This window comes from Scatophagus argus, chromosome 14 (genome assembly GCF_020382885.2).
Source record: "Scatophagus argus isolate fScaArg1 chromosome 14, fScaArg1.pri, whole genome shotgun sequence".
Taxonomy (NCBI): Eukaryota; Metazoa; Chordata; class Actinopteri; family Scatophagidae; genus Scatophagus; species Scatophagus argus.
In genome coordinates this window covers 6,471,502-6,540,371 of record NC_058506.1, presented here as the reverse complement: position 1 = coordinate 6,540,371, position 68,870 = coordinate 6,471,502, and the positions used below count along the sequence as shown (strand labels likewise).

The window sequence follows — 68,870 nt, the reverse complement described above, 5'->3', positions numbered from 1 at the left end:
TGGCAGTGATGGCTACTTCCCAGGCCAAAGACAAAGCTGTATTGTTTGACTGTTTATTGAAGTTTCAGATAAAAAGTAGAACACATTCAGACTTTGCAAACAAAAACATTCGAGATATTTTGCCACAAAGGGACACAGAGTGAGAGGAAAACATGAGTGACATATTACAGATTCAAATATATGAGTCTGAGTAAGCCTGCATGAAAGTGAACCAGCAGAACAAACAAGCACATTCTGTTTAAGAGGGGAGAGATTTTATCAGGTTTCATCAGAGCTTTGGGAAATAGATTGTGAAGGCTCGCTTCATGAATACAGAAAATATTCATTTTGTCAGAATAACAACATCAGATTTCTGACAGTGGGATAAAAGGGAAATGAGAATCACTTATTCAGCCAGGAGAGCTGAGGAGGCAGAGGCTTTGTTTAGGTTTTTGGAAATGGTGCCTGTCTGTCACAAGAGGCCTCGGCTCAGGAGGTTACACTGAGGCAGAGGCCTGCTGCTGTTGTTGCAATGCATTCTGGTCACCAATAGAGGTCAGAATACTTCTTACAGGGCTGATGGAAACCCTGCAACTAAATGGAGAACAGTTTGTGTCCCACTATTCCTTCCTGTGAGGACTTTTTGTTATTTTCAGGTCAGCGCCGTCTGAGTGCAAGAGGTCAGACAGGGTCGGAAAGAGGGACAGGAACTTCAGAAGAGCTGGACAGCTCTGAAGGAAGTCACAAATGCAGCTAAATTTCACTCACCTGAGACGGATGCAGTCTGCATTTCACGCAATGCTGTCATGCTCTGCTGGGCGAGGCCAAACGCTCATGGTGATCACAAATTCTTCAGTACCTGTAGCAACTACAGAAGAATCCAACTTGTACAAATATACAATATTTTTGTTACTGCACTATAATTGTGTGCTTTGTGTGTAGAGTTGTGTGTGTACTTTTTCAGATATATGCCATGCACCTTTTGTCAAATTCATTCCAAATTCACCATTAATACTACCTGGACTACAGGACAAAGGTCAGGGGAGGCTCTTGGGGAAAGGTTGCAATGCCTGCTTTGTTCCAGTGCACATTATTTCTCAGCACCACAGTTTATTTCTACTTTTGAATACGAGGTTCTAGATGGTTAGTGAGCGTGTATCAAACACTATCCACTGGAATATGACAGGTGTAAACCGATAGATCCATGGTGTAGACTCTACTCACAAAGAACCCCAGTGCTTCGTTAAGGCTCAAACATTCTCACATTTTATGATTGTTTTCATGTGGCAGGACCAAGACATCAAACCTTGAATAAAAGAAGATGAAATAAGGGCATATCCAACTTTGGGAAGAAGGGGAAAAGTCAGGATCTGAGGTTTTTCATTTGTACAGTATTTAACATTTATGATACTTCAGTCAGTCCATAGCTTGCTGTGCAGTAAGTTTATGCTGATGAAATATGAATACATTTTCCAGTTTCCTCTCATTGTCTTGCCTGAGTCTATTTCCCTGTAATAGTATCATTATATATAACAAATCAGAATTTGTCGGATGTTCTGTATGTTTTGGCCCCTGGCTGCTCCCATCTTATACTTAGACAGCTTCTATCTCTAATCAACATGTTAAGTATCATGGTTTTAAGATAAGGGCATACAGTGCTAATATTTGGTGTGAGTACTTACATTTGCAGACAGATGAAATAAGATTAGACTCTAATATCTTTTAATCTGGAGAAGTCTCTCTCCAAAAGAAAAGTATAGATGATGTGTATGTAAATGATTTTGAATGAAATAAAAAAAAATCAGTTGAGGTAATAATTTGAGAAATTTACCTTTTGCAGCTCTGTGCAACTGTGTGCTATTTAAATTATGCAAACATAAAACTCTGGATATTAGCAGGGAGCATCTAAATGTTTGCTACTGGTTTACAAGGCTTAAATACGAATTAGAAACTGCAGAGCAAAGTGCAGCTTCTAATCTGTTCATGAGTATCATTATGTTAAAACTGATATGACTTGTAAAAGGTTATTGCCAAGTGTCTGTATTTGTGTTGTAAGTTGTTGCCGTTAAACAACTCAGTGCTATGGAACCACAAAACTGACAAATAGTAGTAAAAAAAAACCCCAGACAAGTCAAAGATATAATTAAATAAATCAATGAATAATATTTTTGGTTAAAAAATTACAAAGTAGCAAAGTTAGCAAACTACTACTTGTAAATTCACAGCTATCACTGTAGTATCATCTTCATGAGCTTGTCTCATGTCTGTCAAGGACCAAAAGGAACTTAAAAACTATAATACGTCAGGCCCAGTGAAAAATAAACATTAGAGTAAAATTGTTTCAAGGGTTCCACACAGTTTCTAATGAGCTCCTCTGCTGAGAAGGAAACAGGAACTGAACAATGATGGACTGAATCCAAAATATAGCACAGAAACTGTAGTTCCATGTTAAAGGCATAAGAAACAACGCTGATATCTTAAAGCCCCAGAAAACTTCTACAACATTAAATATTTTTGACTCATCAAAAATACATCTTCACATTCTGTTTTTTTTAGGGATTTAACAGTAATCTACTTCATCAGGAACCTGGGCATGGTTTGACTACACTGTTAATGATCAAACAGCCCAACGGTCATCATAATCGAAACCTTTTCAACTTTTGAATGTAGATTTGCTCATAGTAGAGGCTAATCAAGAAAAATGTGTTTTCAGGGCCTTTAAACTCATAGCTACTGCTGCTTAGTGAAAGTTCTGTTTTCAAATAACTACCTGATGATGACGGCATGTCTAGACAAGAAAATATGAAGAAATAGAGAAGAGAGAGATTAGTAAATGTTTCATTACTGGATTTCTCTTGATTTAAAAGGGCACTAAGTCTTATTCTTTTTTCACTTCTCACACATTGCTGCTTTTTATTGATCTCAACTTCGTTAAATGTAACAAGACTGGATCGAAGTCTTGATTCTGAAAAAACTTGGAATGCTGTGTAAAATGTAAGTAAAAACTGAAACAAGCAATTGAACACAATTATTTGCAAATAATTTTCAACGTATATACAGTTGAATACAGCACAAAGACAAGATATTTTTGTTTTTTGTTTACACCTTTTCTTTCAACAACACTTTTTATGAGGACAAAATCATTGGAACAACAGCATTTCCTGCTGATATAACTTAAAATCATTTTTGGACTAATGGTAAGAGACAAGAGCAGATTTAAACCAGAACAGTAAATATCCAACAGTTTACCACCAGCACTTTGTGTCACATGACATGAGTCATTTAAATGTTGCCTTTTAGTTAAAGAATGACATATCTGGTAGAATTTATCAGTCAGTAAGCATTTGGAAATTGAGAACAACACACTGTCAAAGTTTTAAAGGTAAAATTCCTCCTCATTCTTACTTGATATACAACGTCAGGTGATCAACAGTCTGGGGTCTCCGTTGTAATATTTTGTGCTTCATAATGGAACACACATTTTTATTGAGAGACAGGTCTGGACTGCTGGCAGGCTGATTTAGTGCCTACACTCTTGCAAGTTACCCAAGCCAGCTCTAACAACCCCCCATACCATCGCAGATGCTGGCTTTTGGACTTTGCACTGATAGCAATCTGGATAGTCCTTTTCCTGTTTAGCCTGGAGGACACAATGTCCATGATTTTTTCTGCTCTCAGTCCATCTCAGATGGACTCAGGCCCAGAGAGGTCAGCTGTGCTTCTGGATGTTGATATATGGCTGCTGCCTGCAAGGTAGAGTTTTGATTTGCAATTATAGATGCAACAATGAAATATGTTAACCAATAAAGGTTTGCTGAAGTGTTCCCAAGTCCACAGAGTAATATGCTTTTTACAGTCGTGGTTTTTAATTCCGTGCTGCCTGAGGGACCAAAGGTCACAGGTATAATGTGGGTTTTCAGCCTGTCTCCTTACGCACAAAGATTTCTCCAAATTCTCTGAATCTTTTGATGATGATATGATTGTAGATGATGAGATCTTTAAATTCCTTGCAAATGTGCACTGAAAATGTTGTTCTTAAACTGCTTGACTATTTCCCCATGCAGTTTTCACAAAGTGGTGAGACTCACCTCATCCTTACTTGTGAGTCTCTGGGCCTTTTAAGGTTGTCCCTTTCACAGCCAGTCATGATCCTGTCACCTGTTACCTGTGAACCTGTCTACCTGCGGGATGTTCCAAACGGGTGTTTTCTGTGCAGTACACAACTTTCTCAGTCTTTAGTGACCTCTGTCCACATTTGAAACGTGTTGCGGGCATCAAATTCAGAATAAGCATATATTTACATATATTTTTTTTGTGGGGTGGGGGGTTGAATTGTTTGAGGAAAATACACAAAGAGCAAAAAGTAAAGCTGGAAATAATGGAGGAAAATCAAGGCCTGGACTGAATGAGTGAGCCTCTCATTAAAATTTAAGTGCACATTCAAAAATAAAGAAGAAGCAACAGTATGAAGACAGAAATTGTTCAAAGAATAAATAACAGTTTGTCCATTAAAAGAACATTAACTCTCCTAACAATCAATCAGTCAGTTATTTCTGAAATGAGATCATCTTGTGACAAAATCAACCTCAGCTAACAAGTAAGGACTGCATGTGACCTGCGCAGATGATTTCATGCCCAGCAGATTGATGTTGTTATCTGATCTGAAACACAGCAGAAATTATTATGACCTTAGGTGCTGTTGATTCAAAGGAGCAAGAAATGACTTTATCTGTGTAGCAGATTAATGCTGTGCACATACTCCCTCTCTTAGAGACACTGGACTCTGCACTCAGGCATACCAATCTCCTACACTTCTGAGATAAGATAGCCCAAGTTTATGAATAAAAGAGGAGGCAAAACAAGAAAAAAAATGATATGACTTAGAAGAAAAAGGTCTACATTTTGTTACATATTACTACATTACTACATATTTTACTTTTTATCTTTTTTTCCACATTTTCTTTTTACATTTTTTAAACATGTTTTTACCGGTTTCCACAGCAAATTGTTGTTTCTGCTTCTAACCAAAAAAAAAAAAAAAATCTTTTCTTTAACATGCTAAGGGAGTTTTGCTGCAGTAACATAGTTAAAGCAATGATTTCAATGAGGAAATGTATACAGGGGGGACAAAAATCAGTGGAACAACCGTGTTTCCTGCTGATATAATTTGATATAATTTTGCATCTGTTAGTTCAGCACCTCGTTGACTTTCCAGGCACTCGTCTATCACATTGGAGAGATAAAATAGTATCCATGACAGAGAAGAGACAGATCACTACATCCAGGACACATGGACTAATGGTAAGAGATAGGAGCAGATTTAAACCACAACGAAACAGTAAATCTGAAGAGGTAATGTTACTCTCTGACAGTTTGCTACCAGCACTTTGTGTCACATGACATGAGTCATTTAACTGTTGCCTTAATGTTAAAGCATGACATATCTGGTAGAATTTATCATTCAGTTCTGCTTTCTTGCTCTCAGTTTACTCACTATGATTACTTTTTGTTACATTATTACTAATTTGTAAGCATCAAAGTACGCTCTGCACCCTCTTAAACACACCATTCAATCAACCTTTTATTATGCTTTCGTTCACTCTTGCTCTGTGACTACAGTCCAGTCGTCAGCTTCCTCCTGTGCTGTTGCTTCATAGCCCTGAGTTTGATTATCACTAATTCCAGTAATGGTGCGTAGGCGTGCCGGTGTGTATGTGAGAAAGATGACTGCAGCACTAGCTGTATGTTGAAGTCACATGCTGATACCTCAGTGCATCGGATCATTTCATTTCTGCAGTTTGACCCTTATGGTTGATACACAGGTGGCAAACTGCAGACACGTCAAGGTTTTCAAGTCACATGTGAGTAATCGCACCTTGCAGAGGGCGCACAGCAGGCCATGTGAGGCAGTGAATACATATTTTTGTGCAGGGGACAAAAGAGATGTGCTTGACGCTGGCCCTACCCTCTGTGTCAGTCTATGGAATCAGGATGTTGGACTGAGGGGCAGGGCGCTGGGCCTGTTAAATATTGACTGCAGGTGTAATAATTAACCTTCCACCAACTCCTGCTCTCTTAAACTGGTTGCTCTGCCTCGCTGCCATTGCCTCGCCGTCATCGCTGACATTTACATCAAACTGCGCTTCTTTTAGTTTAGCTGCTCACTTTTAGTATCACCCTCTGCATCTTCACCTCTCTTGGTCTTTCCTGCATGTGTTTCTGCTTCCCCGTATTTTCCCCTGTACTGCTCTGGCCCGGGCTACCCGTGTCACAACACACACAACCTGCTGCTCTGCAAACCTTTGGCCTCGTCCTGTGAAAGCCACCGGGCAGTGTTGCATCTAAAGGTGAGTGCTTTTGAACTGAAAACTGTGTTCTCTGTGAAATTTACAGAGTTAAAGCAAAGTACAAGGAAAATTTCAATTATCATTTTTTTCTCAGAAAGAATTCCTGACAACAACGGGTAGCAAAACAGCTGTATTTTTACCATAATTTCTTTATTACTACTTGAAAATGCTTCTGTGTCAAAGGCCACATTGTGGATCACAAGACAAAATTTTTATTAACTTAATATGCTGAAGACCTTAACTAAGGTTTTTAAATTTGGTCTTTTTTGTGATGTTTCAAAAATGTTGGTCAGGCCAGTATTGTTATTAGTTTCCTGGCATAGTTATTGAATAAAACAAACAATGTGTAATTCTCTCTAATTTTCTAATCAAGGTTCATGTTTTTGTCTTTGAAGAGGCAGGCTGCGATGATTGCAGTCTGATTGGCTACCAAGTACAAGCATAGATGGTCTAACAGAACTGCCAATCCTTTAATTGCTTTATTGTTCTGTTTTTTTTTGCAGCCTTACTGCAAGGCAAAGTCTACAGAGATATTACTCTACAAGATGAGCAAGATGGGATAAAAATAAACAAAATGTATTTCAGAACTGAAAAAAAATAAGTCAGTGAGGTTTAAACTGATAGAATATTGACAAACTATGAAATAAACATTTAAGCAATTATGAAGACAAATGTCAGTGTGATCAGGAAATGCAGTGCCTGCAGGTACATAGGTCAGACACACCCATATATTCGCATATTGAAAAGCGGCCTCATGTTGACAGCGACCATAAAATCTGTGTTATCTACACAGGCCTTGGCCCTTTGGCCGTGCTGTTGGAAGAGTGTGAGCAATGATGCCATTTACTTCAGGCAATAAAACTGGGAGGAGGAAATTGCCGGGTCAAAGTCACACACAAGTGGAGACTCCTCATGTACTAAAGCAGCTGCCTCCAAGTCCAAATCCTGACTCAACCTTGATGCTTTCTCTTGCTCCTTTTCTCAACTTTCTTCCTGTCTCTCTTTCTTGTGCTTTTATTTCAGGTATTTCCACAGCAGCTCCCCCTGAAGACACCGAAAGTGTGATCTCATCATAAGTTTGTCCATTTTTGACATGACCAACCTAGAGAGTAACTGGAGAAGCGGTGATTGTTGATGAGCCTTCTGGTGCTTGCTGGATGTAACAGCAACTCCATGTGGAAGCTGAGTCTGTTCCAGTGGAAGTGCTGTTACCTGCAGAGAGCCACCGAATGCAACACGAAGCCTCAACTCTCATATGTCGAAAAAGATTGTTCTTGAAAATGTTTTTCTCTTGCAATTTTTCTCTACAGCAGACTGACAGTGTCACCGGGCCACAAGGTGATGACCTATGAATTGACAGCCAGTGACTGTAACATCTGCCTGTCAGTTCTGTAGGCCACTGCTGTGTTTGTCCCAGAGTTTAACAAAAAGAAAGCTTCGGTTTCATGTGTCTACAGCTGGTGTTTCAAGCATGATTTTTGTGGCTTTCACAGTAACCATGACAAGGAATAAAATCAGAATTTATTTGGTTTTGGTCTGTCTGAGATTAATGTATGTTAACGAAGAAAGTGTAGCAGCATGTACAGTCAGCTTAGCTCGACTTCACATCACCAAAAACAAGACAGACTGCAGCATTTGAAGTAAATATAATTATGTGATACTAATGATTACAGGATCATTAAAGATGATGTTACCACAATGGAATATATGTAGAAAATATGCTGAAGGACTTGAGACTTTAAGATGTCCTCAGTTTGTTTAAATGAATCTGAGTAGGATGACAAAGTGCCAAAACCATTCCGACTGCTCTGTCAGCCTCATGGAAACAAGTTGGTGATGTCTGTTTAACATTTTGGAGGGCCCACACTCGCAATGATAAAATTCATTTTCACATGAATCTGAACAAATATATCTAGAAGATAAGGAAACATGGACATAGACTTCATAGTTGATATTTTTACAATGTATGATGTTGTGAAATGCTATGGACTGTGAAATCCAGTCTGCCAATAAAACTGGTGTGATTACAACTTTAATAACGGCCATCAAACTTTCACTTTTACATTATGTTCTATTAATAATTCATAATTTGAATAAATGCACATGTTCATAGGTCTCTTAAGTGTTAGCGTGGATCAATAATTAAAACAGAATATCAATGGTTCCCAGCAGCCAGTTTGTCTGTTCATATGCATTAACATTAATCTATCCAGCTCAACGTGTTATTCCTCCAATAAAATATAGATAGATAGATAGATAGATAGATAGATAGATAGATAGATAGATAGATAGACTGAATCCCTGATTCAAGTACCGCCTGGTAACTGAAGGGCAGAATGATCCAGTTCTGAACTGAATATCTTCTTTAGTGGCTTACGGGGTGAAAGTGTGGGAGACAATCACCCACAGTGATTCTATTCAGTCCATGTGCACAGCTCCCATGAACAGCCTGACATACAGGACAATTGGATATACACTGGTCGCCAGTCAATCGCAGGGCTGACACACAAAGACAGAAAGCCACATACTCACACCTAGGGGCAACGTAAAGTAGCCAAATAACCTAACGTGCATGTTTTTGGCATTGTGGGAGGAAGCCGGAGTCCCAGGAGAAAACCCATGCAGGCACAGGGAGAACATGCAAACTCCTCACAGAAGGGCCCAGACCGGGATTCAAACCTGGAACCCTCTCACTGTGAGGTGACACTGCAAAGCACTGCACAACCGTGCCGCCTTGGATATATTACTACAAAGCAAAATACAGAAGTACAAATAACTTCAGCTACAAATAACTTTAATTAACTAAAAACCTAACTAAACCACCACCAAAACCAAACTACAAACATACAACAGCAGTCTGATGAGACAGATGTGAAGAGCAGTGGTCCAGAGAGCCAACCAGTGTCCAGCAATATCCTGGAACATTAGCTGTTTGCTGATATACACTGTGTCACTTTGTTTGCTGTGTTTTCATTAAATGCAAAGGTGTGCAGGTATATGCACCTGTAAAAAATTAGGACCTGGAATGGCAGGGCCTATACAGCACATTCATAGACATGATAAGTATACACAGATGTTGAAAATGCTGCCTTTGCTGCCACCTGGCAGTCAGTACCAATGTACACATTGCAGTTTTAGGGCTTAGGGCTTTAGTGGCGATGGTGCTTAATATTCACTTAGTCTAGACCAGTGCTTCTCAAATAGTGGGGCGCGCCCCCCTGGTGGGGCGCGGGGCGATGCCAGGGGGGCGCGTGTGACCCTGGGGAACATGCTTTTTTTGCCGTACTAGAATAAAGTGTAATTGCACATCCACTACAGTAGTTGGCAGTGGCGCTCTAGAGATAACTGCGCCTGACTAGCTGTATTTTGATATTCAGAAGAACCAATGGCGTTCGAAAGCAACACTGCCATCTATTGGTGAAGCGGCGGACCTGTACTTCCTGTCACGCAGAGAAACGCGGTAAAACGATATTCCGGTTTGTTGAAGAGGGCTACAGCATGGCATCCGACAGCACCATGGCTAACGTTAACGGGCGAGATGCCGTGTCTCTGAACGGGGAGCCGGTCGTTAAGCGACCACGGGAGAGTGCCTCGCAGGAATCTCCTCTCCGCGTCCCGAAGGAGCCTCAGAACAAAGTGACCGTAGTGCTTGGAGCACAGTGGGGCGACGAGGGCAAAGGAAAAGTTGTGGACTTGCTTGCAATGGATGCGGATATTGTATGCAGGTGCCAGGTAGCCAACTGCAATTTCGATGTAACTTTACATTTGACATTCAAACGGACGACTTCATACGATGGCCTTGTGATTTAAACGTCTAAGTGCAACACGGGAGCTTGGTGAAAGTCGTTACCGTTTAGCTACTGTTAAATATTCATGACCTGATTCCTACGTCAACAACCTTGTCTGACCTCCCGGATGTAGAAGTGCTAAGTTGATGCTAGTGATTGCTAACCTGCTTTTATTTTTTATCTGCTGCCGTGGTAGCAAAACGTTTACTGAATCCAGCATATGACCTCCACATGCTGATAACCGTATGCAGTAAATGTAACGTTATGTAAGGCACTGCCTGCCCGTTGTTACCCAGCTGTTCCTCTCCAGAAATGCATTTTTTTTCGTGTAACTCAGGCCGACTGGACACACTCTTACCACAGGCTCGTACTAATTTGGGTCTGCTGTCATTGAAACACACGGGCTGCTGTGCTATACAGTACCGCGACGTTATTACTGCTCTCAGCGTTGGTAAACCCTGTTGTTGACTTGACCCCAATGTTGTCTAATCGGAAAACTACCCACTAGCAAGCTGAATGTTTGTACTGTTTGCAGGGAGGCAACAATGCAGGTCACACGGTGGTTGTGGACTCAGTGGAATACGACTTCCACCTGCTGCCCAGCGGAGTGCTCAACAAGAAGGCTGTCTCCTTCATCGGTACGGCAGTCTGTGTTTTATCTTTACTGACAAGAAGTTGGGGGAAGATAAAGTTCCAGACGAAACATCAGTGTATGACCATATGACCATTATCAGAGTGAAAACCACAGCAGCCGCCACTGCAGCCTTATTAAACTCCAACCTCATTGAAGCTTGCAGTAGGTTTTTGTTTGCACTGAGGCTGATCTAAAGTGCTGTTTACTCATTTTTATGGTCATTTTGTTTTTAAATTGTAACATTGTGACCTTAATGAATGTAAGATTTATTGCATGGCTGTTGTATTTAACTAGGTGTTGCTAGGAAGTTTAGAGTATGCATGGGTACTTACAGAAATCTCAACTCAAGACTTAGAGTTACTGTATGTAGTTACACAAAAGGTAACTAAAGGTTAAACTAAACCAAAGGTGGATTTAAATGTACCCGATCTTGTTGCACTGCTCTGGTATCATAATCACCATTTAAATCTTAAGTTAATCTTAATTATTGCATTTCCTCTTTAAGTGGCTATTTTTTTCTTCTCGTACTATAAAACATGAAAAGAGGAAACATTAAAGGAAAACTTGTTCAAGTAACAAGACAGTGTTATAAATAAAACCTGCAGGGAAAACATTAGCATTTTGTCACTCACAAGAAATGTCTTGTGTGACAGTGTATGAAGTTATTTCTTAAGAGTTTATATTAATTTTATATTCCAGGGAATGGAGTGGTGATACACCTGCCAGGTCTCTTTGAGGAGGCTGAAAAGAACCTGCAGAAAGGCAAAGGTAAGGCCTTATACCTTCCTTAGAAAGCAGTGTCAGTAAATAGACTTCTTCCACCGTCTGACATGTCACGGTATTAAAAGCACAGGTGTAGCTAATAAAGTTGGTGATGGTATGACGCTTGAATATAGACCATATAGACAAAAGTATTAGGATGCCTGATCACATTCTAAATACATAGACAGTTTCCACTCTTCTGGGAAGGCTTTCCACAGGATTTTGGAGTGTTTTAGTGGGAATTTTTGCCCATTCATGCAGTAGAGCGTTTGTGAGGTCGGGTACTGATGTTGGACGAAAAGGTCTGGCTCACAATCTCCGTTCAGGTTCATCTCAAAGGTGTTGGATGGGGTTGAGGTCAGGACTCTGTGTGAGCCAGTCAAGTTCTTCCACACCAAACTCATCCAGCCATGTCTTTATGGAGCTTTGCTTTGTACATTGGGACACAGTCATACTGAAATAGAAAAGGGCCTTCAACAAACTGTTGCCACAAAGTTAGAAGCATAACATTGTCCAAAATGTCTTGGTATGCTGAAGCATTAAGATTTCCCTTCCCTGGAAGCAAAGGGCCGAGCCCAACCCCTGAAAACCACCCCCTTAAAGAGGTTTGTCTGGATACTTTTGTCTGTATAGTGTACCAGAGACACCGTTATGTTATGAGTAAAACCTCTGCTTTCCCTTCTGTGACAAAAGACTGATTGTACTGTCTGACAGTTGTAAGGATTTAGTATAAATGTGTAGGCTGTAGTAAAACCTGCTGAATACCTGATATGTACAGATGTTTCCTGTATTCCAAATATGTAACATGGTATTTGTTGTATTGCATGCAGGATTACAAGGATGGGAGGAGAGATTAAAGATTTCTGATCGTGCCCACATTGGTGAGTAAACATTTTGTCATTCAAGCTTTTGAAATGGAAACATCTCATTGACAGTCCTTTTTTTCCAACTCTAGTGTTCAACTTCCACCAAGCTGTTGATGGCATCCAGGAGCAGCAGAGGCAGCAACAAGAAGGGAAAAAGTAAATCCACTCTAAATGGTTTTAGTACCATGTAACTCTTCAGTGAAGTTCATACTGTGCACCGTTCTCAAGTTGAAGTAATCATTATCTGTTGAATAGTATATTAAAGTTATTACTGTCATGTTTTTGTTTGAACTCCAGTTTGGGAACCACTAAGAAGGGCATCGGTCCTGCTTATTCCTCCAAAGCTGCTCGGAATGGTCTGCGAGTCTGTGACCTGGTCTCGGATTTCAAGGTTTTTGAGGACAAGTGAGTTTTCTTTTTTTTCCTTCTCTCTTTTACATTTGAGTCTGAATTTGATCACGAGGGTGAGTCTTGTCCTAGAGTCCAGATGATTTAATATCCATACTTGGGCAAACAGATTTTTGTAAAGGACATTTGTGTTTCCAATCCTAAATGTCATAAATGAACCTCTCAATATTTGAGTTCAGGTTTACATTTGAGAGAATTTGGACCAAATTTTCACAAAGCAGTTTTCTACATTCATGGGCTGATCTAATAACCTAGCAGTGTCCATAGCTTATCGCTATGAGCAGATTTATTAATTGTCATGATTCATGGCTAATTGTAGTGTTCCTCCTCCTGCCACCAGGTGGCAACACCTGACTGTGGTAAACATGTGAGAACTGCTGGCATTCTGCTTTAAGGGAGCATGAGAATAGCTTCTCTGTCCCATATATCATGTTGTGAAATTAAATTGTAGCGGCACTATTGCATACAGAGCGGTGCACATGTTAATAAACAAACTCTGCCCTGCGCACAGGTTTCGGATGTTGGCAGATCATTTCTTGGCGATGTATCCAAACCTTAACATCGACACTGATGGTGAACTGGCGCAGCTGAAGGTGAGCACAAGTTTTCATTCAAAGCCAGGAAATACTGACACTCACATATCACAGCATTTCTGACTCAACTTTTGTCACTGTTTATCAGACATATGCAGAGAGACTGCGTCCCCTGGTGACTGATGGGGTGTACTTCATGCACAAAGCTCTGACTGGACCCAGTAAGAAAATCCTGGTGGAGGGAGCCAATGCTGCTCTCCTGGATATTGACTTCGGTGAGCATTGCTGGGTTTATGGGATTAATTATGAGGGTGGATGTTTTGCCTCCTCAGGTTAACAGATATTTTTCTGCTCAGGGACTTATCCTTTCGTGACGTCGTCCAACTGCACTGTGGGAGGAGTGTGCACTGGTCTTGGCGTGCCTCCATCATATGTCGGCCGAGTATACGGTGTGGTCAAAGCATACACGACCCGGGTGGGCGTTGGTGCTTTCCCAACAGAGCAGGATAATGTGAGCAAAGATGCATCTGGTTAACACACACACACACACACACACACACACACACAAGTTATGCAGATGCTTCAAAAACACATACAAAAATCACAAACAAAAACCAAATCTAAATTACTCTTTCTGGTAATATGGACATCATTTAACTTATTAATGATGAAATATTTTTCTGTTTGAGTGAGATGGATTAGTTGGTGTAGTTTATGAATTGTACACAGATTATGGTTTCTGAGTAGTTTCCACGTATGAATCTGTGAAATGTTGATGATGATGATGTTACTTGAAAAAGACAATCTGACTATTCCCAAATAAATAAAGGTGTCAAACAGGCCAAACCTAAGCAATCATCCTCAATATGACTGAATGATCTGTCACAGCTGAAAGTGAGTGCTTCTTGTTTGTCGTATTTTAGGAGATTGGAGATCTCTTACAATTCAGAGGGAGAGAGTTTGGTGTGACGACGGGCAGGAGGAGGCGCTGCGGTTGGCTGGACTTGATTTTGGTCAGATACGCCCACATGGTCAATGGCTTTTCTGCGTAAGGAAACATCACACATGTCAGAATATTATTTTCCAGTAATTACTGGAGCTACAGGATAGACATAAGCTTCATCATGCACTTGTCATCAGAGTTGATCACAGTGAGTTTTTTGGGGGGTTTTTTGCAGGATTGCCCTGACGAAGCTGGACATTTTGGACACGCTGCCAGAGATCAAAGTGGGCGTGGCCTATGAGGTTGATGGAAAACCTCTGCCAAGTTTCCCTGGTAGGTCATTCCCCCTTGGATCCTTTATAGATGCTCATCTATAAAGTCTGGCTTGTGCAGAAATACCATACTGGTTTTAACAGTCAACCATAAGCAGTAATTTAATCATTTCAAATGAGGTTTTATCATTGCCTCAAAGTAGAGGGCAGAGTTTGATCACTCTAGGATGGGACTAATGATTATTTCCATTATCTGTCAATTGTTTTTTACTTTCACAACAAAGTGATTAAAACAAAAATTAAAAAAACAGCAAAAATTGGACTTGTAAAGTTCCAGAAATTCAACGTAAACCTGCAAATTCTCACACGTTTGTGACGATGGAATGTGTGAATGTTTGACTGCCATGCATGGCATATGCAGTGTCTATAAAAAGTATTCACCCCCTTGGATGTTTTCTCCTTTCATTGCTTTTATAAATGGAATCAGAGTCATAGTGATTGGACTAAGTTAGTATTTAGTAGATGCATGTTTGGCCAGAATCACAGCACTGAGCATGTGTGGATCGGTCTCAATCAGGCTTGCTGTTTCTGTGATGCTTTTGCTGTATGTTTCGGGTCATTGTCTTGCTGGAAAAGTCGTACTTCGTTTGCGGACTGAATCAGATTGCCCTCTTTTTTTTTTTTTTTTTTTTTGCTGCGTTCATCTTACCCTCTATCTTTACATGCCTTCTAGGGTCTGTAATGTTTGAGTACGGCAGGGCTACTGTAAAAACAGCATCTTAGTAAGTCAGTGTATCTAGTCAAAGGGATTGCTAATTGGTTTCATGTAAATAGACAGGGCAGGGCTTTTATGCTCAATAATGTTTTGTTTTACATGGGTCAGCAGGAAAAGGAAAAACCTCCTCTTTCTGTCTCATATGGCGCAGCAGCTGCTCTCAACCAGCATGTTAATGTGTTGGTTGTCTTTCAACAATTAGATACACACAAAGACACACTTAGGTGCCAGTACAACAAGTATGATGGTATTATTGATGTGCTTTTGTCATAGCAAACATGGATGTATTGACGCGGGTGACAGTGGAGTACAAGACGTTTCCTGGCTGGTGCTGCAGCACTGAGGCTGCTCGGAGCTTTGAGGAGCTGCCGTCACAGGCCCAAAACTACATTCACTTCATCGAGGACTTCCTGCAAGTGCCAGGTCCGTAAAGAGGCACTTAACATTAATGGAGAGACTGCAGCCAAACTGTCCTTCACTTTGCCAAACTTGCCACTCACACCTTTTCTTTTCTCATTTCAGTGAAGTGGGTTGGAGTCGGCAAGTCCAGAGAGAGCATGATCAAACTGTTTTGATCCATCTACAGACCTGTAGTCCTCCTCAAAGACAGCTCAGATAATAATTTCAGATTTTGATAGGACTCCCAAAGGGATCTGAAATGCAGACCATATCCTAAAGGAAATACTTCACCAGCAAAGCTGTTTGTGAAACTTTTAGTTGCTGCTTGTGCATCACATTTTTAATCATTCTTCTCGCAGCCTGATTCCATCGGACACGACTGCTTCGTATTCCAGCAGCGACGCAGCTGCTGGAGCTGGTCGCAGCCATTCTAGACAACACCGTTGCACATTTTAGAAGCGTCTCTCTCTCTCTCTCTCTCTCTCTCTACACTTCAGATGTATGCCTGGTGTGCTGTTGACCAAAGCTGCGTCAAGCTGCATAGAGCAGATTGAGCCAGGCAGTAACTGCACAGAACATTCAGTCAGTTTTCAAAATAAAACAGTCTGTGCAGACTCTTGATTGTAAAAACAGAACAAGAAAGCAACAGTTTTACTATTTAGCCTTCTTACCCATGGGATAAGTACAAATATCAAGGGAAAATGACAAAATCTGAACAAGTCAATAAAAGTTGAAAAGCTCAGCTTTTGAAAATCTCCCAAAGAGCTAATGTCGTAGAGCCGTGCCTGATGGAATCAAGGCATTAGATAAAATTTATGCATTTCACATAATTTTCTATATTTATTAGTGTGTTAATTTTTAAAGCCTGATGCAAATGGATCAATCATTCTATTCCATTCCACAGATTATTTTCTTTATCATTTGAGGTTAATTAAACTTAGTTGATATTAGTTCACCATGTTGACTTTTTAAAAAAAAAAAAGTTAAAAAGCCATTGATGAACAGAGGGAGGCATTACAGTAAAAGCAAGAGCTTATTTTCAGGATTTGTAATGAGGGGGAAAACTATTGAAAGCCATCATGCAATCAGTACGATTGTGAATTTTTCTATCGAGCAACTTTAAAACACTTTTAAAAACATGAATGCATCACAGTTGTTGAGTTTGTGACAGCATTTTCCTGAATATTGTTGAAATGAACATAGTTTTTTAAGTCATCCTCACAATGGGTAAACACTAAGCAACTTAGAGTTTGAATAGATGTTTTCTTCATAGTAACTGAGGAAAAGTAAATAGAAATTCCACATCCACACAGAGACATGTACTGGTGTTTGAGATGTTTGTAGATGTAAAGAAATTGGCCCATAGGCAGTAATGTACTAGAGTACATCTTGATGTGTTTCCTATGCTATTTGGTTCATTTTGTCAAAAATGTGAAAGACTCTTGCTCAGCTTGCTGTCATCAATAAAAGGAGACTCCAAAGTTTAGACCTTTAGTTTGTTTGTTTTACATTTTTCTGTTCCTGATATGGGTTTCGAAGTAAAATAAGGGAACAAAAATGGTTGTCACATTTCTGTTCACTGCCGTCCATTTCTTTACAGCTTTCGTGCACATTGTGCACTGGCTGTGTAGGGTGGACCGTATGAAATCTGAGTCTTGGAAGATGTGTGGTACTCTTGTGCTGCATTTCTAAATGTCTCCACATCAAAATGTTAGCAAGTTTAATGTTGCTGAAATCAATATTTTTCCATCAATGACACATCAGAACATTACATGATGTGAGGAGTTGCTGGTACTGATAAACCCACATGGTTGTGCTTAAGGTACACCAAGCTTGTATCTTTCAGCTTATTGTCAAAGGTTTGGGAACACTAGCTTAACTGTTTTGGTTCATTCATATTCCCATCGTTATTGTTAAATGGAGCAGCCGGGTGTTTTCAGTGAAAAGGCTCTAATAAAGCCACCGTGCACTACCTTCCCAGCAGTGAGCAGCAGATTGACAGACGTTAGCTACAAACTGGAGAAGACATTCAGCTGCAGGTTCCAGATATTTCCCTCAGGAGGTGGTAGAAAGTAAAAGCAGATGAATATTGAACTTGGATTTGTTAGGTGGCCAGAAACATGAATGTTACTGCTCTATAACTCTTTATAGGAAAGACATCTTCAGTAACACTGCACTTCCTCACAAACACGCCTCCACCTATAGTATGATTGAACTAGTGAACATTCATCTGCAGAAATGTGTGGTAGTAGCAGAGTGGCAGATATTTGCACCTTCACACACCTTTCAGCCTGTAATATTTTTCTCTCACTTTACACCCTCCTTGGTTATGCTGACTTCCTCTCACAATGTAAAAGCTTTTCAGGAGCAGGAGGGATTTGATTAAAGTGTAAAGTGGATTTCTTGGCATATCGATTAGAGGTGTTACAGCATACTGGAGCTTCTCAGATATTCTAATGTCTTTCTAATGCATTAAAAACCCTGCACACCCACACAGGTGTTTTCAGCTATTCTGGCTGACTCCTTCCGCTCAGGTTGGTTGATATGGGGCAGAGAGATGCTCTGAAATTAGGTAATACCATCAAATAAAAATACCAAATGTTAAAAAGTTGTCCTGACAAGAAGTCTGATCAGGTAAAAATATTAACATTAATATTAGCTAACTTTAATATTTTCAATTACCATTTGGTAATTGAAAATATACCTCAAAGCTTGCTGGGCCTTTTGGGGAAGTCTTTCATAATAATTAACCATGAGAAAACTCAAGTTCTTCAGCCAAAACTGTTTTTGTAAATGGTATCTCAATTTAAAGTATACACTTAGAATCTATTTATGCCATTTTATCAGTTACTGTCTATTCTTAATGTGTGCTTCAGATAAGTTGAATATATAGGACTGAAACTGTCACCTACTGAAATAAATTAATTAATAATTTTAAATTTTGATTTTATAAAATATCCTTTTAAAAAAGACTTATATTATTTTGTAATGACATTTTTATTCCCCCATGGACACTTTTACAGACAGATGACAGTGGTTACTGCCACAATTTAGCCAGCTAGCTAAAGTTTGATAGAGCACCAACAATATCACAGTAATTCTGAATCAATCGTGAAGTTGTTTCTGCAGATTAAGACAGTAACTAACCTTTTCTTTTAATTTGGTAACATCTGCATGTGTTAACCAGCCATCTAGCTGGGCTAAAGAGGCAACTAGCTAACTAAATTGGCTTTAGAGCTGAGATTATTTGTCGGCATCACAGTGAAGTGGCTGTTAACGACAGCACCTAGCTGGCTGATTCAGAGTCAGCTCAACAGCATTATAATTCTAAAATTATTCTTCAGAGCAAAAGACACAACTCTGTGGAGGACATAAAAGTTTTTTGGGTGTGGCATCCATCACTGCATTATGCATTCTGCTTAAAACCTGATGTAGCCCATAGTATGTGCTTATGGATTATTAATGGACATCTAATTACCTTACTTCACTTTAAACATAGGAAAATGTGGACCATTTTGCTGTTTTTTTTTTAAATCTCATTTCATTCATAAAAGACTTGTTTTTCTGCTACTATCCTACTGAATAAAAAATGTATTTTGCCCTATTTTTTTTCTTTTGCTGTACATTGAAAGTGCATCTTCCGTTAAATGAGCAAAGTTGCCGACGTTTGCTAACCAATCAATTTCCAGTCCAAGAAGTCCCTGCATCATCAAAATGGCAGAAAGTGAGCTTACAGTAGATGCAAGAAGGCTTAATTGAAAATAAAGTGCTCATAATAGCGGTGTAGTCCTCCATACCCTTCATGTCCACACCGCCTGTCCCCCAACCTCCCTCTCTTTTGTTTACGACCGCCTTTCTTTCTTAATTGTGGGTACCTTTATCATCAAGTCAATCAATTTCAGAGTTTTATTCAAACGCAGCCTGTTCTAAGATAGTCTTCCCTTCTCAGACTGTTTTCTAAAATCTGTCTCTTGTTTTTCTCCACTGGTTGGACTTTAATTGCTTATCTTCGCCAACTACACCATAGACCTATGTAAAATTAAAAGGACAGCTGGAATTGAAGCCATCAACCTACAAAAAGTAAGAACTGTTGCTTTCTGATGTATTTGCATGTGTGACCAGAAGCTTTGATGGATTTCAAGGCTGTTTGTTAAGTGATCAGAAACCAATGATTCATTTGATGGAATTACAAATACAGAGCAAGCAAGACAAATACGCCTGTGAGACTGAACCAGGGGAAAAAAAATCCATTGTTATTTGAAGGCGTTGTAACTATCCTGTTCTATCAAACATTACCACACAGTGGAAACTATGTAGTAATGTTTGTACTTTGGGATGTTTATTTCAACCTTTAACAGTGATGAAGCATCAGAAAGTCTTTCTGAATGTATGCAATAGGAAGGAAAGTTTTGTGTGAACAATTCAAAAATTACCAAATTTTGCTTTCCCTGCATTATTCTTGCTTAGAGCTTTCTGATTAACACTGAGGAATTATTTATTTTTCTTCTCAATAAATAATCATTTCTTCATCCATTTCCACAAACCTTCACATATTGCGCTGTGTTGTGATTTATGAAGGCAGGGCAGTAAGACACCTGTTTCACTGCCGTTGGACTGTGTTCAGTTTTTGTAAGAACAAGGAGACAGCAGCTCTCTCACAGATTGAATTGAAGGAGCTAAGTGTATTTAACATTTATTTGGTGAGTGCATTAAATAAATCCAATTTTGCTGCTCAGCAAGTTGAGATCAAGTGCAAAGCATTTGCTGGAAAAGACGGAGAAAGATGTGTCAAGTTCTATCTCATTACAAAATATATATACTCGTTTGACATCTGCATCTAAATACATTCCAACGCAATGTACTTGTCTAATATATTACTATAATACTGGTGCATGTTACGTAAACCCAACCACAGTAAGTACATGCTTAATTTGTAGTGATAAGACACCATCGCATCATTAGCTCTAACTTGTTACACGGGCACATCTTATTAAACTCGAGCAAAACTGCTCAAAATGTTGCCTGATATGAAATCCTCTTTTTTTGTTAGGGCCATTTTGTTCCATAAAAAAGGAGGGGGATAATATTTAGAGAAAAAAAATTGGAGATTAATGTTGTAAATTTAAGAGAAAAAAAATCCACACATTTACGAGCCTCCAATATACCCTGAGATGAAAGCCACAAATTTGAGCAAAAAAAAAAAAATTACCTTGGAAAAATACTGTTTTAGATTGAAAGTCAGCCAGAGTTAAACCATAACTATGACTGAAATGCTGCAAGATGATCATTTATATTTAATAGTTAATAACACTTGATGCTGATTTTAAAAGTTTCACGCTCCAACAGGCAGCAATCTTTTAACACAATAACAACCTGCTGTATGTCAAAGCGACCACAGCAGCTACACAAACAACAACACTAGTGTACAAGAACTGCAAGCAGAGGAAGAGGGAGTGAGGCAGCGTATGTAGCCGTAGCAAGGTTACCTTATGATGAGTGCATATATGTCCCTGCTCACACTGAGGGGAACTGGTTTTTATTTGAATCAGCATGTAGGCATAAATTATCCACCCACCAATCACAAGAACAAAAAAACATTTTCTCTCATTTATTGACCCACATCCACTTATCTCAGTTTTTTATCAGAAGTACCCCACTCCCTGTTCTGTTTTATTTTTTTATTTGGCTCTGATAGGCCATTGTAGTTTCACTGTCTATTGTTGCCATGTGCATTGATCCATATTTTATGTTATAGGAAATCCCACCCCCTTTAGTTCCTGTTAATAGTGAAAAAAAAAGGAAAAGAAAGAAAAAAAACACATCATCTCACTCAGGAGGGTGTGTCAAATATTTCATCCAATCAGATATGTTGGATGTATCTGCAGATGTGCTGATCAATAACGCAACATATGGCTATGGTGCATATCTGCTTGGCAGGTTGCAATAAAAGGATTTTCACTTATTCCCAAAGGGCTGTTCCTGTGTGTAATACATATGTGAAAACGTATGTATTTCCAAACAACAGAAGAATATTAGAAGATTTGAATTTGATTAATTAAAGTAAATATTCACAGAATCCGTTTTGAGTCACATCAGTGTATGTCAGGTACAGTATACAGAATTTCTTTATTTACATTTTAGGTCAAATGAAGTGAAATTAATATAATTATTTATTTTGTACAAGCAACCAGATAAACATTGACAGGAGAAAGGTGTTAACATCCCTCAGCCTGTTTAATTAGAGGATGAGCTATAGCCAGTAAACCAGCATGTAAACTATCACTTCAGTCCATTTAAATGCTGTTGTGGTCAAGGGGCTAAGAGGAAAAGGAGGAGCTCTGATAAGGTAATAAAAAAGGTAATAAAGAAGAATATTTGTAATAAAGAACTATTGAAATTGCTACAAATAATAAATAACATCCATTGGTTGTCTATCACCACTTATCCACAGAGAACATGCAAACTTCACACCGATAGGCCCTGGCCGGGGTTCGACCCAACAACCTTCTTGCTGTGAGCTGACAGTGCGACCCACTACACCACCATGCCAGCCTAATAAATCACATGTTGAAATCGTTCTTCTAAAAGAGATGACTAAATGTGATTAGTTAATCTACAGGCTAAATTTAATATAGCATTTACACTGATCTGACTGACTGATCATGTGTATCTGCTCAAAGTCTGGATGAGTCTTTTCCAATATTCATCTGGGCTCTGGGCCTTACACCTGTTTTATGGACAGACTTATTAGATAGCAGCAGTGACACAGCAGAACAGCTGTGCACCCTCATCACTAATGTCCACCACACCAGTAAGCTATCACTCAGGATCACTCAGTCTGTTCGAGCTCAGCAACCTGCTCTTCTGTCATGTCTCCCACAGATACCACCTCTCACTTCATGGGTAGAAAATGTACAGACAGCACAGAGATTTCTCATGTTCCTCACCAGCACATAACGTAGTGCTGGTACCCTGGCAGGGCTTCTCCTGATCTTCAGCTTCTCTCTGCCGTTCTAAAAATTTGTCTGTGCGCAAATTGCTCAAATTCATCTTTCTCTTTCCCCGCAGTTAAAAAATATATTTTTGTTCTGTTACCCTCAGTAGTGGCTGCCAGGGCAGTGTGCCAGTATATCAGGTTAAGAGGGGTTATCTGAGTTAGGTTTTTATGAATTAACCATATGGCATCCAGACAGTAACTATTTATTTTATGTGCGTAGTTCAGTCCCTGAATCTGCAGATTAGAATGAACCTTACTGAATAGAGATGTCCAGGAGTGTTTACTGACTGATTACTGATTACCAACATCCCACTCCACACTCCCCACCCAGCAGCTGTTCTGTCATACAAGACTTTTCATCTCCTTTGTGGTCAGAAGCAACAACATTGATCCTGTCAGCAGGCACCGTGTGTTTACACACTTATCCACAAAAAGCAGTGATTTCTATGATTGATTACACAGTCAGTGCAAAGCTGCTTGGCATAAAATCTCTGTCTGTGTTAAAATGTGAAGACAGTGATGGTTGGCTCAGACTGAACATCTTAGTTCTTCATCATCTTTATTGTCTGTCTGGGCTGCTTGTTTGTCTCTCTTTCAAACTGTCATCGTGTGTCTCAGCACACCAGTGGAGTAGCAGTTTACATCCAGGCTTGTCCAGATTCATACAGCATGTGTAGTGAAGACTTTGAAGGAATTTTAATAAAAAGGTATTTTTGGGCTTGAGCTTCAGGTGACTGTTGTTGCACAGTGTATTGAAACTCTGTATCATACATGTTAATATAGTGATAACATCCATTTTGCCAGAAACACTCAATACCTTTAAGTATGCAGCATCATATGAGTCTAGACAGACATGGATGTAAACTTTAATGATTGATGGGGGAACACAACTGTGAGGTGATAATTCTAGCATTTTACTTCTTATGAATATAATATAGCTGCACTGACTTTATACTAATTTCTTTGAAGGTATTTATAACAGAAGATAATGAAAAATATTCTCAGTTATAATAATGCAACATTAATGCAGCTATGGCTCAACTTTAATCACCGAGTGACTGCAAAACATTTTAGTTTATATGAGGAGAGCCATTATTGTGGTCAGCTGTTCAGATACTGCAGTGTCAAAGATATGGAGAAAATTAGCTTTAATTAACTTTTTTAATATTAGCAACTCCACAACTTTTGATCATTTCTCAACAACTAATGAATGGAACTGACATGGAATTTTGTACATTCCCAGATGATGAATCCTATTTGGTGACTTTTCATCTACCTAACATCTGCAAAAGTTTCCATGCTAAGTTGCTAAGCTAAGGAGTTGTTGTACATAGTTGTACATAGTAAACAATATACCTGCACATAGCAGCCTCAAGCATCAGCTAACATGGCTGTAGACCTTAGTTATGTTGCAAATTATGCTGAAACTTGGGAAATAAAAGAATATGCATATTAAAATATATTTTTAGTGTTTGAAAAGTGGAAAGTAAGAGAGGATGTAGTGAAAGTGTGTGAAAAGGGAGCACAAATTCCATGCACTTATTCAACCTACTATGTGATTAGGCTGATATAACCGTATCCTAACACACACACACACACACACACACACACACACCCACACACACACACTCACACACTCAGAAAGATAGAGAGCAGCAGCAGTTGTGTCCAACAGCTTGTGAGGAAGATGGGATATTGAGAGCGGGATGAAGGGTAGCTGAGCTGGCTTCCCCCTGCAGTTAAACACCAGTCAGACCTCAATGAATCTCAAACATTGATCCCCACACAGATATTGACCACATGCAAAGGTATGACTTCAGCCACTGCTGCTGTACAGTGCTCGTACACTTAAACGCTGCCTCATAGAGATCTAAAGAAAATGAATAAATCCAAACCTCACTCTTCAAGTGTGCTGCTCGCTCTCTCTCTCTCTCTCTCTCTCTTTATTTCGCTCTCTTACTCTCTATAGACAGTGTGAGTGTCTTTTTCTCTCTTGTGTGCTCAGCAACAGCTTTCCTCCTCACCCACAGTCAGACCCACACACACACACACGTATGGTCACACACTCCTCCCTGTATGCGACTGCCTGAACTCATGAAACGCTCTGCATGAGGCGACTACTACTCTGGATTCTTATGATCCTTCATTTCGAGGTAAGCACGCACGGGCTGGACTGTCTTGAGCATTGGTCAGTGCCATAGATTTTATGGACCCACCGGGATTCTAAGTGGTAATAAAACAGGATCACTATGGCCATGACTCAGTTGTAGGAGCAGCACTGTTGGTACTTATTGCAAGACTGGTTACAATTTCCTCTTGTTTTGTGGTGTCTAAACTGTCTGTGTTTGGTATCTAATCGGTCTGTGTTTGGTGTCTAATCTGTCTGTGTTACTGCCTGAGGCGGGTATACAGAAGATAAACAGCAGTGTAATGTGCCTTGTTTGATGAGATGTTGGATGAGATGCTTGCACATTAAGATGTTCTTTTTAACTAAGGCCAGAACATGCTTCTGTGTTCTTTAAGTATGAACTGCTGTACAAGTACGATCCATAATCACACGTGTATTGTTGTGTTTGTTTCATTTTTTCATGAATGTCTTAAAAATGCATGGAATTTATGTAAGAACCAGGTATTTAAAGCAGTCTTGCGCTAGTAGTTTTATATACACTGCTCACTTCTGACTGCGATGTATTCAGTTTAGTGAGTGGACAGTTTCTCTGGGTATTCCCTGCAGCTGTGAAACTGTTTTGGGGAGCAAGTGTATATTTTGCTGTCACTGTGTGACAGTTTATTGCTCTAGATTTGGATGAAGACCAACAGATCTGCTGACTAAAAAGCTCCAGTAAATGAACTTTAGAAGACAGGAGCTGTTGTTATTTCTTTCTTAATTTTTTATCCTGGCTTGTTCTCCAGTGATACAGCATTAATTGAAAGTGGCAGGCCTGCAGATCCAAAAGATAATGAATGAAAATCATTTCTTCTTAAATGATTTAAAAAATTTCCCAGACAAAGGGAGCGTCGACACATCTATCAATTTCACAACTCCATTGCTTTAACAAGGTAAAGATGCATCAGAGGACAGAGTCCTGGCTCCAGATTCAGTTTTAAATGAGAATACCCTTTTTGCAATCACCAACATCATCCTACCAAACCAGGTTTCACTGGGCATCACTCACCTAAGGCTTCTGCATTTCTAACATTTACAACGATACAAACATCTCTCAGTTGTGCTTTATGTGGCGGTACCTACACTCTACTGAATGTCTACTCCAGCTGCTCATTAGCATCACCTAAAGAAATAAATCTTCATCAACAAAAAAGAATCATTTTCATCCAGAGAAGCAAACTTCTTTTTTCTTCTACAACATGAGCAACTCACAGCCACATCTGGCAGCTTCACCTTGTCATTATTTCTTGCCCGTCATCGAGGATCATTCTCACTACTGACAGCTTTTGTGCTTCTGAGAAAGTGAAAGTGTTTAAATTTAAAATAATTGATGTAAATGTCCTGAATGCTGAACTGCAAATGAAAATAAGTGTGTCTATATCTATCCAGTGTCCCCTCCTTCAGACTGCGAGGTGGACGGACTCCCCAGTGGTTACGGATCCAGGGACTCCATCCTCAGGCCCGGGGAGAAAAAAGACTGGAAAAGACGAAAGCTTGGGCAAGTAAGGCAGAATAGCAGGTAAGATCAACCATTTTGGGTGCATCTGTCAGGCAGGTCACATGATGACCTGCCTGTATAAGGGGCTATCAGGCATGTTGCATTTACTGTGTGTGTCAGCACTGTGGTGAGGTCTGAGTCCATTTAATGCCTCATGTGCAGCTAATAGGCAGGCTGCTGCAGGCATGTACAGCTCTGAGGTTATTGTGCTGTGGTCAGTTTGAAACCCTTGTGTTTGCTGATGTTTCAGCTGCAGAAGCTGGGATTCAGGCCGCACCAGCGCTAAGGCTGGTGGGGAGAAAGAGCAGCCTGAGTTTGGACTGAGCGGAGGTGCAGCCATGCGCTGCTCCACCCTGCTTGGCATCCTCACGGGGGTGCTTCTCTACTTGGTGCTGGGAGCTGTGGTGTTCCGCGCCTTGGAGGCTCCGCAAGAGGAGGGCAAACACATGCAGCTGCAGGACACACGTCGAGACTTCTTGATGAACTTCACATGCGTCAGCCCAGACAACCTACAGGATCTTATAGAGGTAGAGCAGAATGAATCATTATCTAGCTTTTAGTTTGGAATGTTTTCAGAAGTTTAACAGGTAAACAAGCACCTGTCAATGGTGAAGTCACTCCAGGACAGCTTGCAATGCTGGGCAGCACGGTGGTGCAGTGGTTAGCACTGTCTCCTCATAGCAACAGGGTTCCAGGTTTGAATCCCGGTCTGGGCTCCTCCCACGATCCAAAAAACATGCACATTAGGTTAATTGGCTACTCTACATTGCCAATAGGTATGAGTGTGTGTGGTTGTCTTTGTGTGTCAGCCCTGCGATTGACCGGCGACCAGTCCAGGGTGAACCCCGCCTCTCGCCTGTATTTAGCCTGGGATAGGATCCAGTCCCCCCGCGACCCTGATGGATTAGTGATATAGAAAATGGATGGATGGATGTTTGCAATGCCTCATCACAGGTTATGACCTGAGTTGACCATGTGGGCGGGTACACTAAACACTGATTATCCCTCTCCAATCATGCCATTTGAAGGATTTTTACAGGGCTAGCAAGGTAAATGTATTTAGTATTTTACAACAAGTTCATATTTTTTGTTTTACCCGTCACTTAAAAACAGACCACCAATTATCCACCACTTGGAAGGTCCATAGATCCCTGACCCCTACTGTCTATCTGTCAAAGTGTCTTTGGGAAGACACTGAACCCCAAATTGGCATCTTGCATAGTATCTTTTGCAACCAATATATAAATGCTTGTGTGAATGGGTGAATACTGATTCATGTTGTAGAGTGCTTTGAGTGGTCATACAGACTAGAGAAGTGCTATAAAATTTTGGAGCCCTTTAGGGGGTCCCAACCTCAAAGTCAAGGGTGACTGAAAAGCGATCTAAAACAGCTTGTGATTGACTATAATGGAATAAATAAATGGACCCTGAACCTTGCCAGTTTTATAAAATATATTCTTCTCTACCTGTCCAGGATGTTCTGGATCCAGTCAGCTTAGAGACTGACCATCTCTTGTAGCTAAAAATATATTTTGGCCTGGTGTCTGGCAGATTACTGCCTCTGCATAATATATTATATTCATTGGTTGACTCTGACAGTACAGCTTATCATATTCAATAAGTTTTGTGGGTGCTCAGGGTGGCCCTTTAGATTTGTACAGTGTTTAGCACTGGCAGTGAAGCTCTCTGTGACCCTGTGGAGCAGTACAGCACGACTGTGGGCCAGCGAACAGGTGTGGTCACAGCAGCTATGTAAGGATGGGTAAGGATGGGTGGTGATGGATGGTCTGTGTGTGTCTTTGTGTATGTAAGTGCATGAAAACTGATCCATGCATTGGCAGAGTATTATAACCGTCCTGAGATATTTGTCCTCGTTCCAGAATGAAAGTTGTAAATAACTGTTTTAGCCTGCAAACTGATCTGCAGAGGCAGTGGCTGACATTTGCAGAAAGGTTAAAAGAACTCCAGGGCATGACAGAAGTAAAGGCTGCATCCTGGTTATTATTGAATCATTACTGATTAAATGAAAAGACTGAAAGGATAACGAGGATGTATGTATTATGGTTCATAATACTAGCAGTGAATGGATTTGACTGATATACAATCCTAACACGTTCAATGTTAAATAAATAAACACGACATTAAGAAACAATTACATGAATAAATTGTTTGAAATTGGTTATATGAATGAACCAGCACTGATAAAACGTATTAGTACAGTTATTTCATCATTCACTTTCATAATAAGTAACTTTATAGTTCATTCAGACATTGTTATTTCATGGTGGAATTCTTCCCAGAGGCCAAATTTCATGTCAGGTTTCATAAAACAACTTCGGTTTTATTTCATAATGCCACTTTTCATGACAGTCATATTGTCTGGTCCCTCTCATCTTTCAGCTAATGACGTACTCCCCGTCTCTCCTCAGCCAGCAAGGTCAGCGTCTGACAACCAAACTTTAGCCACTTAGCTCCTGATAGCTACAGCTAACTAACAATGTCAGCTATCTAGTCGTTTCTGGAAATTAACTCTGACGCTGGAGCTAACATCTCCTTTCATGCCTTCAGCTTATAGTAACAACGGTCTAATAATACTTATAAAAAGCTATTTCTTTGTGAGCTCTTTGTGACACCACAGAACATAAATATACTCAGGAAAATCATTAGGCTGTAGAAATCATCAGAATAGTTTAGATGAGCTTAAGAAGAACTGAATAAGAACTGAAGTCATCTTATTCATGAGTGAACCAGGCAGCTGTTATAAAGTCATTCCTCAGATGCTGTTCTGTTCAACAAACAGCATTGTGGGTCAGATTTCACTGAACCAGTGTCAGCTGATGTTTCAACAGCTCCTAAATAGTTCCTTCCTAATATGTTTTCAACCTTAGTATTGTGAGAGAACACAATGTGAGGCAGTATTGTTTCTTCAGGCTCCAATTAGTTCAGACAAATTCCCTGCAGTGATGAGCAGACTGCACACAGGCTGGGGTGCATATGGCTAACCTCATAATTTAACCTTTGACCCTGAATTCTTTTAACATGAACCAGCTGAAGGGTAAAACTAGCTTTGATTTTCACATTTCAAATGATTATAGCAGCAAAACCATGGCCGTTTTGCCTGAAGTCTTTATATACTATTACAGTCAGTGTGATCACTATGGCGGCTTGGTCCCACCCAGTAAAAATCATGGATCAGTTTTTCTTTAGTTTAGCTTTTATATAATGACTGTGCCTATTGGCAACGCTTACACTAATCAGGAGATTCACCGATTCAAATTAGCGCACAACAACAAAACATAAGCAACCAATCAGTTTTTTAAATGAGGACAGATGCAGTGGCGAGTGTCAGATGGACAGCTTCAACCGGGCACAGCCGTGTCTCAGTGATCATAAACTTCTAATTTATCAGAAGAAATAATGTCTTTAGAGTCAATCACAACTTCATCATAGTCAGTTTTAAATTCAGAGTTAACAAATGTCTTCAAGTACCAACTGACACGAATCAGATAATTAGATCATGGAATTAGATTATCCGTGCTGGCAGGGGTTCGATACACTCGGGACAGAGTGGAGCCGCAACAGCTGTAAATCACTAGTCACTTCTTTGTCGCTGGCTGCCTGCTCTGATGCAGTGACAATGCATTTTCTACACTAAAGCACTGCCAACATCACTGGTGGACCTAAAGCCCTGCAAGTCAGGGTGAACTAATAAATAGACTGACATTTAAGTGGACAATAAAAAGAAATTTATGCTTGTGTGTGGCTTGTCAGACATGAATCTTGTGTACGGCTGAATCAATGTACAAATTTGTAAGGTTTTGTGTCCAGCTAAATATCAGTCTAAACTGTTTCATAAAGTAACCACTGCACTCTCCTCTTCTTTTCTCCACCATCCCGTCCCAGGATGTGGTGGAGGCTGTCAGTGCAGGTGTGGATCCTAGCAGCAACTTCACCTTTGTCAGCCAATGGGATCTGGCCAGTGCCTTTTTTTTCTCAGGGACAATCATCACGACCATTGGTGCGTAACCAGTAGAACCATTAAGACCACCAAAGTAAATGACTTTTACATTTTGTGTCTTTAAATCTCCTGCTCTTCCACCTCTGACCTTGCACATCCAGGTTTTGGAAACACTTCCCCCAAGACAGAAGGAGGGCAACTGTTCTGCATTTTCTACGCACTGGTGGGAATCCCAATGTTTGGTATCCTGCTCGCTGGAGTTGGAGACCACTTGGGAACTGCACTGAGGAAAACTATTGCCAAAATAGAGAAGCTCTTCCTGGTCAGGCGCTAAATACAGCTTTCATTGTCTTCTTTGCTTGCACTGTACTTGTAGCACTTTGCTTTATACGTCTCATCCCTCTATGTTGTTTGACCCTACTGACAGAAATGGAGAGTCAGTCCAACCATTGTGCGAGTGATCTCAGCCATCCTGTCCATCTTGCTGGGTTGCCTGCTCTTTGTTGCAGTGCCTATCCTGGTTTTCCAAGAGGTGGAGAAGTGGACACTTCTGGAGTCAGCCTATTTTGTGGTCATCACGCTTACAACAGTCGGCTTTGGAGACTACGTTGCAGGTATACAACAGTTAAACAACCACATGTGTTCCCTAACATACCCTGACAGGGGTTTGTGCAGACTCTCTGAAGGAAAATGGCACCCTTTCTTGCTTTATTTGCAACCCCAATTCCAAAAAAGCTGGGACGCTGAGTGAAATGTAAATAAAAATAAAATGCAATGATTTTCAAATCTCATAAACCCAGTTTTATTCACAGTAGAGCACAGAAAGCATATCAGATATTGAGAGCGAGACATTTTTCTATTTCATGAAAAATATTTGCTCGTTTTGAATTTGATGGCAGCAATGCGACGAAGCCACACTGTTGTCATAGATGCAGTGTGTGGTTTAACATTGTATTGCTGAAATATACGAGGCCTTCCCTGAAAAAGATGTCCTCTGGATGGGAGCATATGCTGCTCTAAAACCTGTACATACCTTTCAGCACTGATGGTGCCTTTCCAGATGTGCAAGCTGCCCATTTCATAGGCACTAACGTACCCCTATACCATCAGAGGTGCAGCCTTTCCAACCGCGTGCTTATAACAAGCTGGATGGTCCCTCTCCTTTTTAGTCTGGAGAACACAGCATCCATGATTTCCAAAAAGAATTTCAAATCTGGATTCTTTGCAACCGTCCATTTTAAATGAGCTTTGGCCGAGAGAGGATGGCAGCGTCTTTGGATCATGTTCATATATGGGTTCTTCTTTGCGTGACAGGACTTCAACTTGCATTTTGGCACGGTGAACTGAGTTCACAGACAGTGATTTCTGGAAGTGTTCCTGAGCCCGTGCTGTGATTTCCATCACAGAATCATGCCTGTTCGTAAGGCTGGGTCGTCTGAGATCACAGGCATCCACCATTGCTTTTTAACCTTGTCCCTTGCGCACAGAGATTTCTCCAGATTCTCTGAACCTTTTGATGATACCATGTACTGTAGATGATGATGTAAGTCTTTGCAATTTTAGGTGGAGGAACATTATTCTGAAATTACTCGTCAATCTGAAGACACACATTTTCACAAATTGGTGAGCCTCTGCCCATCTTTACTTCTGAGAGACTCTTACTCTCTAAGATACTCTTTTTTATACCCAATCATGTTACTGACCTGTTGTCAATTGACCTAATTCATTGCAAAACGTTCTTCCAGCTGTTCCTTGTTAGTTCCACTTGCTTTTCCTGCCTTTTGTTGCCCCTGTCCCAACTTTTTTGAGATGTGTTGCTGCCATCAAATTTTAAATGGGCTACTATCTTTCATGAAAATAGTAAAATGTCTCACTTTCAACATTTCATATGTTTTCATTGCATTGTATTTTTATTTACAATTTACACAGTGTCCCAACTTTTTTAAATTGGGGTTGTACTGCTTACTTCACTATTGAGCAAGGAGGGCAATGACCCACTACCCTGAAAATCAGAGGGCCTCTTATTTAATCATGATGCTTAGATACAAAACTTATGGATTATAAATTATCCCAACAGTCAAACATACGGTATATTTATCAACTCTTCACTGTGCACAATCACGAAAACAGCCTCAAAGATAATTATGAAGTAACAAGACATGAAATATGCAAGAAAACAAGGAGGGGAAGAGAGAAGAAACTATTAAAAAACAAAATAAAAACAAAACTGTTACTTAAATACTAAGTATTGGTTAATATTAGTTTTACTGAGGTAAATTATAGAGGAATTGTTAGAAAAAAAAAGAAAGTAAGTATATGAAAAACTATATTTCTGATGCATATTATTGGATCACTATTGACCAAAATACCATGTATGTGATATTTTAATGTTGCAACTGGTTGAGACTAATACTGTCAGATGTAGCGGGACAGAAAGTACAATATTTCCTCACAACTGTTCGGCAGAAAATTGAAATATTCAAGTAAAGAACAAGTACTTCAATATTATATTTAAATGTGTAAATATACTGTTTCAGTGGCTGGTCCAGGTGGTCCTGGGAGGGAAGCAGAGGAAAACCATGAAAATCTGTAACTTCCTGAGCACCACTAATACTCCTGTTCAGGGAAATGGGTTAGAGTAGGTATGAGTGAGGCCTCGTGCCTGGAGAACCCAAATCACTTAATCCCTCTGTGTCCTGTCTGCATGCAGAAATGAGAGTGGGTTTATTTTTGCGCTAAGGTCAAGTCAGAGCTGAATTTGAAGTGAATAAAAATGTCTAATCGGTGCATTGATACTTCCCCATTAAGTTTCCTGTTTTGTACACACTACTGATAATTTGTCGTCTTGCTTTAATGTACAGATAAACAGAAAATTACTTGGGGCGTTTTTCTGTTTGTGCAAGGCAGCTGAAGTGAAAACATAATTTCTTAATATAAGACTTGTGTTTGCTTTTCCCTATTTTTACTTTTTAGTTGAAATTATTGATCTGTAGATGAGTTGCTGGTATGACTTAATTAGTCATCCATAAATATAACTGTCAGTTGCAATGCATTAAGTTCACTTAGCACAGACAATTTTCATTTACATCATGAATTATTCAGGATTTTGTTCTTGTAGCAAATGAATTATTGATCACCTAATCTGCCAATAGTATCTTTTACCTAAGATATTTATTTACTCCACAGAGACAGATGGATGGATGTGTTGCCTTCATCCATTATGACTGTAGTATAATGTATCTTTGTGTCTTCTCAAAGGTTCTGGAAACGAAGGGGATGACCACTGGTACAAACCTTTGGTGTGGTTCTGGATCTTGCTGGGTCTTGCCTACTTTGCATCCATCCTGACAATGATTGGAAACTGGCTCCGGGTTCTGTCAAAGAAGACCAGAGCTGAGGTGCTTCTCATTCTTTTATGTACTATCATGTCTTGTACTCTGCTTCTTCCTTTCTATCATCTCTGGTTTCATCCACTTCTCTTAGATGGAGGAACTTCGAGCCCATGCCACTGACTGGACTCAAAACATCCAGAACATGTCTGTGGATTTTCGCATTCCAGGAAAAATTGAAGACCCCTTCAGACGGCGTCGACGAAAGCGCCGCCACGGCAACCGAAGCCATGGTCACAGTGTGTCAGCTACTGGTGACGCCGAAGGGAAAGAAGAGCAGCATGACAGTCAGACAGGGTCTGGATCTTCCTCCTATACCTCCTACTCCTCTAACGAGTCAGAGTCTGGGTCAGAAACAGATTCTCAGGCCACCCAGACGGAGCGAGTGCCTGAAGAAAAAAATGCAGAGCCTGAAAAGGAGGAGACTCTTCCAGATCCCCACCTAACTCAGCCTCTGGACTACTTTGGGGAGAACCTTGCGTTTATCGATGAGTCTTCAGATGCTCAGAGCGGTAAACTCCATTTGGATCCTCTGCTGGATACAGTAAAACCCAACTCTGCACGCTCTCGCCAGCCCAAGAGGAGACGCCAAAGAAGACCTGTTCCACAGAGAAACCCGAAAGTCAACCGCTCCAATGCTGACAAGAAGGAGCCCAATGGAAACCCAAAACCAGTTCCAGGTGTACCACTAAAGCCTTAAGATCGAAGCTGATTATAGAAACTGCACTGCTAGGACAAGGACTGACATAAGAGATCTGAGATGTGTTCATTATCTGACAGAGGAATTGTTGGTGTAGCAATTTATGTGTATATATGCACTGCTTGATGAAAACATGTTGCAGAAGTCTTAGCCACTTTTGGTTTGCATTTAATGCTCTCAGCATGCGAGTGTGTGTCAAAGATGATGAAGTGATTTTTATGCCTGTGTTCCCATTACTTTCTGGAGAGTTACTGCTCTCTACTGGGCCAACACAGGAATACACCACCACTCTCTCAACATGAGGGCTCTGGCTTTTTACTAATGCAAATGGTGAAAAAAAGAACAATTAAAAAACATGTGGTCATGAACTTGCCACAGCACGTGTCCATGTTGAGGAGCGGTTGCTTTGGTCTGACACATTTCCTCTTGAATCCTGCCAACAGTTAAACGGGTACTAAACAGGCTCTTGTATGTTTAATGGTAGGTAACAAAACTTTTTTTAAAATACTGTGCACAACCAAAATATTTGCATTTTGATGGACAAATGCATTCATTCTACTGTACTGCATATATGTAATAAAGATTTTTAAATGAAAGCAGCACTCTGTCTTACAAACATGGTGAACATACTATTACGAGATGCTGTTCCACCTCGGAGCTTCTTTGGGAAATATGATAATTAGCCAAGCTGCTGAGCAAACATATTTTTATCATCACTAGTCCTGGTGTATTAACAATGAACATCATCAATTTCCGTATATGAAAAAGTAGGTCATCATTTCTAAAGTGAATTATGAAGAGCTGAATCTCAATGAAGGTTTTAAATGTGTCTCAAGAGAGCAAAAACAAACATTACTCTACTAAAAACCTGAATTTGGTATCAAAATGTGTCACACACAGTGTCCAGTATACAGTGCACTTCTACAGTAAGTGTAATATATGGACTGAAATATGGTTTCATATTTAATTACCCAAGTCAAATATCTCTCAAAAATGTACTGCACAAAAGGTGGTAAGTTGCATCATCATCAGAACATCAAACAGAATGTAGTAAAACAACACAGATACACTACATTTAATGTTTTACCATCAACTCCATGAATTTTTGTAAATATATGCTTATTCTGAAGTTAATTCCAGCAACATATTACAAACATGTTAGAATAGGCAACAAATACTGGGATAGTTGTGGAGTGCTCAAAAAAGCAAAACAAACAAACAAACAAAAAACATTTGTTTTGCAGTTGGAGCAGGCGATGGATAAAAGACTTGAGATTTGAGGATTGTTGTGGTCAAGAATAGGAATGAGGAATGAGGTCAGAAGTGTAAATGGGGACAATGTCATGCAGTGCATTGTGTAATCAACAGGATTTTGTAATTTAGTTAGAATTTTACAAAAAAAAGCCAATAGAAGTGTACAAGGGCAGGGGTAATGTGGGCCTAACAGCTGGTCGGCTAGTAGCACAAAACTAAGTACAGCTGTTTAATACTGTGTACAGAGAAGGAAGATACTCTTATAACTTTATGGTGGGGTGAAAACGTTCACGTTGCTTTAATGATCACCAGTTAAGGTTGGTGAAGACAGGTCAGACATGTGCTGCGGGATCTGAATATTGTACATACAGGACTGTATTGTGGGACTTACAGTATAAATGCCCTTCAGCTTGCCAATATGGCGCTTGTAGCATGTGCTGTGGCTCCTCAGTTGATCCATGTAAGTGATACTCCAATGGAAACTCTACCTTGGTATTTCTATTTGAAAATGGCACCAAGGGCAAATATGGTGCAGGACACCGTGGCTGCAGTTCTTTGTCGTCTGCAATCGTTTTGAACAAAAAGTTGATGTAGCTTAATATCTGATAGCCTGCATGTAATTTAATGTTGTTACTGACTATTCCTCTTCCTCTTTCAGTAAATGGATGAAAACGGATGCAGATGGCAAACACTAACATGTTTCCTTTCAGCTCAAAGACATCAGCGTATGTTGACACATCCAAGGTCTTTGACTGAAACTGACAACATTTTTTTTGTTAGCGCCTATCTGAAAAAGTTGAAATGAGAGAAACTGCAGTCTTCCTTTCATTGTCCTGCTGCCATGTTTTTGTAGTGAATAAGCAAAATGCTTTAAAGGGACTGAGAGCAGGTAAATTTTCAGCTACACTTTAGAAATATGACACTTTATTGCATGATATGTAAAACAAAAAGAAGCAGTCTTCTGGCATTGCAATCAGGAAGTCAGCAGGCAGTGATGATGTGCTGTGGCAGTGGGTGACCTTTTACTGGAGGACACACACTCAGCAGCTATAACGTCATCACTAGCATTGCTGCAGTTCCCCAGGCTGCAACTAGAGGGCAAACAGCAGGCACTATTTGGTTCATTGTGCTCATGTAGGCTACACTGCTAACCAGGAGTTAAAGGGGAAAATCCACCCTAAAGTAAAATCCAAGTATGCTATTTCTGCACATTTAGCACATTCCAGGTTCGTACAGTTCGTATTTTTTTTTCAGCTGAACTACACAGACAGTCTGCCATGATCCTGTCACTGAGACAAATCCTGGAGCTGCTCTGTAATTTGAACATTTTATAATTCACAAACGTCAGTTGGATGAGACATCTTCAACAAAACCTCAGGGTTAGTCATGTCAGGGAGCTGACACTCCCTCAAGTGCAACCTGATGAAACTGTCAAATAATGATGAGCCGATCTCCAACTTAATAACTGTCCATGTTTGTAGATACTGAGCTTACTCTTGCACCATTATAACATAGCACAATGTTTAGGAGTGATTTTCTCTCTAAACATATAAGGGCATGTATGAATGTAGCAACAAAGACACTGAGCTTTTGTTACAAATATCAGTCATAAATAATATGGTAAAGACATCAGCTTGTGTAAACCAAAACAAACTGAAACCTTGATGTTTTTCAGTTAAATCCTGAAACCCGCTGTGCATTCAGTCTACCACAGGCTGCTCATAATGCTTTTATACTGATCAGGGTGATAATAGAATAGGTGGAGAGTGTGCTCCCTTGGTTGTGTTATCTATGACTCACTGATGCAGTGCCCAATGCTATTTGTGTAACACAGCCTGAATGGTTCCTTAGTAGTCATGTAGCCTATTAGCTGACACCTGTCTGAGGTCACGACCGGCTGTAAGAAGCACCCCGGGGACCCCAGCTGGCATTCGCGGTGTGTTTCTACCCCACAACTCCTCATTGCTGTAACACATATCACCAGCGACTGCACACTGTCATGCGTTAGTCAGCTGCACTAATATTACAGTACATCTCAAAACATAAACTGCTTGTAACATATCCAATTTGACGGCTTTTGAGGGAATCTAATGGATACAGCATGGCCGGTTCCGCCTCTAACGGGATGATAATGCAGACTCTGCACCAGTATGATGCAGCCCCGCGGAATTGCAGTGTCTGCAGCAGAGACTGAATGACCTTGCTTCAAGGTCGCAGTGACACTGCCGTCAGTTTTTCCTCTCATGCGCGCACCACGAAAACCCTGTCCCGAGCCCCGAGCCCCCTGCGCACATGTGACCATATGAAGACGCACACACACACACACACACACTGCTGCCCTGCGCTTCTGACACAGCGAGGGGAAATCAAGTGGTTTTAACGCTTATTGGTTTAAACAGACCAAACTAACGTTTACTGGTCTATAATTATAGCCAGATACTGCTGGAGTCTCTGGGGAAATACTCGCTTATCCAAAGTGCACCGTGGGCTGCACAGTTTCTTTTTATCCAGCCTACTGTTTTATTCTGTCTGTTGTTGTCAAATTGCCGAACAGGGTCGTCAAATCTTCTGTGGCAACTTCTCTCCTCTCTCTGCCAGCTGTTAGTAGGCATGTTGAGAGCACAGGGGCAGCCTATTTCGAGATGCAGCAGGCTACAAAGTTCGACAGAGAAAAAAAGGGTTTTTATTGTTGTTATCGGCTGCGCGAAACATAAATACCACACACAAGAGCTCTCTGATGGTATCGTTTCGTTGATAACGCATCTGGCGAACTGTATTGCAGGCTACTGCTTTTGTTTTTTTTCCAAACCACTATTCCCTGATTATTTCCCTTTCTTATCCCATTGATGTGATCTCCTCTTCCTTGGCTCCTGTCCAGATAGTGTAGTGGTGGAGGGAGCCAGGTCAGTGTCACAAGACCGACAGCATGACTACATTTTCCATAGAGGTTTGCTGAAAGGGACATGCAGCCTATTTTTTCATTCTTACTTCAGCAGTCCCCTGAAGCTCCACATAAGAATATCCCCTCAATAGCCTTTCCAATACTAATTTCTATTATATATTTTTTTTATTATTTATTTATATACCACAACAAAACCACTACATGAGCACAAAATTTACATTAAGACGAATGAAACTCACATTCAAACTAGAGTCTAAGTCCCTCTGGGAATTTCATGATATTTCTGTTTCAGAGAGAAGTCGTGCTGCTTGCGAAGGCATCTCCAGATTTTGTCAAGTGCCACAACATGAAGACAGACGAACTGCAATCACCGTTTAAGCAGCATGTAAAAATAAATATACCTGGACCACACCAGGATTAATGCACTTTGGGTCATATTTTTTTCACGAGTTGCAGGCCCTTATTGTAATACTGATGACGCTGGTGGAAGGTGCGTACGGACGTAACGGAGACACAGCGGACGCAATTTGGACAGAGGGAGGAGAGAAAGACACGGGATAGACGTACGTCACTGACCCACGGTAAGCCAGCGAGAAAAATCTAAGCGGAAACCGGAAGTCACTTAGTGTCAGCGTATGAAAATAAAACCGTGATTTCTGAATATTTTGGTAATATTAACAGTTAAATCTATTTGAGCAGAATGTTGCTTGTTTAGGTAGCAGAGGATGGCTCTCCCAAGTTGGACACCAGTTGGTTTAAGGCCGCCCTTTGGGCTGAGCAAAGTTAAAGTTTTTCGTAAGTCGATTAAGTTTTATTGTGAAACTTTTCTGAACCGGGCATTAGGTGTTTGTTGTTGAAGTCTTGACGCTGATGTCCAACTACAACCTCGGCTGTGGCAGCCAAAGACGAGAATTTATAACAGCAGCGTTCGGAACCGAGCTGGAGGATTTGACAGTGTGCTGCCCGTTGTTGTTATCACACCTTGTTATACGGTAACACTGTAATACGATGTGAGAAACCCAGCGAGGCTCGGACAGCGTCGTTAAACCGACAGTGGACTTGCCAGCCGCAAAGACTTGTCTGACTTAAGATAAAAAAAAATAATAAATTCAAAAAGACAACCCTGTGATGTTTTTACATTTCACGGTAAGTAGCTGCCTGTATCCGACACTGCAGAGATAGACTATATGATGGGTTTAGGCAATTATTAATCTTTTTTATAGTCTATTTTCGGAGATGTCAGCTGTCTTGACGGTAGCCTGATGTGCATGCACGATTCGCCTGGCAGAGCTAAGTTCGCGTGGCCACGTTAGTGGGAGTAGGGGGCACGAGCTGCCGAATAAACATTTAGTCGCCTACTTTGTGCTTGAAGTACGAGATTTCTCACGGACTCCACCCTGACAAATTCGCACGTTAATAAATGCTGTGACACTCTGTGCAGCGGCTCTAATCGCCGATAACCCCTCACGGAAAACGTCTTCATAGATGTGATGCATGGTCACTTGAGTAATGGGGTGAATACGATGCGGCGGATAATGGCTCACAGCGTGCGCCCCTCAGTTTACAGACGAGTCCTGCAAGAGCAAATAACACCCCGCACTTCTTCAACTGTACACACTTTAGCTTATACATAAGTGTGTGTGTTGTAACCCCCCCGAGTTATTCTTCTTTCTGCCTTAACACATTGAACTATGCAAGACCCCGAGCCTGCTAGATCAGGATTGAGGTCACTGATCTTAAGGCATAATCCACTATGGCAATTAACCTTTCACCGGTCCGAGATCAGTAAGCAAGGTCACCCCTGGGTGCTGTTCTCGCCTTCTCCACGGTGCGCCACATTTAAAAGCCTCAAACTGAGTTGTGTGTGTAGTGCACTATCAGCGTCAAAGAACCTGACAACACTATGACAAGACCCCTTTAAAAACATTAAAGACAAAAGTAAGACTCGTTTATTTGCTGTCATTGGTCTCTCTAGATTTATAGAGTAAAAAAATAAATAAAAGGAAAAACATGTTCAGAAATAGCATTTAGCACAAAGAATCACTTGAGTTCATGACAGTTAATAGTTTGTTTAATTGTCTTCGATGTTTGAAATCCAGATCTACATGTTAAATTCGAACTAATCATCTTTTTTTGAAATGTCACGTTTAACTTTTTGTTCTGATCTGTTCCAAATAATGTGAAAAAAGCATCAGTTTATTTCCACGTATTCCCGCCTTGTTGCCCAAGTTGATTGTTGTTTGAAAAAAAAAAAAATCTTTGCTGTAATTTGGCATTTAATGTTGTCTACTTTTTGTGCAAAGCCAGAGTCATATTTATACTTTCAAGAGTAACGAGTAACTGAAATTATATTGTATGTAATGCTTTATTTTTTAATATTCATTAAAAGTGGTCTCTTTAATTATTTACAGAAAGTTATCACCAAACTTCAGCTCAGGACTCTGTCTGAGTGAGAGACAAGGTGTTGGCTTTACTTGTTCTGTCCTTCAAGCATTCCTGCGACTGTGACCTTTGGAGTGTGTCACGCAGCGTAAAGGGGAGGGTACGAGCTGCATGCAGAAATCTGGGTAGATACAGTGGAATATGTATCTTAGGAAGGACAAGTCAGTTTTACGCTTATACAGGTGAACTCCCCACAGAGGAAACAAAACTATTGCCAACATATATCTGGTACATCTGAAAACTGGCATTGCTGTTATTGTTAAGATCCTTTATAATGACCAAACATGTAAAACCAGGTCTGTGACCATTAAAGTTACTAGTGGCAGGTGGGAACATGAAAAATGGCCTGGCTGTAAATTCTGTGACGGCACTCAAAAACCTTTGCTTGCTTCGCAGGTTTTCTGAGAACTGCACACTTTATTCGAAAGCAATAGCACTTCGTTGAGCTTCCACCGGGAGTCACAGACGTAAAGGTTTCAAACTCCAGCTCAGCAAAGAGGTAATCTGTTTTCACATCACTTTTTATGCTCATGAAATATTATGTTGTATTCCAGTAGGATTATGTCTATTAATTTTATTTTGTAGTCTCCTCTGCCTCAGTTCATTCTTGTAAGGCTGTGATGGACATTCAGCTGGCAATGTTAACGTCTTCTCAGAAAATTCTCACAGACAAAAGTGGGATGTGGAAGGAGAAATGCATCAAAACAGCAGAGAACTATTCTGAAGGTGTTGGCTTCTCATTTCATATCCAAAATATGAAAAGTGGCCAGTGATAGCTTTGTGTGCATCATTCTGTTACAATCAAATCTCATAGGACATGTTGAAAGGATGGGCTGTGATTGCCATGTAAGCCTAAAAAGGATAAATAAGAGACAAGATTGGAGGGCAGAGAGGATGGCTCTCTGATGAAGTGGTATAAATCATTGTGAGAGGAGAAAGAAGCAACCAAGGTATCAGTCTTTGAGATGCTGTATGCAGCCTGGGGGTGGAAAAATTTCTGTTGAACAGAATCAAAATTTGCAAAGTGAAGATAGATGCCTGAAATTTACGAATGTGCAGCGCAAAACAAATGAACGCTGACTGAATTAATACCACTCACCAGTTAAATGTCAGTCAGTTTGTAGATCATCATCCATGAGTCTATACTTTTGATTCATGACTAAGAGACTTGCAGTAAGTTCATTTATGATCATGCCTGTCAGCTTATTATAAGCTTATATCAGTTTTATAATCAGGACTGAACATATTTCTCCACTGTCACCTACTAACAGCGACCTTTTGTGATGTTCCTCAATCTTATCATTTCAGATTTTTTCCCTAAACACTAAACTGTAATGTTAGTTTGTCACATTCAAGCCTGTGTAAACGTCTACTGAAATTAAGCAGTTCAACAATGATAAAAAGTGTATCTAGGGTGCTCTTTGAACTAATGCGTTTTCGCCCCAGTATATCCATCCATAATCATCTACCTGCGGCGAGAGAAAGCCCATAGTAGCCCGGCCCATCTCAACACACACTTAGCCGACACGAGCTAGCAGGCAGCTGGCAGTCTGGCAGTCTGGAAACCGATTTTCTGTCAAACGTGGGTCATGATATTACACCGTGTAGAGACTTAACGTGCTATACCAGTCACCGTTATCAGGTAAGATGCGGCCTAGTCCGGGTTAGAGCGACAAAAATAAACCTCGGCCTCAGGAGCAGAGAGCTGGTCACTCAGGATTAACGCTAGCAACTGTTAGCTTACTTAGCTAATGGTAGCTAACCTACACTTATAATGTGTCTACTGTTGTTGAAGCTAATGCTAACGCTACTCAAAACATGCTCGTGTGTTAGTTTACTGTACACACGACACGTTTCTGTGGCGAGTTACATGGATAACAAAGAACTTTAGCCCACTTTATCCGGTTTACACAATGTTAAATCTGATTTAATCAAACTGATAGTAACGATTTAGCTACTATCACTTGCTTTTTCATATTTTCGTTAAAGGTACCGGTGTTCCTCATTTGCCAAAGCAGATGTGGAACTGGCCAGCGGTGCACATGGTAAAGCCATACTTGTTGGTGTGCTTAAAGTATGAGCGAAATAGAATCATATATTTGGTTATCTGGGCTCATGTACTAGTCCTGATATTATTGGCTGATCCATTCACTGAGCTTGTAAACTCAGTGCAAGTAAGCTAAACTTTAAACAGGCTAGGTTTGCTGTGACCCCCTTGTGCTTGCCAAATAGTGCTACTATCAAGTCCAGAGGGGGCAAACTCCAAAGAAAGTATGGACTGCCAGCTACTATAGAAGTGCATTATCTGCTGTAGCACTAATTATAATAAAAGGCATACTTGGATTGCAGTGAGTGTTTTGCAGTAAGCATTAAGTCCCTTCCTTAGTGTCTTGAACCTATCAGGCAAAAGTATTGCACAACATCTACAAGTGTACCCTGTATTTCATTTTGTATTGTTTGCAAATACATGTATTCTGTGAGATTTTGTTTTGGGAAGTTGGCATCCAGGAAATGACTCAGTCTTCATCAAAGCATTAATACCCAGTTTATACGCCTGATATTGAATATCTTTGGTCACATTCAGGTCAACTTTTCATTTATCTGGAGTTATCAGTAGAGTTCATTTATTATATGTGTGTATAAATGAATAATATATGGCATATTTCCTGAAGACAGACATAGACAAACAGCATACAACACAGGTCAGAACTGAGCTCTCATTGATTACATGCCATAAACACAGATAGTTGACTAATATTTTCTTTTGTCAAGTTGTTAGATAATGTGTATAGACATGCAAGTGTTTACCTTCATTTGACTCTAGTGAATGTTTCAAATAAAACAGACAATTAATCAAAACAGACAATTAATCATTTATTTTTAGGCCAGTTACTCACTCCAGGGTGCACAGAACATACAGCTGCATGTACTGTTGTCATTGTGGGCAGGGTGAGGGATTGGAGTGTTGAACTAACCATAGGCAGTGTATTTTAAATATTGCAACACTTTGTAAATATACTGGTTGCAACTGATAAATGAGGGAAATAATCGTTGGCAATTATCACAGGTCACTTTCAGCTCCTAACTGGACTGAGGCTGTATACTGATCTATTAAACTGTAACATCACTCAAGTAAGGCACTGCATTAATGTATGTATAGTCAATGTAACAGAATGTAAATTTTGGCCCAAGAAGTCAATTACAGGGAGTGTAGTGAAACATGAACAATTTGTCTTTGTTGGCTATATGGTATGTATGGTGTATTGACTGGGTCTCCTTTTATGGGTGTACGTAATGGAGTGGTATATTCTTGGTACACACTTCTAAATGTATTATTTCCATAATTTTTGCAGGTAGATCAGTGGTCACTTATGTCACAAATCACGCAAGTGCTCACCCATTGGCTTGTTAAGTTGTTAAGGCAAGAAACTTCCTGACACAAATACCCATTTGATATTATTACATTATACATCAAAGAAATCAGACTAGCCTAATTATTTGTGATGGATGCAATGCATGATTGAGATGAAGTGCTCTGACTATTGGCAATGGCAGTAAATTTTTAAAAGGTCATAACTGTACACTCACTTAAAAAATGAAATCTCTTCTTTTAATTGTCATGATTGTTTTTGACATAAGGAGTTGTATTTCTTCCACAGTATACATGCAGCATTCTGAATCTTTGCAATTTAATTAAGTGTATTTCTATTGTACTGTCTTAACTTGTGGCAGTTTGATTTTCATATTTGTGGCTAGCTTGACCTTGGATAACCATCTTAAACAGTGGGCAACAGTGAATGTGTGTTAAGTATCTTGTATGATTTAGAGGAATATTTTGTTTGGTGTTGTTACTCTTAGTAAAATAGAGGAGGACATTTTAATAGTTTAATAACAGATTTAATGATAAATTACGGTCATTATTCTGTCCCTTGCAGTGCTGAAAATGTACCGCTGATAGTTTTTTTTTATCATGTAAGAAGTTATGGGTACAATATACATATTAACTATAATTTTGCACTCAAAAGCCTTTGTGTGCCTATATTTAGATTCAGGAACATACATTTCATTTTCTCACTAGCATGAAGAATTAGCCATGCTTGTTCCTGTAATGAAATTGAGAACTACACAGTCTTTGCCGGGCAATCATGCTGCCGCAGTACACTTAGTGCCATACTTGAACGTGAGTTATGTGTCTGACTAGGGAAGAGCGGTCACTGTTCATGAGCACAGTGACCTTCATCCAGTCACCTTGGCTATTTTAATATCTATAAATGTCACAGTCACAAAGGCTTCACACTGTGGTGATGATTTGAGGAAAGTATAGTTTCATTTTTGGTGTGAAAGTTCTGGTCTGGTGAATGTAAGGTGTTTTTGATGGCTTAAAATCCTAACTGAGGAAAAAATAGCACAAACAACACAGGACTGAGAGCTACTAAAGAGAAGGAACAAGCAGGCCCATTGTGATGTTAGCATGCTGATAAAGCAAAATGTAGGTCTTTTACATCGTCCATGCTCCCAGCAGAGAAAATTTACCATGATTTTAATTACAGATTGATCGATTATTGGCCTGGGTGATTATCAGAGCCAATAGTCAGCATCCTTTTGATCATCGGTATTGGTGCTTGTTCTCTCTGATTACTGATAAAATAAATTAATTCAAAAACGTGCTACTTTGGCTCTGTTGCAGCACCCTCTCTGTGTAGTCACCACTCTGTGGTTTCACTCGGTATTCTGCCAACAACACTATCTAGTTGGTTACACGTCACAAGTAATAGCCTATAACCTATAATGAACATTATGACTCTGCGAAGCAATAAGTAACGAAAGTCAACGCATAAATATAGTGGAATAGAAAGTACAATCTTTGTCTCTAAAATGTTGTGGATAATGTAAGTATAAATAAGCCGTAAATAGAAATACTAAGCAGAAGTGCTTACATACAGTAATTCTATAGTACTTGAGTAAATTGGACTTATTCCAAATTTTCACCCTAAAATTTTCAGTTTTTACTGCAAATGTCTATCAGTTCCATATCAGTTAATTGGTCTTCTTGGTTACTAATAATCAGTCTCATCCCTGAATAAATCATATAATTCAATCCCTAATCTGTAAAGTAAACACATCTTGCTTGCTTCATAGTAACTGTATTTGGTTTACTTGACCTTAGAAGTTGATCTAAACGAACAGGTAACTTTGGATTAAGGCAGCATTTATCCTTCAGGTCTTCCGTCCTGCTTTAGACTTTTTGCCTGCATCCGTTCTGCTTTTTGGCTGCCTGTTTCCTTCCGATTCCCGTGTTTACACTCAAACCATCCCACATGGACAATTTAAAGCTGTAGGTGAAGACAGTTAAGATCAGTATTGATTGGTGTAAAGGCTTGGAGACTGTTTTAGGCAGTGGTACAGTCCTGTTGCCCACAAAGGTCTGATTTTGGTCTTCTTAGTGGCATGGAGGTAGTTTAAAAGACTGAAGTGTGAGGTGAAAGCTTGCATGTCTTTACTTATTTTGACCTTTCTTTGTTGTTCTTTTTTTTGTCCCCTTTAGATATCATGTCTTCCAGGGAGCGGCGGTCAGATGTCTACATAAAGGCAGAACCAAGCAGTCCAGAGGGAGGTGGGGGAGGTCGAACCAGTCCCGGTGGTGCCTCCTCAGACTCTTCTCAGAGTGGAGGTGGGGGAACCAGAGGAGACGGTGCTAAACGTTACTCCCCGCCACTCTACACACCAGCTCTGCGTTGCCACTTCAAAGACGAGGCGGGTGACGGGGCAGAGGAAGGTTCCACTGGAAACGGGGCAGGGCGATGCAAGTATGCCCTGAGCACGCTGCCCAAGAGACTGTGTTTAGTATGTGGAGATGTGGCCTCCGGTTACCACTATGGCGTGGCGTCATGTGAGGCCTGCAAAGCATTCTTCAAGAGAACCATCCAAGGTTTGTGTTACGGTGAACTCTTTAGTGTTTGTGTAGCAGGACAGCAGTTTACAGTTGCTGTTTTCCTCTGACACCTTCTACAATGTTGATAGGTTTTATGTTTGGAATAGTGTTTTGTCTGACCTGGCCGCTGTTTTATCGCCCACCTTCTTAGAAACTAACTGGCACATAATATTATAGAAAATGATCTGGTGAATTCTTTTTGTATTTTTATGACAAGTATTCAAGTATTTGTTCATAAAACCTTTTGTATAATTTTCAAATATAAGAGCACATTTAGTTAAACTAATTAAAACTATTAAGCTGTATTATAAAATGGCTGAGGAATGGAAGAGTCACTAAGGACCCACATCATCTACTAATGGTGTTATTCTTTAACTTGCCTCAGTGCACTGTCACTACAGCCATCCTAACTGGTTTGTAGTGGTCTGTTAAACAAAAGCATGAACAGTTATTGCACTGTATTTATGTTGGATAAAGTTGGAGGGCAGGTTAGCTTATGTGAGTAGATTATATGTTTATAAAATTTTAAAGATTTAAGATATTGAAGAAGGTGTTTTTTATTTTATTTTTTTTCAATTCAAATCAAATACTTACTGATATGTGTATCTCAGTAAGTGTTCATCTTCTGAACTGTAATGTTTTCTGTTCTACAATAAAGGTAACATTGAATATAGCTGTCCAGCATCGAATGAGTGTGAGATCACCAAGCGGCGCAGAAAGGCTTGTCAGGCATGCCGCTTCACCAAGTGCCTCAAAGTAGGCATGCTGAAAGAGGGTGAGTGTTCATGGTGTGGGGAAACTCTGTAGCCAGCCTGTTTTATTTATATGTGAAGGGTCTTTGTGCTAATATTTTAAATATACTGTATATTTAGTTTGTGTTTTTCCTGCAAAAAACTTAAAAATGTTCTGGTTTTTCATAATGTAGGAGTTCGTCTCGACAGGGTTAGAGGTGGTCGGCAGAAGTACAAAAGACGCCCAGAAGTGGAAAATGCAACATACCAGAGTGCCCCTCTACCACTGACAAAGGAGAGTGAAAAAGGTGGGATTTATATTCTTGTCTTGTCATGAGTTTTTGTTCTACAACAGGCCACATGTTCAATACTAAAGAAAATCAATTTGTGCAAATGAGATGAAAAGCAGTACTCAGTAACACAGATGATTTTCTGTTTAACTGTCACATCACCTACCAGCCAGAAGTAAAAGACTGTGGGTATCACATATATCTGTTTTACACTGTAAAGGTGCAGCCATGAATTGTATATGATATTGGGCTGGTTATACTTTTTATGCATCTGCACCAGTGATAGCCATTACCAGAAGTGTTCGTTTTTTTTGTCCGTTCATCCCGCCCTGTTCTCGTAAATGCGATATCTCGCACTTTTTTCTTTAATAGTTTAGGCATTCAGATTGCTTCCTCAAAAAGTGTAAGATGCCCAGATCATATAAGCAGCACATAAAATGCTTCAAACTTATTGGAGTTACAAAACGACGCCCTCTAGTGCCCAAATCATTCAGTGTGATTCCATACATTGTCAGTCAGTACAAAGTGAATTATTACAGCTGTGCTAATTTGCACAAATCAATATGACCTAAGTAAAGACGGTCATTTGTATAGAATATATGTCTGTTAATATTAAATCAGTTGGTGATGTTTGAGATAGGGGAATGGAAATGTGCAGCATATAGTACAGGTAACACCAGAACCAAAGGAGCATGTTGTTTAAAGCAAAATTTTACATTTTTTTGCTCATTGTGTTAATCAATTTTGTGTCTATTTTGTGACCCAGGTTCCTCCAACATCATTGTATCCCACCTGCTAGTGGCAGAGCCAGAAAAGTTGTTTGCCATGCCTGACCCTCTGCAGCCTGACACGGCCCAGCGCACACTCACTACCCTTTGTGACCTTGCTGACCGTGAGCTGGTCGTCATCATTGGCTGGGCCAAACACATTCCTGGTAAGAGATGCAGAGAGGATAACATGGGGGATGTGGAGCCAGTTACATTATGGCAGCAGTGGAAGAGATGCAGTGATCCAATCGCACTGACCAGGAAGATACTTGCTGTGTCATGTTTCACGTCAGCCATCACTTTTGCATTTCACTGTATGAGAATACTGACCATTATAAATGTCAGCCCGGTTGTGATGGGTGAACAGCCTAATTGATAGGTACAAGAAAGTGAGTACGTAAAACAAAATGTCTGGATCAAAATGTACAGTCAGAATAAATTAAGTTAATTATTGTTGTGCATTGGTGTGTTAGAAGAGGAGCTTCTGCTGACTGAGTGCAGGTGAACTGATGCAGTGCTTCACTGGATTACAAGCTAGAGTTGGGTCACCAGCTGCCTACAGTATGTAGCCCATTATTTGGCTACTGTAAAGACATGGGGCCTGTTGCCAGCTTGGCATTACTCCTTTACATTTAAATGTCTCCCTCTCTGGGTGTTTATTCCCCTGCAGGCTTCCTGTCACTGTCCCTAGCAGACCAGATGTCCGTGTTGCAGTCAGTGTGGCTGGAGGTGCTGGTGCTGGGTGTAGCGTACCGCTCGCTTGGCTGCGAGGATGAAGTGGTGTTCGCAGAGGATTTTGTCCTTGATGAGGAAATGTCACGTGTTGCTGGACTGACAGAGCTAAATGCAGCAATTAGTCAACTTGCTCGTCGTTTCCGTGCACTAAATGTGGACCGGGAGGAATTTGTCATGCTAAAAGCCATCGCACTCACTAACTCAGGTACTTGATGCTTGTGTAATTAATGCATTAACAGTGGTACATTGTATGTTTTAGATTTTCATATCTCTTGCCATGATTAGCTCTAACTAAAACTAATCTAAAGTGTTCTCTGGTGGTATAACTGAACACATGGCAGCTTTTCACAGTGGAGTCACCCCATCTCGCCTGAAATTTAGAGTGCTTCAAGTGATCGCATTTTTATGATATAATAGTAAGCTTATTACCAGCTCAGTTAACAAATGTTTTAGTGGAATACTCATTATGTTTGACAAAAACTACACTCAGTTCCCAGTTTGTTATTACGTAGGTAAAAATTCCATTTGTAAGTAGCTGGTTAATCAAAATAATCAGTCCTATTGGTTGTGATGGGATTATGTGCACAACAGCAGTCAAAGGCCCATGATAACAGGATAATGGTCTTAATATTTAATCATGTCGTATTGCTGTTGTTAGGTGCAGTGAATGCTACTGCAGAATAAACAAAAAGAATACTGACATTTGTAAAGGTATTCTAGTCACTGGCAGGTAGATCTTCAGCTACAGAAACAGGCAGTGTAGAGTACAAATGGAAAGTTTACCAGTTGTTAACTTTATGTAGACTTTAATTTATTCATGTAATATTACTGTCAACAGCAGATAATGTAGCATGTTTAGCTTGTACCACAGATTCGCTGTTTGCTTTGTAAACAATACTGTCATTAGTTTATATTGGTAATAAATTATTGGGCATCACAGGCTATCTTTCTGTGGCAAAGGCTGAGAAAATTTTAACACTCTACACTTTACCTTACTATGTGCTCCTTGCTGTTCTGCCAGACTCTGTTTACATCGAGGACATGGAGGCGGTGCAGAAGCTGCGGGACCTCCTTCACCAGGCCCTACTGGAGCTGGAATGTCAGCGGCGCCCAGACGACCCCCAGCGAGCAGGACGTCTCCTTTTAACATTGCCTCTCCTCAGGCAGACTGCTGGCCGTGCTCTTACCACCTTCTACAGCATCAAGACCCGTGGCGGCGTACCCATGCACAAACTCTTCCTGGAGATGCTGGAAGCCATGATGGACTCTCCCTAAAGCGGGAAGCTGCAGAAGTTAAAGGGAATGGAGAAAAAACAAGACAGAGACCTAGTCTGCAAGAGTGAATGAGAAATGAAAGATTTTATCAGAGAATTAATAATGAGGACAATGGTCCCTTTTCCTTAGGCTACATGAAGAAAAGAATATGAAAAAAGAAAAACCTTGTATTCATGTTCCTACTTGGGAAGTGGTTATTTACGGTAAGATGTAACTGCCAAACTTCAGTAAAAGGCTCTGAGATCAAAGAGTGAAAATGTGAATGCCAGAAAACTTCTCAGTTTCAACTATTTTCATGGCGTGTTCCATCACAGCATCAATCTGCACTTGCATAACCACAGAAGAACAAAGTTTAGGTACCCAACAACAGACTGCAATCATGTGGCTTTTGAACTTTTTAAAAATAAAGCAACATCAACTCATGAAAGCCATAATTATATATCTGGCAAAAGGCTTGAGGGTCCAGTATAGGGTCAGATTCACATGCACATCGAGTGCGTTTATTTACCATAGTTTAGTGTGTCAGTGTAGGCAAATTCATAGGAATTACTTGCAATATGTTAAAAGCAATATAACTCGATTATTGTCTGTCACATAAATTGTAGATAAAATGGTGAGACATCAGGTTGTGCTTGTATATCAGTAGTTCTCTGCTCTCAGGACCCCAAGTGTTGTCGGGGATGCCACGAGTGGATTTAACTGTCTGGTAAGAGTGAAACCCACCAGCACTTTTGGGGTCAAATAGTGGAGTTGGGAACCACTAGTGTACATGGCAGGTGCAGGATTCTTTATAAAAGGTTGTGCAGTGTGTAGTCCAGGAGAAGCACATAATAAAATGCTCTGCTTGGAAGATGATATATTCAGTGTTGTATGTAAATCCTATTGGCATACAAAAACCTGGCTTCCTTACAAGCAAATGTGTGCATTCCTGTGCAGTCTAAACCAGTGAGCTACACTGAGATCAGGGAAGAACACAACTCTTTGTCATTAAAGCCAGTGTCGGAACAACAGTGGTTAGAAAAGAAATGCATATGCCTCATCTGCTTTTTTATACTTTCCTCCCCTACATCTAACCACTATTTTCGACTTCAGCAGCTGTGCTGTCCAGAAATAATGGTCTAACCTATTGGACTTGGGGGCTGTATAATGCCTAATACTAACCTATATGGTTGACAGGTGATTTTGCTGCATTTTCTGCAGTATTGAAGAACATTGCATAAAAGAGCTTGTGCGATGTGAGACCCCTCCATTGTGTACGTGCATCTGTTGAACTTTAACTTGAAAGTGGCTCATGACAACAAGGAATGCAACATATGCAACAACATCTTTCTTTCGATGTTGAAACCTTGTGTGACAACTTCCTGAAAGTCCTTCTCATTGTTCAGCAGGTTAGTATACTTAGAATATAAATGGTCATTGTAGGAAGCTTCACATGCAATGCAAAGCAACAGTATCTGATGTCAGAATCAGATCTGTAGATGAAATATTAATTGAACAAAGGGCCATTGATCTTTTAGCCATGTACAGTTCAATTTAAATAAAAAGAAACATGCAATTTATAGTGGAAGATAATAAAGCCAGCAAATGTGATACAAATTCCCCATTACAATTATATTTGTGCAGCTTACGGTGTTCTGAAATTTGTAAAGACTTGAAACTTGCTTTTTCATACATTTTCCTTTCTAGGGTTCAAGGGTATTTTATTCACATTGTGACACTGTTGTAGGTTTGGTATTGAAATGAATCTTAATGAATACTAAATTTTTTTTTGTTTGTTTGTTATGTTAGCAGTGGTGTGTTTATCTGGAGCTGAATGTCATTCTAGGGATCAATTTACATGACTCTATAGATTTAGCAGCACGGTGAGGCTACAGAGGGCTACCTCAGGAGGCAGAGTGAGCCAGATGGCCAAATAACTGTGGAGGCAAATGTAATTGTTGATCTTTTGATTTGTCCGTTTAAATATTGGGTCTATTGAATGTCTTGCAGTTGTGCAAACCTGAGATCATTTCTTCATTTGTTTTCGTAACTTTAACGCGTTCTTGGCTCATTAATCATGCTTTCTAAGATGCAGCATGATACAAAGTGTCTCACACGTTGGGGGTTGGGGAGTGCAGGCCTGTGGTTGGTATGGTTTCACAAGAATAACTGCAGCTCGAAAACATTGGAGGTCATTCAAATTTAAAGACAGTACAACTTGTAACGCAGACTCAAATCTCAGACTCTCTGATTCACCTGTGATGATTCATAGGACATAGGTTACAGCTGTCATATAAAAGTTTTTTGGTCTCTGATTTGTTTACTAACCTAATTTGTAAAAAAAAAAAAAAAAGTAATCAGAATTCTTAAGTGAACAAATGTAAGATGCTTGGGTCAGAGCTGTTGTCTCTTCATAGTGACTTTTTCATTAGCACACAAATATGTTTTAGGTACAGTTTGTTAGGGTGAAGGCAAGGCCATTTGCAGTGTCACTGTTAAAATTATACAGCTATTTGTAGTTTTATTAAATATGTGCGCATTAATATAAATGAGCAATACAATAAATTACCAAACCTCACACATTTCCTTGTATAGCCACAGTGTACATTTAACATTGCCAGTTATAAAAAGAATAGCAACTAAACGTTATATTATTTAGAAGTTCAAATCAATGTTTGTATTTTGAAAGACTATTTAAAATGATTAAATTCTATTTTTTACTCAATTTACCGTTGTTTGTTGACACTGCTTTATTTTTGTGTGTGATGTTGGCTGTGAATCTCTGTGTGTAGGCTTTTTTTTTTTTCATTTAGATAAAACAGTTTGATGTCCTTGTCTAAACATGTCCACATAAAATCACTGTGAAAAAAGTGAGAATTTCCACTGTCTGACGCAACAGGGAGTGGATTATTGTAGGTGCTTTGTGTTGTGTAATAAATGGACACACCACCACCACATATCACTGGTCTCATCTCTCCATGTGTATATTTATGCATGTGTATTTGTGTGTGCACATTAGATAGGGGTTGTGTGATGAAGACGACTGCTGAAACTTTCAACTTTGACCATGCAGTGCACATATCACATCTCATCCGATTTTGATGGGGGATGATCTGCAAAACACTAAAGGCTGGAGTCTTCACATACAGTCCACTAAACATTACTAAATGAATACTTAGGACTAAAATGGTAGGAGTTGACTGACAATACCGCAACTAAAAACCATTTACCTTCCTCTGACTGTAGGTGTCACTTTATTTAAGACAGCATTTAAAGCTTTTGCCTTCCGTGGCTACATGAACCTGAGGAGTCTGTGCAGGACTGATGAACAGACTCAGGCATTCAAACTACCACAAACTTCACCATAACTAAAAAAAATGTGACGATGTATTTACTACCATTTCCTCCACCTCAATATAGAACCCCCCTGCTTAGATAGACAGACTGACTGATTTCCACTCGCTGTTTTCAAATTAAAAGGTTTTGGCTTCAGTCCACATATGTATCAACCAGTCTAGCAAATACTGCATCAAACATATGGCATCTTGCTAGCAGATGGCGCAGTAAATAAAGATTTAGCAGGCCCAAATCTGGAAGCTAGGTTAAGTCCCAACAAAGCTCAATGTGGGACAGTACTGTAGGTAAAAGTGTAATAAGTTAGACAGTCGTGCTAAGACAGGTCGGGGCGTGTTTGACGCACTACACGACGAACGAACCACATCCAACACACCTAACTGTCGGTAAGACATTACTCAACAGTAACTACGCTAGTTAAATAGCGAGCTGCAATGCTTTCCATCACAGCCACTCTTATCAAGAACACCCGCCTCGTCCCGTGCATAAGGCTGCTACACACGTCTCCTGTGGTCAAAATGCCGATTCAGGTAAGATTTGCATGCTTTTAGCTACCGTTGGCTCTTTAACTCATACAGCGATATGAAAGTGTTGTTATATTTTTCAGTTTAAGCAACAAATACGGCTATATCCTTCCTCTGTCTCACTGTTAGCGCACCGTGCTAACAGTCTCTCTGAAACCGTCGCCATGATAGCCGCTAGCTATGCATGATATCATTTGTTTGTTGGTCACGACCGCTATTGTCCTCTTGGTAGTTTACAACAACAACTTCCGCAACACCTGCTGGGTATCAGTTGACCGTAGCATAATGCAAAGTGTCAATGATAACTCTGCCTGTCGTCTGGCTGGTTCAGTGTATGTAATGACGTTAAAAACTCAATAAAGAGTATAACATTTTTAAGACCCTTAAAGTGATTTAACTTGCCTTGGCCTTCCTTTGTTTACTTGATTTACATACCGTCATGTGGCCTACATATTTGTGTAACCATAACTTGAAACTTGGGAGTTAAATTGCAGCTGTTTCAAAGCGTTCCTGGACTTTATAATTGCCCTTCATATCAACACTGTTTTGTGGAAAATAACTTTGATAATATTTTTGAAGTGCAATATGTATTTTTTTTTTATCGCTTTTTGAAAAGTATTTTGAGCATGAACGTGTTGAAGTGTGTCACTATACAATCCGTCACTACCAGTCTCAAATCTAGGCATTCGGCCATTTTAACAAGCCTCTTGTATCTGTATGTGGTAATATGTCGCCCTCTAGTGGCCGCCCGCATCCTGTTAATATTATCATGCATCATTTGTTAAACCAGGCCTAAGTGGAAACTTGTTTATTTTAATAATCTCTGTAATCTCTGTAATAATCTCTATTGAATTGAGTAACTGTGTGTGAAATGTGTTCACATGGCCTGTCATGCGTGCTTTGCGTATATCTTTTCTTTGCATTTATCAAACTATATACTTAACATTTCCTCCACCTCAGTATAGGATTGCCTGCTTAGATAGATGGATGGATGGATATAAAACCATCATCCACGCTATGTTATTTTGTTTATATCCATAATAAAAGTGTTCTTCTATGCATGCAATGTCAGCAGCATTTGAGACACTCAATGGGTAAAGCAGCGTCTTCAGAAAATATTTTCATCGCTTGTCTCTTCTGTTCATAGATACTAAGCATGTTGTCTAAATTTGCTGACAGTTTGTTAATATAAGGATGTGTCCATTTTCTTCTTAATCCTCAACAGGCTGGTGAACATCTCCCTGCTGTGGAGGTCCACGAGGGGGAGCCAGGAAATAAGGTGGCCATGGATCAGCTGTTCAAGGGGAAGAAGGGAGTCCTCTTTGCTGTACCTGGAGCTTTTACCCCTGGTTGTTCCAAGGTGGAGTTCATGCTCTCATCTCTGTTTGCTGTGTCTTGTGCACAGTTATCTTTGCTCCAGTTGACTATTTATTTCTCATTTTGCTTTCAGACTCACTTCCCTGGTTTTGTGCAGCAGGCTGAGGACTTGAAGAGTAAAGGCATACAGGAAATTGCTTGCATTTCAGTCAATGATGCATTTGTCATGGCAGCCTGGGGGAAGGAGCATGGAGCAGATGGCAAGGTATGGACTTTAGTGTGATGAGAAATGTCTGTGACAACCTGCACCGTGTCAACTTGTGATATAAAAGCTGAACATGTATTGCCATCATTCAGAGGATACAATACTATTAATCACGCATCATATATGATTAAGAGCTAGGGGCACTTCAGTCACACATTTTGTATGTGTTGTGAATCCCATTTGCCATTTACAGTATGTGGCATTGCAAAGATGAGATACCACACTCTGCTCATTGACATTATCACTGTGCTTTACAGAGTCAGTTTCAGATATCAGTTTCTTTTCATCAAAGTTTCTAAGTGGCCTTGTTTAAGAATAGAGAGGTCGATGATACAGCAGACATGCACTATTGTATTTCAGATATTAAGAATGATGAGCTTCCTGCTACTTTCTCCTGCAGGTTCGAATGCTGGCTGATCCCACTGGAGCTTTTACACAGGTAAAACTAAATGTGTGGTATATTTTGGGTCCACATAATGGGAGTGTGTAGTCATCTGTCTTTTTCTTTCTGCCTCTTAGGCAGTTGACCTGCTACTTGACAGTGATCAGATTGTGCAGGTACTTGGGAACAAACGATCCAAGAGGTAACAATCCTTTTGCCTTTTTAGGTTTTGGATGAACAGATTGATGACATGTGTTTTTCAGTAGGACTGTGCAATGTGCTGCATTTTATAGATGCAAAAATTGCAAGTCTATTTCTTAAGTGTCTGAAATCTCAATTTACTGTTCACAAGAGAGAAAAACTTGAGTTTTTTTAATATATTGGGAGCAGGCTGGCTCAACACACATGCATGGGACCTCCTTTTGTTCGTTTTGTTAGATTTCAGAGGCAAACACACACAGATTCATAAGCATGTTGGAGTTCTTGAATTTCTGCCATTTGACTCTATTCATGTTACATACGATAACATTAGTATTTTTAGAATAATAATGGGAAAACTCCTGATTTTATGTTTATGACATATCTTCACTCCTTTCATTTGGTTTCAGTTCCAAATCAGTTCAGTATTATTTTAATTTTTCATTCTATTTTTGATTTTTTTCAAGGAGCTTAAGAAATTAAGTTTTGGATAATGCTTCAAGCATAAATCTTTTATTCAATCAGTCTTTAAAACAGGTGTATCATGGTCAGTGTGTGACTTTTCCTGATACATTTCAAGTTCATTGCGATGAATCAGTGTGCATATCATCCTGTGTTTCAGATATTCAATGTTGGTGGAAGATGGAGTTGTGAAGAAGATCAATGTGGAGCCTGATGGCACAGGGCTGACCTGCAGCCTGTCTTCCAATATTCTGTCTGATCTGTAGGGTTATTTAGAGCTTATTAACCAAACTGCAAACGCTGAGTTACTGAAAAAGTTGCACTAACAAAGTCCTGTACCAACCTGTTCAAGCTTCCTGCTTTTCCCAAACACATATGCAAATATGACCTGGATGCCAAAAACAGAGCTGGAAAGTAATTAATGCGCACAACTATGGCATCAACAGCAATCCAAAGGAACATACATTATCCTCTATACTGTTACTTGTAAGTAAATAAAACATATATTGAAAGCAATAATCACTGTTTTTCTGTATTGCTTTTAGTTTAGGTTATTTAGTGTGTGGATCAAATATCCCACAACTGTGATCTTCTCATAATAAATGTTGAAATGTCTAGTTTCGGAATATTTTCATCATGTTAGGTTTTTGACTTCATATAAACATTCACTGATTATTAAAATGGTGGCCAACATTTGCCATCTGAAAATGGGGCAGAAGAGCGTATGGTCTGAACATATAGTAATTCATGAACAGTGTAAGTAAGGGATTAATCCATCCTGCACCTATTAAAAATCAGGTTTTCAAAAACACATTGCTGTAATTATTAATATAGTCTATATCCGTCGCCACATACATTTTTCACCTACTTGTTTGTACATCACAATTAAATGTTTATTTGCTAGCTTGGTTGAGCTTTGTTGTTCGTGTTCATGTCAGTTATTTGTGTTCCTAAAAAAGTGTTCTTGGGTCCTTGTGTATTATATTTAAAACAACTTGCAACTGCAGTCAATTTCCTTGTGTGTGGACATGCTTTGCCAATAAAAACTTATTCAGATGTTGAAATGTTGGTAAGTTAGAGTGCAAGTCGCGGTTCAGATGACCCTGTGAGTCAATAATCAGGTAGAAATCACCTCTGAACGCTCCATGACGTATTGGTGCAGGAGGCCAGCAGGCGAGCGCATTGCATTGTGGTCGCCGGTGCTTGGATAGAAACAGAAACTAGCTACACGGCTCGCCAGCAAATTTAAGTACTACTTGGCCTGGGCAGAACATTGAGAGGTAAGTAAATAATCAGACACAGTATTTTGTGGTGGCCAATAGCTGAGATATACTGCAAGCAAAAAGATAGCTCGAGTCGTAGGAAGCAGTGACTAGCAACTGGTAATGAACGGTTGAAGCTACGTTATCTTACATTAATTTAAAGGCGCCTGAATTATGAGCTACTGGTATTGCATTCTAGCTTCACAGCGCTAACTTACTGGACTGCGCCAATAGGAATTTCAGGATAATGTATTAGTTAAACCGGACAGCGTATTAGTTAAAATCGCTTGTTAGCTCTATGCTAACAAGCAATGATGTGTTGTAGGCAAATAAACGGTAACGCTAAAACTAGTGAACGTTATCTCGTTGTGCTAAAGCTACTAGCACTGAAACGCATTGCGCGCGCGATTCAACACTGGAAGAAGCGTCATCGTATTGTTGCAAATAGCGCTCTCAATGGGGCTAAACGTATGTGGTTACCCAGCTTTGGAGGTGAGTTTAGAAATCAACTGAAATTTGTCTATCAGGGACAGAACTCTTTAACTTAAACTGAACCCTAGGATAAGTTTCGTTATGCAGTACTTCAGTAATACATCTTTTAGTATGTGTTTTGTAGAAATGAAACTGATCGTTAGCCTTAAAGAGCAACTTAACGCCCTTTAAAAACGCTAATTGGGCAAGTATTATTAGTTCACCGTTAGATTAAAGCTGAGCCACACTCCTAAATTAACGGACAAGACATCTGTAGTGAAGAGATAGCTTAAGAATAATGATTGGCCATCACCGGGTAAGATACAAAGGGTCTGCTTTCCTGAATTTCACTGTTTTTGTTGTCCATTGTTGTTTTTGTGTTCTAGTGCAGAAATTGGGGATCTGTGACCACCTATAAAGCAGCTATGTCGTCAACATCCCAAAAACATAAAGATTTTGTGGCCGAGCCCATGGGTGAGAAGTCGGTGATGGCTCTTGCTGGCATTGGAGAGGTCCTTGGCAAAAGACTGGAGGAGAAAGGTTTTGACAAGGTGATTTGATTTTTCACCATTTTAATGCAATGTAAATATAAGGTGTATGGTATCCACCACAATGCTCAGTCCATAGAGGTGCTTATCCTCCCTGATAGTGGTATTCTGATAATTTTATCAGTGTCTTTTCGTCAGCAGCTTCTAAAATTCATTCATTGTAATTATTTTGCGATATCAACCATAATTACCTTACTCTGTCAAGGTAAAATGGACATTCTAATTTTTGTAATACTCATGTAGAGTTCAAGTAGCAGAAAGATCTTTGTGTTTTGTTCCTCTCTCCCTCCATAGGCGTATGTTGTCCTTGGGCAATTTCTAGTGCTAAAGAAAGACGAGGAGCTTTTCCGGGATTGGCTGAAGGACACTTGTGGGGCAAACTCCAAACAACAAGGTGACTGCTATGGCTGTCTTAAAGAATGGTGTGATGCCTTCCTATAAGGCATTCAGTCACTGTTTTCTACTTCTGAAGTCCAAACTGTGTATTACCTCTTCAGTCATCTTGATTCAATTCAGCTACACCGTATATCTGGACTGACACTGTACACCCTGAGGTATAACGTTAACTTGTTTATAAATTCTACTAAAAGCTGTATTTCTGAAGTTCTCTGAGTAGTAGACCAATAGTGCCCAACTCTCTCGTATAGAGACTTAGGCACTATTATTCTAGACCTACTTGTCATTCTTTGCATTTCTTTTTATAAATTGGTGGAGAATCACAAAATCTGACAATACTAACTGCCCGGGACATGTGCTCACTATCAATAGTTCTGCAGAAATTTTGACTTGTTGCAAGAGTAAAATCACGGGTGTAATAAAAAACAGTAATGATGACTTCTTTCCATTAGAGTTTACCAGTAAGTCATGCCACTGGGCCTCTTTGTACTACCGGGACTGTGACACTGGTACACCTGTGTTTGAGAAGTAAAACTGTCTGCTCTGAGAACATTTTATGGACAAGCTTCATAATGAAAGCCTAGTTTCCAGTTTTGGGAAAGAGCTGCTAAAGTTAATATTATTCAGATTGCCCAAGATCACTTATCACAATACAGTACTTTCTGGTAAAGGTTGAAAGGTTGAAGGTTGAATGTGCGGTTCATTCATTGTTGCTTGTGTACTAAGATTTTATCTTTTTAAGCTACACATGGCTAATTTGTTCCAAGTGTTAAACCTTTACCTTCTGAGACATTTGGGTCAGCACACACTTTTCTTTCTGTCCCATGTAATGACTTACCAGCACAACACAGACTAATATTTGTACTCACCTTCAGTTCTTGGGCTTCTTGCCCCTTTTACCTGTTTTTAAAGCCATTGGAAAGTTCATGTACCAGTTTGCGCTTTTTTCAAAGATAGCACATCATATTGCAGTTTAGTAATGCGCTGTTCACAAACAATGTTAAAATCAATTCTGGAAGAGGTGGATTGCAGAGGACATGACAAAAACAACGTAATGCTAATCTTGAATGAGAAAATATCTTTTTTTTATATATATATCCAAAAATAACCTTTTAACTTTAGCTTCTGCAAGTGAGGAAGCAGATTCCGGCATCTGGGTTACTCAAAGCTCATTTTAAATCTGAAGATGTAAATGTGTATAAATAAACGTGCCGATAGAGCACGATAGAACACATGTCAGTCTACTGCTGATGAGTTGGCGGCAGCCTACAGCCCTACATTAGATAATTAATGTGTTCCTGTGTCGTTAGTGGTAAACAGGAATTTGTACCTGTCTGATCTGCTGGGGGTTGATATGGCAACAATCTAAATCAAAACCAATAACACTGATACATTATATCAATAAGCACCCTGTTCATTAACAGTGAAGAAATACTGCTTAAATAGCAATGGGAAAATCCTCTATAGTGTAAAATCAAAAAGCTTGAGTCACTGTTTGACTGTCATTTTAAACATGAGATGCCTTAATGCATGTTAAATGTTTTATTTGGTCAGATGAACTATAGGATCTGCAGTAGTGTATGTATATCCAGGCTTTGTAATGTAATCTTCATCATCAGTCACCAGCTGTTTGAGGATGTAATTGTTGTTTAGCATCTTTTTGTTGCAACACTGACTGATGTGTTTGCATTTGACTGTGAAGACTCATCAGTTTTTATATTGCTGTAATAAAAAATAAATAAAAGGCAAATTATCAGAGTGAGACATGCATGTTATTTTTTTTTTACATGCTCATTAAAAAGTGAGAGAAACCATTTGATAACAGGAGGTTTTATTTTAATGCCTGATATTCCATTGGTTACTTTTTTTTTTTGCCAGCGCTCCAAATTTGACATTTGTAATATATTGATATATTACATCAGTTAATTTTTAAAAAGATCCAGAGCAGGGGGCTCCCAAAAGTTTTCTCATGTAGCCGTGGACCTCGTGATGGGATCATGTCTGAGGGAACTTCAAATATGAGCAGTTTTCTTGAGTGATTCAACAGAACTAAACCACTGCCTGTACTGTATGTGTAGAAATAACAATAAAGTGTAACCTTGCATTCAAATCCTCACTTCACATGAATGAGTAGAACTGTTCCTCTAGAAACCACTGAAGGACCCCTCTGCTCTGGAGGACCTCTCTGACCTGCTTAGTTAAAATGATGATGTACATCTGTTTTATTTAAAAGTACATTATAACGGCTGTATTTATTTATTTTTTGCCTTAAAGAAATAGAAAATTGCTCATGTGAGAAACTCACAACAACTGAATAGCTTGGATTTGGCTTTAATGGCTTACATTATATATATTGAATGTCCATAACCCCTGGAATGTTATTTTCTGGGTCTGTGTGCTATTTAACTATAAAATCTTGATTTGACAATGATCAAATGCTCAGAATTGTTGCTTAAGTTTCACAGTAGCACCTATGCACACACACACACATACACACACACAGACACACACACACACACACACACACTTCCACATCCACACTACAGCAACAGTATATAAATGAGCAAAACACTAAAATCTTAATAAAACCTTGAAATAATGTGTATGATTGTAATCCACTCCTAAGCAGCTGCTGTCCTTGGTAAATACAAGTAACTGCCAAAACAGGAAACACCTGAACAGGAATTAGAAATCCAAAATATGTTGACGGTTAATGTGATGCAGCTCTAAATGATTATGGAGAAAAAGAAAATAAATCAGTATGAAGACTTCTGCCTGTATGTAAAGCATTAATCTGAAGAAGAGTAGTCACGAATGGAAACACAGTTGTTACCTAATAAACTTATCATCTTCTCAGTTGGCAGATCTTGCATGTATGGACATTTTGTATGAGGGGAACTGACAGCTCTGACCTGATCAGAGCAGCATCTGAGACCTGTAGCACCACCATTTTATAATTTCCCAGTAATGGGACTAATAAAGGATTATCTTATCTTATTTTATAATCCAAAGAATGGGAATTTAGCCTCCCAGTTCAAAGTTAACGTTTGCTGCAGAATGTGTTTCTGTGACTGGTTTGAACCCATTAAGATACTTGATGCTCAGACTGTTTCCTTTTTTTGGCAGCTACCTGTAAATATACGTATATGAGCATGAAATGTCTGTGTTTTTGAACAGATGATAGCTGTCTTTCTGTTATTTCTTTAGACTTCTAGTTTTCTTTTTTGATTGTGATAACTCTGACTCTTCATTGGTTGAATGTTTTGAAAGATTTTGTTTCGAATCTCAACGTTGTTTGTGTTATTCTCCTTTAACAGTGATACAGACGTTAGCAGTTTAAGAATTTAGTTCAAGACATTTGGTAGTTGATTATGTACTGTACATCGGCAGCTTTTATGCAAGGTTACTATAATACATTGATGTCTTATTTAGATTGAAAGTACATGTACACACTGTACATACATGTACATACTGTACAGTTGTACTTTTGATCACAACAATCCCTGATTGTTCTCAAAGCAGAGCGCAGAAGAATTTCTTCTCCCTGAAAGGGTTCTCTGAGGTGGGCACAGGGGTGATCAGGGGGTCGTCGCAGGAGTGTGCGTCACAGTACGCCATCAGGTCGGCTGCTGCCTTTGATACCTGCACATGGGGATGATCAGATTCAGGGTGGCTCAGCATCATGATTACATTAGATTATACTGTTTTCTACCATTAGTCCATTACACAAATAAAGTAAAAAAAAAGCAATGTGCATCCTTGGATTTGATTAATCTATCAGCCTCAGGTCAGAGATTGTGGTGCATTTAGTGACTGTAAGAAATTAGCTTTCTTCACTGGGAAACCTATGAAGTTGTTCAAAGCTAACAGTTTTCCTCTTAATGAGGATAATCAGAGATATTTTATATATCTAAACCCTTGTTGTGGTTGTGTGTATATCTAGGATAGTGTGTATATACATTGTTTTTTGCCCTTATGCAGGCTAGAGGTGGAAACGCTAACAGTGTATACCGATATATTCTGTCTGTATGACCCCCAAAAGACCATTAAGGTATTGTGGACTCCGGCAAATGCATTCAGCCCATGACATACATGACACTTCTGGACCTTTCATAATATTTCTCCAATGTCTCACCAGATCATGTTACACATTTTTGCATTTTAAGTTTGAGTCTCAGCATTTTAGCTCAAATTTGGATAATAAAGAATCAACAGTATTGAATACTGAAAAAATTGCATCAAATGTTTCTTGTTCAAAGCCTAAAAACAAAAATGTGTATTCATAAAAAAGTTAAAATGCGTAAATTACTATCAATAATAGGATGAGCTAAGGGACCATATTGATTCACTTCAAGAAAACCAGGTGTTTGCATTTACAAAGGTGTCACAAAACAGTGCAGTGACTACAAAGAGACAGTGAAGCAATACAGAATCAATAACAGTAGAAAACCAAATCTGAGAGCAAAGTGTGGGAATTACTAGTTAAACATTTGGATGCAACACATTCTTACTTTCTTTATTGCTTAATTAAATTTGGGTTTGAGTGTGCAATGTGTGAATCTTTAAAAAAATATGTAAACTGAATCCTTGTTTTGCCCTAGAATAAATACTAATTTTGATATAAGGATCTGAAATGATTTAAAGATTCACATTAAAAATGAAATGTACTGGCTTCATATGTTTTTATTTCAATCATGGATAGTCTTTTTTAAAAGCCTGGTGCTATAAGAGAGGGCGAAGCACCTCCAGTTTCAACTTTTGTTGTCTTTTTCTCTCCAAATTTCACTTTACCACAGCAGTTGAATAGTCTCTAAAACATGATGTTATTATTGTTATATATAAGTTTGTCCCCTACTTACACAAATGGATTGTTCTTTTTAAAGACACAAGGTGCCTCTGCAAGGTGTTTTTGATGCCATTAGAAACATGACAGTAGCCAATACCATTTGGAAACTCTCCAATGGAAAGCATTGACTCAAAGTGCATTTGAGAAGGTCACTGTCACTTTTCTACACCTGCAGGCTGATATGGACAAGAAACGTTTGTCAAAACTCTTTAGTCCTGTCCTCTCAGCTTGAGGCTTTATATGTACTTAAGAGTCAAACCGTCTTTTTTAATCTAATCTAATCTTAATTTTAATTAACAGCTTCTATTTTCCCCTTTGTGTTTTGTCTTGCTACATAGTCAGGACTCTGTCTTACCTTTATCCTGCAGAAACTAGCCTCTATCTTCAGTTGCTCCACCAGCTTCCTGGCTTGGCCGACACTCATGGTGCTGTTCACTGGGGTGTCTCCTTTCATCCTAACCACAAACACAGCAACATTTAAACTTCATGGATGTGAATTGGATGGGAAAATATTCTGTAAATTTCTGCATTTGTTGTTGTTTTTCTTAATGATTTTAAATTGAAATGGTTTCTCTATGTCTGCTTCCTCAGCAATGATTGTTCCAGAAACCTCAGAATTACAATGTTTCATTCTAAAGTAAAACTGTTTATGTAATGTTTTTAGATTGCTCTATGTTCTGAATGAAGGTTATTTTGTTCACACAACTGGGTTTATTGATAGCAAATTTGCCTTTTTAATACAACACTGTTGGTGACATTCTAGTTTGATCAAATGAACTATGTACGTGAACTAAGACAAATGCATAATATAGCACTATTATGTAATCTATGATAAAAGCTGCCTCTAAAATTTTAGTACTTTATTGCTTATTGGTAGGTTTTGGAACCTTTGGTTGCAAAGCAAGCCAATATGAAACCAGTCAGTCTCCGGTGATGAAGTATAAATATCTGTCAATAATGTGTCATTGAATTGGCAGAGCTGCTACATTATGTCATCTTATATGGCAACAAACGCACGTATATTTTATCAAAAGCAAACCATACACGTAAACTGGGCCAAATGGTTAGATTTGTTCACCATGGCCCACAGATTCTCCCACTACCAGCAAGAATAGCCACAAAAATATACATGTAGAATGAAATAAGCACTGCAGCCATGCAACAAATATGAAATAATGAATAAATATGCATATGACTGAAAAGAAATATGTCACAGTTGGGAAAGGCATCAAGTAGGATGGATTGTCTGGAGGAAAGAAAAAGCAGAGCAGCGAAGGAGCGAATCTATTTGAACCATTCTGGACCTTTCCCCATTGTTTTTTTCCTTCTCCCTCCATCCACCCCCTTTTTTCCTTACCCGTATTATATTCCTCTTCAGGTGCAATCTTCCCCCCTCTTCTCTCTCTTTTTTTCTCCCTTTTTCTGCCTCTCTGTGTCCCTCTGTCAGCTTATGTTTGGTGGTATCAGTGTAGCCGGACCCCACCCCTCACAGACAACAGCCTGGATGGTACCCTGCTCTGTACAGTCCAGTGCACTGCAATTCTGTCACAATGAGCACTGGATTTGTGGTGGATGGAAAAGATCTCCCCCACAGCAGTGAGTGGTACCTGCCAGACAGAGGGGAGGGGGAAGCCATTGGTGAAGGTTTTCTTATGAGGGTGGACCGTACCATATATGTACCTGGGAAATTGGGGCCAACTTGAGTATCTCTGGTTTCAATCTGTGACATGGAACAGGATAGTGTATGTGTTGTGTGTGGTCTTGGTTTTTAGTGTTATAAGACTATAAACAGCTTGGGATGTGAACTCCGGAATCCTCACTTATTACATGTCTCTGCGCCTTTTGTGATGGCCACCCTCTCCTCTGTTGCTATGGGGACTGCTGCAGTCTAGTGGTTTACATCACAGTTTAAATTGTGAAATTAAAGCTGGTATTTAAATGGGACTGTGTGTGTGCTACTAATGAAAGAAATGTCTGATGTGCATATTAGAACAGGAGGAGGAAGAGGAGGAAACATTAAGTGTCCTGGTAGAAAAAAAAAGCAGAGAGGACGGATTTTTGTTGCTCTCAGATCAAAGACCCTGTGGAGAAAAGAGCATCATTAGCATGACGCCCACTTCAGCTCTTTCTAGGTCGTAACGCCGTTTGAATTAATAGCGATGCGTTGAACGTACAGAACAGCTAAATGAAGATTGTTTTACAAAAGTGCATTACAGTAAATCTCATACATCTTTGACATGTTGGCAATTCATAGGATACTCGAGCAGACAGGCTGACAGACATTAAAATCTCAGCAACCACCTGACGCCATCTTTGCTAAGCTAATCTCTACTCTTCTTTAATGGCGCTATGATTGTGTCGCTCACTTCTCTTTCCCTGTGGTGACCTATCATTTTGTTTCACCATCTCTGGTAGGGAAGAAACGGTTTCGTCTTTTGGCTAATTTGTCCTTCGTGCTTGCCGTCGTAAGTGCCTCTTTGGCTCACTGGGTCAAGACTATACACTATTTACGATAAAAGAAAAAACTTAGAAGTACAATGGTGGTTTTGTTTTTGGTGGTGAGTTTCACTGGGGCATTTTTATACGCCAAGCAACATTTCTTGTTCTTTTCCTGTCAAATAACTAGTTTACGAAATCATGATGAGGTGTTTGGGAAGTCCTTGAAATAAAGATAGAAATGCTTTTGTTTTAATCATTCATTATGTTATTTTTATATTTTTTATTTTTATTTATGTTATACTGCTGCAATGATAGATATGTCCGACCTCGCCATAGTTTACCAATTCTTATTGAAATATTGTTTACTCAAGCTTGATTGTAAAACCTGTTAATTTCACTAAACGATGTGAAACAAAAAACAAAAAAAATGATTGTGCAAATGAAACTACCGTCTTCCAGGAAAATGTAATTAATCCTCGCTTATGTGAACGTGTGTTTTTCCAGGGTTTTTCAAACTTCAGGGAGCAAAGAGCTATACACACACACACACGCACACACACTCTTAGTTGCTCTTTTTATTGTGCTAACATTTAGCTTTTTACTGTGTTGAAATGACTGATTTTAGTCTTGATCACCCTGCCAGGGATGAAGCTCATTGGTGCAGTATGAGCAGCGGTTTGGATTTCTAAACACAGCTACGGTTTAAGGACTCCATCTGCTGGATGATGCTGGCAGGTTTTGATCAGTGATCTACCAAGACCACAGTGACAACAAGCCTGCTCCTTCTTCTGAGGTAAGTCGTTAAATCAATTCTAATCAGGGTTCATAAGTGCTTAAATATATGCCTAACTGTAAGAAACCATTTACCTTTATAGCCATATGTGCAGTAGGAAGGAGGAAAAGCACATATGTAGCTCATAACATTGAAGATGCTTCTGTTCTAATAGTGTCCTAAATAATATGCCTAGCAAGCATTCACAATATTAAGGCTGGAAACTTAACAAAATTGTCGTTTGGGGCGGGGAGACTGCCGCTTAGAGGTTTGAGAAGCAGCTTGTGACCAGAGGCCTGCCCATTTGATATGATGGGTTAAATGCAGAGAAGAATTTCAGTGTATGTAAAAATATATGAAAGAAAATAAGAAAGTTTAAAGAAGAAGTGAAGTGAAGTTTAATGGCTACAATACATTTAGTAGTGCAGCCAATAATAATGCTATTTATTACATCTTTACTTTTCCTGCTCTGTGATATATCACTGTGTAAGATGTAAGCAGATATAAATATTTTCTTAGTCCTTCTTCACATATTTCTCACTAATTATAACTAAAGAGACTGATCGAAAAAAAAAAATCTTAATCCAAGGTCCACTTTTTTTTGGAAATTTAAACCACATCGTACGGTCCTTGATAGTGATGACAGTTTCGTCTGCTTAAACAGTTGGAAGTCCCGGAAAAATCAAATCAATTGCACCTTGAAAGTGGTTACTGAAACATTTAATAAACTACAACAGACATATCATTACAGAGAGCACATAAAATAATAATAATTTTTCACAGTGGATATTATTTTGAATTGCAGCTATCTACTGTCACATCACAAATTCTAAACTGATTTCAGGCAACTTATCCACACGTTAAACTCACACTTTAATCAGGCAGGCCCTTGCCACAATGCTGTAGGACCAG

The 68,870-nt window shown here is 39.6% G+C and overlaps 6 protein-coding genes across 8 annotated transcripts; 5 read left to right on the top strand and 1 right to left on the bottom strand.

Moving 5' to 3' along the window:
• Positions 1–9,759: 9,759 nt before the first annotated feature.
• adssl (adenylosuccinate synthase, like) lies at positions 9,760–17,192 on the top strand. Its single transcript, XM_046411263.1, has 13 exons — positions 9,760–10,058; positions 10,650–10,752; positions 11,448–11,516; positions 12,341–12,391; positions 12,466–12,532; positions 12,674–12,781; positions 13,296–13,377; positions 13,466–13,592; positions 13,674–13,828; positions 14,241–14,365; positions 14,496–14,593; positions 15,581–15,730; positions 15,830–17,192. The coding sequence occupies exons 1-13, from the start codon at positions 9,825–9,827 to the stop codon at positions 15,880–15,882; spliced, it is 1,422 nt and encodes a 473-aa protein (XP_046267219.1). The 5' UTR covers positions 9,760–9,824; the 3' UTR covers positions 15,883–17,192.
• Positions 17,193–30,252: 13,060 nt separating this feature from the next.
• LOC124070693 (potassium channel subfamily K member 4) lies at positions 30,253–34,605 on the top strand. Its single transcript, XM_046410816.1, has 5 exons — positions 30,253–30,386; positions 30,488–30,648; positions 30,754–30,940; positions 33,585–33,724; positions 33,810–34,605. The coding sequence occupies exons 2-5, from the start codon at positions 30,562–30,564 to the stop codon at positions 34,413–34,415; spliced, it is 1,020 nt and encodes a 339-aa protein (XP_046266772.1). The 5' UTR covers positions 30,253–30,386; positions 30,488–30,561; the 3' UTR covers positions 34,416–34,605.
• Positions 34,606–39,449: 4,844 nt separating this feature from the next.
• esrra (estrogen-related receptor alpha) lies at positions 39,450–53,679 on the top strand. Of its 3 annotated transcripts, XM_046411701.1 has the most exons (9): positions 39,450–39,717; positions 40,983–41,195; positions 41,410–41,512; positions 46,559–46,942; positions 47,604–47,720; positions 47,871–47,984; positions 48,733–48,900; positions 49,404–49,673; positions 50,490–53,679. In XM_046411701.1, the coding sequence occupies exons 4-9, from the start codon at positions 46,564–46,566 to the stop codon at positions 50,741–50,743; spliced, it is 1,302 nt and encodes a 433-aa protein (XP_046267657.1). In that variant the 5' UTR covers positions 39,450–39,717; positions 40,983–41,195; positions 41,410–41,512; positions 46,559–46,563; the 3' UTR covers positions 50,744–53,679. The 3 variants fall into 3 exon arrangements, with proteins under 3 accessions (XP_046267657.1, XP_046267656.1, XP_046267655.1); XM_046411700.1 differs by lacking the exon at positions 40,983–41,195; XM_046411699.1 differs by lacking the exons at positions 39,450–39,717; positions 40,983–41,195; positions 41,410–41,512 and adding an exon at positions 41,561–42,655.
• A 732-nt stretch (positions 53,680–54,411) lies between these two features.
• On the top strand, positions 54,412–57,743 carry prdx5 (peroxiredoxin 5). Its single transcript, XM_046411702.1, has 6 exons — positions 54,412–54,606; positions 55,826–55,960; positions 56,051–56,182; positions 56,583–56,621; positions 56,702–56,766; positions 57,385–57,743. Exons 1-6 carry the CDS (start codon positions 54,511–54,513, stop codon positions 57,488–57,490), a joined length of 573 nt encoding a protein of 190 aa, XP_046267658.1. The 5' UTR covers positions 54,412–54,510; the 3' UTR covers positions 57,491–57,743.
• A 604-nt stretch (positions 57,744–58,347) lies between these two features.
• banf1 (BAF nuclear assembly factor 1) lies at positions 58,348–61,659 on the top strand. The gene is made up of 3 exons (XM_046411703.1): positions 58,348–58,504; positions 59,344–59,508; positions 59,800–61,659. The coding sequence occupies exons 2-3, from the start codon at positions 59,383–59,385 to the stop codon at positions 59,944–59,946; spliced, it is 273 nt and encodes a 90-aa protein (XP_046267659.1). The 5' UTR covers positions 58,348–58,504; positions 59,344–59,382; the 3' UTR covers positions 59,947–61,659.
• Positions 61,660–63,183: 1,524 nt separating this feature from the next.
• gng3 (guanine nucleotide binding protein (G protein), gamma 3) lies at positions 63,184–66,667 on the bottom strand. Its single transcript, XM_046411705.1, has 3 exons — positions 66,105–66,667; positions 65,103–65,202; positions 63,184–63,543 (listed from the first exon to the last, which is right to left on the bottom strand). Exons 2-3 carry the CDS (start codon positions 65,199–65,201, stop codon positions 63,415–63,417), a joined length of 228 nt encoding a protein of 75 aa, XP_046267661.1. The 5' UTR covers position 65,202; positions 66,105–66,667; the 3' UTR covers positions 63,184–63,414.
• Between the last annotated feature and the right edge of the window lie 2,203 nt (positions 66,668–68,870).

Bases quoted from the DNA above. Each gene is read 5' to 3' on its own strand.
- adssl (XM_046411263.1), top strand. From the start codon at position 9,825: ATGGCATCCGACAGCACCATGGCTAACGTTAACGGGCGAGATGCCGTG. The intron at 12,392-12,465 runs GTGAGTAAACAT...TTCCAACTCTAG, and splicing joins TTCTGATCGTGCCCACATTG to TGTTCAACTTCCACCAAGCT. The intron at 14,594-15,580 runs GTAGGTCATTCC...CTTTTGTCATAG, and splicing joins ACCTCTGCCAAGTTTCCCTG to CAAACATGGATGTATTGACG.
- LOC124070693 (XM_046410816.1), top strand. From the start codon at position 30,562: ATGTTTGGTATCCTGCTCGCTGGAGTTGGAGACCACTTGGGAACTGCA. The intron at 30,649-30,753 runs GTCAGGCGCTAA...CCCTACTGACAG, and splicing joins AAATAGAGAAGCTCTTCCTG to AAATGGAGAGTCAGTCCAAC. The intron at 33,725-33,809 runs GTGCTTCTCATT...CACTTCTCTTAG, and splicing joins CAAAGAAGACCAGAGCTGAG to ATGGAGGAACTTCGAGCCCA.
- esrra (XM_046411700.1), top strand. From the start codon at position 46,564: ATGTCTTCCAGGGAGCGGCGGTCAGATGTCTACATAAAGGCAGAACCA. The intron at 46,943-47,603 runs GTTTGTGTTACG...TCTACAATAAAG, and splicing joins CTTCAAGAGAACCATCCAAG to GTAACATTGAATATAGCTGT. The intron at 48,901-49,403 runs GTAAGAGATGCA...ATTCCCCTGCAG, and splicing joins CTGGGCCAAACACATTCCTG to GCTTCCTGTCACTGTCCCTA.
- prdx5 (XM_046411702.1), top strand. From the start codon at position 54,511: ATGCTTTCCATCACAGCCACTCTTATCAAGAACACCCGCCTCGTCCCG. The intron at 54,607-55,825 runs GTAAGATTTGCA...AATCCTCAACAG, and splicing joins TGGTCAAAATGCCGATTCAG to GCTGGTGAACATCTCCCTGC. The intron at 56,767-57,384 runs GTAACAATCCTT...CCTGTGTTTCAG, and splicing joins GGGAACAAACGATCCAAGAG to ATATTCAATGTTGGTGGAAG.
- banf1 (XM_046411703.1), top strand. From the start codon at position 59,383: ATGTCGTCAACATCCCAAAAACATAAAGATTTTGTGGCCGAGCCCATG. The intron at 59,509-59,799 runs GTGATTTGATTT...CTCCCTCCATAG, and splicing joins AGGAGAAAGGTTTTGACAAG to GCGTATGTTGTCCTTGGGCA.
- gng3 (XM_046411705.1), bottom strand. From the start codon at position 65,201: ATGAAAGGAGACACCCCAGTGAACAGCACCATGAGTGTCGGCCAAGCC. The intron at 63,544-65,102 runs GTAAGACAGAGT...CCCCATGTGCAG, and splicing joins CTAGTTTCTGCAGGATAAAG to GTATCAAAGGCAGCAGCCGA.